Source organism: Lycium ferocissimum, chromosome 7 (assembly GCF_029784015.1).
Source record: "Lycium ferocissimum isolate CSIRO_LF1 chromosome 7, AGI_CSIRO_Lferr_CH_V1, whole genome shotgun sequence".
Lineage (NCBI taxonomy): Eukaryota > Viridiplantae > Streptophyta > Magnoliopsida > Solanales > Solanaceae > Lycium > Lycium ferocissimum.
In genome coordinates, this window is record NC_081348.1 from 62,104,813 (window position 1) to 62,176,901 (window position 72,089).

A 72,089-nucleotide genomic window follows, 5' to 3' on the forward strand; every position below is an offset into this window, starting at 1 on the left:
GTTTTTGTAGGTTTGGCTAGCTATTACCGTCGCTTTGGAAGTGGTTTTGCTGATATTGCTTTATCTTGACTAGATTGACTCAAGGATGTTCCCTTCCAAAGGGTCGATGTGATTGTGAGGAGAGTTTTCAAAAGCTCAAGCTTCTTTTGACCTCAACCCCGATCTTAGCATTACCCGTAAAGGGTGAGGATTTCACTTGTATCGGATGTCTCCCATGTGACGGGGGGGGTGGTGTCAGAGCACGTTGGTGAGGATAGTTATGCTTCCATCGCCTGAAGATTCATGAGAAGAATTACTCTACCCATGATTTGGAGTTGTTACCGTGGTCTTCGCCAAGATTGGAGGCACTATTTTGTACAAAGGCCCATTGCGAGGTTTTCACCGATCACCGTAGTCTTCAAGACGTGTTTACCCCGTAAAAGATCTTAATTCTGTGCAAAGCGTCAATTGACGGAGTTCTTCAAGAACTATGACATCTCTCTATTTTGTACTATCCCGGAAGGCCAATATCATGGGCCGATGCCTCGAGTCGCAAGTAACAGTACGGGGAGTTTAGCTCATTTTCGATTGTTTCTAAGCGTCCATTCTGGTCACGGAGGTTCGTAACTCCGGCCACCGGGGCTGGCTATTCACCTTGATATTTCACTTTCAGCAGGATTTTGGCTTGTGTAGAGGCGAGGTCATCTTCGTTGGACCAGACCGACCACCGTCAAGATGCTCAGCTGAGAGCATTCGAGATGTAGGCCATGGCGAGACCAAGGAGGCCGTGATTGGATTCCGAGGCATTGTGATTAAGGGACGCGTGTGTGTTCCTCAGGTTGGTGATTTGATTCAAGCTGATCTTGTCCGAGGCCCATAGCTCTCGCTATTCCATTCATTCCTGGGGAAACTAAGATGTACCGTGATTTAAGACAAGACTATTACTGCATCGGGTCAAGAGATAAGATAGTTGATTTCGTGGCTAAATTATCAGCCAGGGTAAAGTATGAGTACCCGTGACCTTGGTATACTTCGCAGGAGACCATTCCCGAGCGGAAGCGGGAGAGATTGCCACGACTTGTGCAGGTCTTCCGAAGACCCCGGGCAAGTTTGATCTTCATTTCAGCGATAGCTGATCGGTTGACCAAGTCCGCTCACTTTGTTCCAAGCCTCGGTGTTTCCTATACATGTGAGAAGTTAGCCAAGTTGTATATTGGCATGGCACCTCACAGGCGTTATATGGTAAGAGATGAACCGTCGGTCAAGGGTTTGATGGGTTCGAGGCTCGACCTCGAGTACCGATCCATTGAGAGGTAGTCCCCTTGAGAGCGAGAGTTATTCAAAGCAAGTTTCCTTTGCAAATGGAGGTAAGGAAGAATGTATGCGGACTGAAGGTCCGAGTTTTACGCTTGCTTGGTGTGACTGTGTTCTATTGAAGGTTTCACCCATTAAGGGTGTTATGAGGTTCCTGAAGACGAATATTGGTCCATTTGAGATTGTTGACCGCAGGCGATGCAATGGCGAAGTTGGCATTGCCGCGTGCCAGCTTTATTCATCCAGCTTTTCATGTTTCGATGGGCGGTTAAGTACTATGCTGCATCGCTACATTGTTCATTGGGATTCTATATTACTTGATGAAAATTTGACTTGGCGATAGAGGAGCCTATCAGGATTCGGGATGGGTAGGTTCGAAAGTTGAGTTCGAAAAAGAGATTGCTTCTCGGCGAAGAGCGCAAAGGAAGCACCGTCCTCGAGTGTTACACTGGGGAGACCGAGTCCGACATGCGTAGCTGATATCCCCAGTTGTTCAGTGATTCACGTATTTCCCGCTCCTTTTCTCTTATTCACTCGAGGACAAGCGATGGTTCAATTGGTATCTGATGTAACGACCCGTTTGGTCGTTATAGTCTTTTCAGCACTTCCGCCCCTTTTCGAGCTTGGTTAGCTCATTTTTGACCCTAGGGCACCCATTGACATGCTTCCCGAGGTGTCTAGATTTGATTCGAGCGACTTTTTGTGAAATTTGGGCTTAAAGCAAAAAAGAATTGACTCAAAGTTGACTTTTGGGTAAACGGACTTTTTTTGAAAATCCGTCGATTCTGAGAGGTCCGGATGGTCGTTTAGAACTCGTGTGTATATCTAGTTCGGTTTCCAATGCACTCGGATGCAATTTGGGACTCGGGTTAGGAAATTGGAAATGAGGCATTGGGGGTTGACTTGGTTAACGAGACCTCCGTTGGAAATTTCGAGGCCACGAATGCGTTCGTAGCGTATTTTTGGCGCGGGGTCTCAGGCAAAGGTGGCTTGGCAGGGTGACGGGCCTCGCGAGTTGGTTCGGGATTTTGCTGAGACTTAGGAAAATATTTGGTTTCTCGGTACTCGGTGTCCGCTATAAGCAAAGACCGCTATTGCGTTGGATTTCCGCCGGGGTGGCTGTTTATTTGGCCTAAACCGCTCGACCGTTCATAGATGGCCGGGGCAGCATGAAGGTGTGCGACCCTAAAGGGCCACCGTGGCAAGATTCGGGCTTGTTATTTCATTAAGTGTATATTAAAAAACCCTTAGTCTATCATTCTTCACCATTACAAAAATTGGGCTCTTGGGGACTGTTTTAGAAGATTCTTGGAGAAAACTCGTAGTGGTAACCTCTTTATTAATTCCTTAGTCTTGCTAACCTCTATTAATTCCTTGTTCCTAATCATCATAGAATTCATCTTTCCTTATTAGTTCCTTAGTAATGGAAGATAAAAAGTGGATTTAATGGATATTCTACTTATGCTTTTGAATGGTGATATTGATTGGGTTTATGCTAGATTATGATATATCTAAGGTTATTAATCATATATCTTCCATTATTAATGTTGAATCCTTGAATCTAAGAGTTAGGGTTCATACCCAAAATTGGGGGTTTTACTTGAATTTCGAAATTGGATGAATCCTTGAGTTAATTTAGCAATTAGTTGATAGTTTGATCACCTAGTGTTTAATTTGATATTTTACCCCCGAGTTTCCATTTTGCCTTGGGCCCCGTTTTCCCAAATTCTAGGGTTGGTTTTGACCTAATTTGAATGATAGCAATATAGGTATCAATCTTCATGATTTCTAATCTAGATTTCGAATATGCCTAGACTTCTTTGATCTTGAGGCTCAGCGAAAGGGCAAGGCTAAAGAGTGATTGTTGGTGTATTGTTGTTCGGCCATCCAGGTAGGTTATGGCTTACCCTTGGTGAGACTTCGTGTAGCGAAGCATATATTTAGATGATATTGCCGGAGAAAGCATGTAAACCTTCTGGTATGAAGTTGAGTTAGATATTGTCTTAGGTTGGGCCCTGTTGCGTGATTGGGGCTAGCCACCCTGTTGTGTTATGACTTGACTGTGCTATTGTGTTGGCTTGATGCCACGTGTTGTTAGTAGATATTGGGATATGTTGTCCCATCTTGATTGTGATATTGTAGTATCTTACGGGTTGATGTTGATACGAGACTAGAGTTCTATATGACTTGTGTAGTCTTTCATGATATTGTTGGCGTACCCATGTTGGTACTTGTGACACTGATATATTGTTGGTGTACCCATGTTGGTACTTGTGACATTGATCTGATTATTGATGTTGATACATGCATTGCACGCGCTCTCATGATATACTATTGATACATTGTTAGTGCTTGATGAAACATTGTGATGAGCTGGGCTCGGTTTTTAAATGAGAGTGACGTGAGAGTCCGATGTTAGTCCCGGAATCATGAATTAAGTGAGTGCATGGACTCCAGCGGTCCCCCAGGGTGGTGCCGATGAGAACCCCCCATGGGCAAAGATCCGGGGTCTCGTCTGTCTATTGGGCAAAGATCCGGGACGAGTGGCACTTAGACTTCGCGAGTCACCTTGGGTTGTGCTACCGAGACGTCGATACTTCCGTCCGGAGTACATGTGTACACAACATTGCTTTGCATTGTATTTGCATTCATACATTATTGCATTACATTGCATTATGGCTTATATTGTGATGATCTGGTGTTTTACTTGTGATGTTGGTTTCGGATTGGACATATTGAGACTTGGGACATTTGGGTTTAGATGCTCTACTTAGGCGATGACATGTACTTGGTTCTGATTATGTTTGGCTTATACTTGTTGATTTATTTGCCTATCTTGCTTTATTGTACGAATTATGTTAGCTATACTTAGTCGGCCTATGATACCTACCGCATCGTGGTTTTGTACCGATTCGCACTTCTTTGCATTCTTTAGGAATGCAGAGTTCCAGGTTGGGTCTTCTTCCGTCTCCCGTGGCTGATAGTCGCCATCCGGACAACTTCGAGTTTATAGGATGAACACGAGACGTTTGCTGCCTTGAAGACTCCTCCTATTATGTCTTACTTTTTCTATTCTGAGACATAGACAGAGTTGATGTATTATTATATTCTAGACTTGTATATTTTCACTTAGATGCTCTTGTATGGCTTAGACCAGACCCTGGGGGTATTTCGTTATTTTCGCACTATTCTACTATATATTACTGTAAGACTTACGTGATTACTCTCTTCCACTTGATTGATTAATTATTTATGTTTTTTTTGTTAGGTTGAGGGTTCGCTTACCGAGGTGAAAAAGGTAAGTGCCCGCGTGACTTAGCCAAAATGGTTCGTGACAGTTGACCGACCCTAAACCGAAGCGATGACGAGGGTTGGTCTTTCCGATGCTTACCTCCACGTTTCGTTAGTAACCAATTATACAAGTTATAATTCATTTAAGCAAATAATGAATACAAAGTCCACAAATCAAGTAAAGAACCAAAATCAACAATTAGGTAAGAAAAGCTTCTAACCACGTGAAGTTCCATGAATCATTAAGTAAGCAATTTAAGTCTGATTCTTCCCAAGAATCCTACAGTATGTTCACTCATCTCAACGAGATTTCATCAAGTAAACAGATAAACTGGTTGAACCCACAAACAAGCCAATTAATGAGAATACAAGAAAATAAGAATAATATGTAATGCAATACAATGCCATGACTATAATGCACCAGTATACAAACGCTCCTGCGGTAGGTTTCATGTGATCCATTGGGGACTCATAAGGTTCATAAACTCATCCGGAATCCCCAATCTCCCAGATCACATCGGGTATACAACCGATAGGCTATCATGTCATCATCACAACTAGTACCATATCCAATCGGATCATTATAGACAATCCCTTATGAATCACTAATAACATGCCAATGATATCACATAATGTATGAAATGGATATGCGTTCAACATGCAATTGCATAATATCATGTCAATGACAAATATAGTTCATTTTTCATGATTTAGACAAGATGTAGAGTGATGAATGTACAATGAATCAATATCACAAGTATTAAACAAACATGGCTATAATAAGCTCATTTCATCAACAACCATACCAATAAATTAGATTTAACACTACCAACTCATGCCCATAAGCGTGACACATTTTACTTTACAAAATTAATCCTTTTTCATTGATTTACCCATAACATGACATCGGTACCCGCACAAGTGCTCGTCACATCACGAGTACGGGACCCTCAATTCCCTGTTACACCCCTTACTTATAATAGCCAACACAAACACTTCATAAAGAGTCTAGTAAGTCTCAACTTGATTTAGATTTGAAGTACAAAAGCTCATGAACAGATTTGCCCTTCCTCGACGTCTCCGAAAGATCCCAAACTCGATCCGAGTGAGACTTAAACCTTCCAAAAGCTCTACCGCATCCAAATTTTCCAAATGAGTTCAATCTAGGCAAAATGGTACTCTACGAGGTTAGATGAGTCCAACTATATCCATATTGCTATACTTTAATTTGGAACTCAAAAAGGCAATCTCGAGTCCCGAAGGTCAAAACTAATTTTGTCGCAAAATCGGGTTACCTATAACCCATAGGTTATAAATCCATAAAATCAACCAATTTCATCCATAAATTGCCCCTCAAATCAAAGATTTACCATTTTTCCACTTTAAGGCTCAAAACCCCCATTTCTACAACCCAAACATGGATGAAAATGATAGCCAGGGGAAATAATTATGGGGAAACACCAAAACAAAGGTTAGATACTTACCCCCTTTCAAAGACGCAAAGAATCACCTCAAACCGAGCTCTAGAACTCAAGATATGCTCAAACTACAATAAAATCCCGATTTGCGTTTTTAAACACTATCCAGGCATATTTTATTAATCTCGATTGCGGCCCGCCACGTCACGATCGCGAAGGTAATTTCTTTTTTTGTTAGAAAATTTTCTTTCTCACGATCGCGACCCCCAAATTTCACACCAGAAAAACTAGCAACAACCCAATCTTCATTTTAGTACCCGAAACTAATCTGGAACTTACCTGACACAAACCATGTATGCATTTCAATCATAAAACACGCTACGAACCTGCTCCCGCGCTCAAAACTCTGAAAAAGGTCGTCTTGACCCGATGTTGAGCGTGGTCAACTCCAATTCCTTAACTTAACTAGTTTCTCAACCGATGACCCAGATCACACTCGAACCTTTCGGGACCCGAACCAGTGACTCGTCTAGTCATAAATCACATTCCGAACCTAATGGAATTGACGAAACTCTAACACAGACCCATTTATCCCCGATATTGACTTTGATCAAATTTCCTCATTTTCTTAACTTAATAACTTCCAAGTTTGCTAAAACTGATCCGAAACTCACCCGAATGCGTCGAGAACCATGCCACCCATACCCGCAAGTAATAAATATCAAGATGAAACTACGAACAGGGTATTTTGAGGAAAACAAGTCTAAAATCTCAAAACGACCAAGCGGGTCGTTACACAAAAAATTCAAAAAACCAAAAAATTGGATCAAATCAAATTGATTCAATTCTTCGCTTTCGATTCTTCAATTCTTTGATTGTTTTTCGATTTTGATTCTTAAAAAGTTTGGTTTTCGTTTCTAATTTAGGGTATTTTCATTTAATCTAAATAGCAAACAATTTTGTTACTGTTTCCTACTTAGTCCGCATATTACAATTATTGTGTACCTTTGTCAATATATTTGTCATGACCCGAAATCCCAAGGTGGCCGTGAGGGCACCTTCTCTAACCAGTAAGGGAACCCAAGTAAAAGGTAAAATCTTTTAACAATTATAAAAGCGAATATAAAGTAAGAACAACCCATAAGTCAATAATAAGGTCTCATAACTCATAAATGCGGAAAACTAAGTCATACATCTCCCAAAACCTGGAGTTATAAGTACAAGAGCCACTAAATACGGAGTACAAGTTTGAAAGTCTACAATACTGTACGAAAAGTAAAGACTGGAAAGTAAGATAGATATGGATTCCAGTCTTTTGCGGAACAGCCAGCAGCTCACCCTGATAACTCTAAAAGGTATGCATCAACGATCGATTAGTTATGTGTTAACTAAACTTGTAATACATATAACAGATCATTGTACTTTTAAACAATTATAGAAAATACATATAACAGATCATTGTACTTTTAAACAATTATAGAAAATATAAAATGATTTGCCTATCCAAATGAAATTCAATATGATTATTTTCGATAAAAATTGCACAATTTATAAAAATTTGATTTCGATACCATTATAACATATGAACAATAGTCGCTATCAGGACAATAAAATAAGATAAAATTATAAAAAAGAATAGCTTTCAAATCATAATAAAAACAAAAAATGCTAAGTAATTTGAGTTCACTAGCACATAAATCAATTCCGACACTTGTAAAAAACCATTAACGTATGAAAAATATTATTCCCTTTATCATTCTTTTTAGTCTGTTTAAAAAAGAATGATATATGTTAATGAAATAATTTATCGCCACATAAATATCTATAACTTATTGTAAATACAAGTTTAAATAATCTTCCTTGGGACGGAGGGAGTAGTAAAAAATGGTCCAAATGAGTCAAACAGTGTTCGTAAAGTTAATTAATCGTAGTATATCAACTTTACCAAAATTACAATCTACTCCACCAAACTCATCCTATCCAGTCCACCCCACCTTCAAATATCAAAACAAAAATAGACAGACACAACACACAAACAAACCTCTCTCTGTTGTTTGGTTTTTATTTCAGTCAGTGGTTGTTTTGTTTGGTTCTTCCTTCTTCCTTCTTCATCAATCCCTTTTAGATCTCCTATTAGATACTGAGTTTAAACTTAGTCATATTTGAGATCCCAGTTCAACTCAGTTCGTAGGTACTATTATTTTGCAATGTTGGCTTCACTTCAACGATAATGTCGGCTGCATTTGAGCGTCCACGTGTCGGCACTTCCAATACGGTAAATGTTCTTTTAATTGTCAAGTTAATGATGGTCAAAATGGAGTGGAATGGGGAAAATTACGCTCTATCTCTACTGGGAGAAAATATTTATGCCTGTTAGCCCTTATTTTGAGTTTGTTACCTGGTTTAATTAGCCCATATTTGTGTATAAACACCTTTTATACAAGGTTGATACGTCATGTATATTGCTTTCGCCCGAGGTATAATGTTGAATAATGTTGTATTCGGAGCTACGTGGGGTAATATTTTATATTGGGATGTATATTTTTGAAAATTTCCCGGCTAGAGTTTGTTAGCATATTGGGTAAGTTAGAATTGTGAAATAAAGAATTTTGGGTCTACGTAGAACGTCATAATTTTGAAAAAAATTGGTAGGAAAAAGAGAAGAAAGATGGGGCATTGTTGTGAAGTCAATGATGGTCAAAATGAAAAAAGATTGGGACTTTTTGATATGGGTTAGATTGTTCTAGCCTAATTGATAAGTTAGAATTATCAAAGAAAAATTTGGGTCAATGAGAATAATATGCGTGACTTCAGAAAAATTATGTTGTGTTGGAGTAATACCAGTTTTAACCAATAGATAGGATAGAAAATAGAAGAAAAGATATGGTTTACTTGTTAAAACGTTTAGGATTTGTTATAGTTGAGTTGCAGTTGTTTTAAGCAGATGATAAAGTAGAATGGAGAAGGAATTGTTTGGTCACTGAAAAGTCAAATTAGTACTCTTTGAGAAAAATGGGACCTTTCTTGGGATTGTATTAGAGTCAATTTTGAGTCATTTTGTAGTCAATGATGGTCAAATGATTTTCATTTAGAAACAATATGATTCTTCTTTCTCTTGTTTTTTGGGTGATTGGAGATAATACTTGTTGTTCCAGAAAATAAGTTTAAAAAGTGAAGCAAATTGTGCAACTGTGAAGTCAATTATAGTTGAATTTCATTTCATTTCGGACAAGTTAGGGTATTATGATTCCGCTTGCAGTTTTTTTTTACCCAAAAGATAAGCTGAAGAAATGAAAAATTGGTCAGTGTGAAGTCAATTATAGTCATATCTCGTATGATTTGCATTAGAGACATTATGATCTACTGATTGGAGTTACACCTGTTTTTACCAAAATGTAAGTTAGAATAGTGCAAGATAGATCAGTCTGAAACAATCACAGCCAAATGATTACGATTAAAAAAAATAGGACATTCAAACCCGCAAGCTGTGTTGCACGGACTCTTCAAAAATATCATCGGGTGCATGTCGGATACTCCAAAAGCAGTGCATTTTTGGAGAATCCGACACGGGTGTGGCAACGAAAGTGAAGAGTCCGCGCAACTTAGCCTGCAAGGGTGGCTCAGTTGGTTGAGCATGAGACTTTTATAATAAAGGTCTCAGGTTCGAAACCCCCTGCCCACGACAGCAGGGGATTTGCCTTCTGGGTCGGTGCCGCCGCACGGGCCGGCCTAGTGCGGGTTATCTCTCGTGTGGTTTGCGAGCTATTGCACAGAGCTGGGTTTGTGCACACCCGAAGGGCAGCACATGATTCCCATGTCATCAAAAAAAAAAAAAAAAAAGAGGACAGTCAAATAAAGTCCATTCAGAAACTAATGATTTTCATATTAGGTTAGGTTTGATTTACCCTATAGGTTGTGTTCTGGAAGAAATAGGATAAGTATGTTTGGTACATATGTTGTATTTATTGGGGGCAAAAAAGGAGACAGATGCAATTGAGATTAGTTTTTGGATTATTGAATTATATATTTGTGTGTTTTATTCCCTTAAAAGATATCTGTATCGTGCCTGAAATTTATGGACTTGTATCTCTCTATTAATGAAGGGGAGCCTTGGCGCAACTGGTAAAGTTGCTGCCATGTGACCAGGAGGTCACGGGTTCGAGCCGTGGAAACAGCCTCTTTCAGAAATGCAAGGTAAGGCTGCGTACAACAGATCCTTGTGGTCCGACCCTTCCCCGGACCCAGGTCGCAAGGCTGGAGCTTGGTGCACCGGGCTGCCCTTTTTTTTTTTTTTTTTTTTTTTTTTAATCTCTCTATTAGCTGAGAACTCCTCTAATGCTAAAAGGAAGAACAAAACCTTGAACTCTTTTACATGCTATACAATCAGGGAAATAAAAAGGCAAGCTATATGTTGCTGCAAGATTTTTTCAATTTCTTGCTAAACATAATCTAATGAACCAAAAGGAAAGCCAAACTAGACCTGCACTTCGATTATAAGTATGAATTTACATTTTAAGGGCCAGAACACAAATTTCTTTTCTTCAAATAGAAATAACTCGGGGAACAAACATTTTTTGATAACCATAACTCTGGAACAAACTGATCACCTGCAACTCAACATCTGTCAAGTAGATCTATATATAGTTAACCATTATCCAATTAAAAAAAAAGAAACATTTTTTATTTGTAGTTCGCACTGGATTTGGCAAGATAAGTTATAGAAGCTAGTACATCAGGACTGGAATTGTTACCAATATTAAGCATGCTAACATGTGAGGAGATGATAGGTCTTTTCTTCTTCACATCTCATTGCACCATGTAACTAATGGCCAACGAGGAAGAGAAAGTAAAATCTTTGCGCCATCGATGGCGTTTCCACTGAACTCTTTTTAATCAGTAATAAGAAGATATTATTGAAGAAAGAACTTCACTAAGCAAGTGCTTCAAAACATAGTTAAACATCGTGCAAATCCCGGATCATATCTAACGTCGTATCCACATCACGTACAAAGACCAGGTTGCACCCACAAGCTGATAAAGAAAAAGTTCTAAACTTGGGCTAAGTAAATTTCTTGACGAACCTTCAAAATTTGTAGTTTCTTTTGGTCCAAATCGTCTACCAGACTGCAATTGGAATGGTGCTCTAGAATTATTTTTGACTAATTATTGAGTCCTCTACTCCGAGTTTCAAAAAAATCATTGAGTCCTCTACTCCTCTTTACTCTTCAGAAACTCCAAAGTGGAGTTTGGCATGCACCATTCTACTCCCAGAATAGCTATGAACATGCTCCACAACATGTGACTTACCTTGCATGTAAGAAAAGATGACAGACATCTTCGGGGTGTTCTTCACAAAGAAGGCATCTGTTACAGAGTTGGAAACCGCGTCTCTGAAGGTTTGTCTGAGTGAGACACGTCTCTCTAGCCATTAACCAAGTGAAACAAGATACCTTTAGGGGTGCTTTGTTGTGCCAAATCTTTTTCCAAGGCCAAAGTTCTCTATTATATGTGCAGACAGCAAGTTATAGCATGATTTGGCCGAAAAATACCACTTTGCTGATCCACACAGGTAATGGAGTCCATCTTTGATTGTTCAGTGAAGTGTAACCAAGCACAAATTGTAGCTCACAGGTACTTTGTACTTCCCAATCATTCAAATCTCTTCTGAGAAAGAGATCCCAGCCTTGGGCAGTAGATATTGCAGCATTGTGAAGAGAAGAAATGCTGTAAATTTCATGAAACAGATCTTTTAGAGGAGAGTGCCCAACCAAGCGTCTTCTGTAAATTTAACTTTCGTGCTGTTTGTGCTTCCAGATTCCCACTCCATGAGGAGCCTTTGAACCTTTTGTTACCCAAGGACTTTCATAGGAGAATTTTTCAACTACTACTTGTCTCCAAAGTGCGTTTTCCTCCTAGGTGAACCTCCAATGCCTTTTCAACAGTAAGCTTTTATTATGGTGCTTTAAATTCTTGATCCCGAGGCCCCCACTGTTCCTATCTTGGGTGACATTGCTCCTTTTGACGAGGCAGAAAAGCTTTGTTAGTTTATTTCCTTGCCAGAGGAAATCCCTTCTCACCTTGCCCTTTTTTTTTAATATATTTTTTTTTTTGAAACTGGTAAATTTGTGTTCCTCAGCGCATTTAGGATATGCTGGAGACCATCAAAAAGAGTTAAACTGAAGACAGAAAGAGTAAAAGAAATACCTACAGACTACAGTGATCTTAATAAATCTACAAACGGATCTATTTCTTCTAATGCTATTTCTTTACACCAAAAGTAGAAAGATACTATACAATTCCATTTGACTTTCTGAATGGAATTGGATCTATCTTCAAAACACCTCTCATTCCTTTCTTTCCAAATAGTCCACCAAATACAATGAGGGATCATCCTCCGCCATTTTTTCTGGCTCTTGCTGCCTCCTCATCTCATCCAACAACTTAGCAGATCTGCAGTAGGCTCAGGCATAGTCCAATTAGTCTCTGTCAGGTTGAAGAACAAACACCAAAGTTGTGCTGTGAATTTGCAGTGAAGAAAAAGATGGTTGTTGGTTTCATCTGTTTCGTTGCAAAGATAACATCTGGAAACTATGATGCTTCCCTTTAGGTGTTAAACAAGCTCTCTGTGAAACATTTCACCTTGGTTGGGGCTGGACACTTCCATATTTTGATCCAAAATTTTGACTGCTCCCCATTCTGCACCATGTCCTCCTTTTCATAAGCCCTGTTTACAGGGAATTGCCCATCATTACCGTGTCTCCATCTCAAAGTGTCTGGATCAGTGCTAGTGCCATGAAAATTACCAATCCTATTCAACAGACTAACTAACCTTTCCACCTCCCAGTCATTCAAAACTCTTCTAAAATTTAAGTCCCATCCCTGAGCACTCCAAACTTCATGTATAGTGACCTCTGGGTTGGTACTTAAAATGAATAGATCTGGATAAACTTCCGTAAGTGGGACCTGTTCATTCCAAGCATCTTTCCTGAACTTTGCTTTTTTCCCGTCTCCTACTTCTGCAAGTTCCTTTCCAGCTTTGGCCACAGAGCTCTTATTGTTTTCCAGACTCCAACACCATAAGTACCATTGCTCACATTAGTACACCATGGATTGAGTTCACCAAATTTGCATTTAATAACCTTCCACAGTGCATTTTCCTCACTATTGTACCTCCATAGCCATTTCATCAATAAGCTATTGTTTTGTGATCTCAAGTTTCTAATGCTATGTCCTTACTATTTCAAAAAAAAAAAAAAAAAAGAAAAGAAAAAAAAAAGACATGGGGCTGGGTAGATTCAACTCTTTCCTTATCCACATTGGAAAGGGATGGAATAGCAATAGAGTTTCTCGGAATTAATGAAACCTTCCCCTACTAACAACTTTCTACACCCTCTGTATTGATTGAGCTACAAGTTTCAGTGGTCCTATGAGAATCCAGTTCTCTGAACAAGATGGATTTCAGATATTTCTTCCCCTGACATCCTTCTTTAGTTGAGATTGAGAATATGGAATCTGCTTTTAGTTTTTTTTGTATGTCAAAAGCAGACTGCTTCTGGGCCAACGAGGAAGAGAAAGTAAGAAACTCTGATCTGTTTATGGCGTTCTTGCTGAACTCTTTCATCTTCCATCTTAGAAAGGAATTGGAATAGCAATAGAGATTTTCCGAATCAACAAAACCTTCACCCTAGTAACGACTTTCTGCACCCTAGTATTAATTGAGCTACAAGATCCGATGGTCGTATACGGGTCGAGTTCTCTGACCAAGCAGGACTTCAAATGCTTCGTCCTCTAATATCCTTCTTTGTTGAGAATGAGAAGATGGAATCTCCTTTTAGTTTCTTTGTACGAGAAAAAATAGAGAAGAGGAGGATGTATTGATGACTTGTATACTTTATTGTTTGATGAATACACAAACAAACCAATTTATAGTTCTTTATCAAAAAACAAACCAATTTATAGTTGTCAAATATTGTACACATATCACTGATGTAATATAGGACAAATTCTAACTTAAGAACTCATTACTTTCTAACACAAACATTTCTGTACACCCCACAAACACAAGCTGGAAAATTTGCTTGAATTTGTTCTATTTGAGGACACACAAAAGCTTAGTCACTGGGTTGTCATAATAAGTTGCTTGAACAATAATTATGAAAACTTGTCGAGAAGTTATAAGTTATGTGTCAAAATTTCACTGAAATGATTGTTGGAAACCAGAACTATCACTGAAAAATAGACTTGGAGTTGCTGAAAGATCATAGGGAACAAATAGTGTTGTCTGAACTGTTTCTGGAGCAAGGTGTGTTGCCACTAGATCGATCACCGAAAATAGGCAACAACAATAACATTATAAAAGGAAGGAGAAGCAGCATCCAAGGTTATACATAGGTGTCAAATGCAATATGTACATGTTATTTTATTCAATGTGTGAAATATCTAGTTGAAGAATTTATAATCTGACATTCTAACTTGCATTTCACTTTAGAACGTTCTGCTAATGACAACTTAGGCCCTCTAGTCAGTTCCTTATAAGACATCATAATTGTTGATGCAGACCACATTTGATTTCACTGGAATTCAGAGATGAGAACTAGTTTCATCTTCTTATTTACCGGTTGAGGTTCTAGAGCTAAGATGAATCTGATTTTTGTCTAACCTACTTGTCTTTCCAGTTATTATCTTTTTGAAAAGTAAAGCAATTTTATTAATGTAAACGTCACCAAGTAGGTGCAAAGATGAACAAGCAAAATTGAGTCCCTTATAAATGCAGGGAACTTCTAACAAACTATCCATGTCATGTGCATGTAACAACTTACACAAAAAAGCCAAAAATACAAGCATTTTATACTTAAACTTGTTAATGGGTTCTGCCTTTCTCTCATACCACCTTTGATTTCACCATAGATTACCCAAAAGACACTAGCGAATGGGATCCTTTTCGGGAGATCTCTTTGGTAAATGTTTTTAAGAAGAGATGAAACCTTTTCTTCAGCCTTCCTATTACCAACTTCGTACTTTGATCATTTTGTTTTTATTGCCCTTTTGTTTCGGCCTTCTATGACCGACTCATTTTGATCATCTTGTTTTATCTTGTTTAATTTTATCGAAATAGTCTTTGCTGCTTACATAGCTATGTCATGGTTCATGGCTTTTCCCCTGTTTCATGGATCATGTATTTTCTCTTGTTATTCATTCTTGTTACTGTTGTTCTATTGTTGCTTATTTTTGTTGATTGTTCTTTATCTCTTGCTTTTTATGTTCTTCTTGATGGTATAAAAAAATCTGTTCACGACGTCATAAGATCTTTGCTCTTTTATGTAATGCCTTCATCCTGAAACAAATTAAAGTCCAAACAAATGAAGTTACTGCCATTTAGGATTCAGAAATATGCAGAGCATGACAGCATGCTGAACTTTGAAATCCAACATTATGTCTTTATTGAACTTTATAAAGATAACAGTCTCCTAGTCTTATATAGTTCACTGTCTGTAATTATACTTTCTTCATGTAGACGGTATTGCCTCTTCTTTAAATGCTTCTAATCTTGCTTTACAATTAGACTTCTTGGGCTTCAAGTTTTTAACTGGCTAACTATTTGCAGGTTTTCAAGAGTGGGCCACTGTTTATCTCTTCAAAAGGTCTGTAAAACTTTTCTAGTTTCCTTGACACCATCATGTTGATGATTATTATGCTGGTCCTTCATGATCTTGCTTATTTCTTATGCACTAGTTGGTTAAAACTTTGTCAACGAGTCTTTACTTGATAATGGCTTTATGTTATATATAATTTCAGGCCTACACTTTTTTTCCGGTCTGTAGGAGTTAAACAATATCTGTTAAGATAAAAAGACTAATTTTTCCGTTCTTTTTTTTTTTTTTTTTTTTTTTTTTAAATTACTAATTTTAAAGTTCTTCTCAAAAGGCTGGTCTGATTATTGGAGGATCTTAGATTTTGATGGGCCAGGAGGTTCCATTAAGGCATTAACATCTTTTTTCTTCTCTTATTGTTGAGCGAATTTTGGAATAAAGTCAATTTAGAAATCTGAGGTACTTTTCCTTGGGGGGATGCCGAGAAATCCAGGATAACGGCTTTCAGAAGACAAGAAAGGGACAGCCCGATTTACCCTGATCTATTTTCAGTTGGTTTTGATTCTATATTGATAGAAGACAAACAGGCAAATGTTAGTTATGAAGGTGTGAACCTGGGAAAATTTAATGATAATATTGAAACTAAGAGAGCAGTGTGCAGTAGTGTTCCTTACCCTGCTAGTTATTCATACCCTTTAGCAGAATGACACTTCCGAATGAAACTATGACAAGAACACTCTCCGTCCCTATTAGTAGAATGCCAACTGCACTTGACCTATTGCAAACCTCAAAAGTATGAATATGTACATTTTTTTTGGATAAATCGAAATGCTCAATGCATGAGGTCAGAAACAAATACAAAATGAAGAGCTGGGATTTGCAGTTGCAGGTCCAATCTAAGTGTTAAAGGACTTCTTTTTGGGCTGGCACTAGTTGGTTTATTTATTGGGATCAAATTATTCTTGGGAGGAGACTGGGAAATGAATCCTTTCTACTTCAAATTTGAAAATATATGGCTGCAGCTTGAAGGTTTCATGGAGAAAATTGAAGAATGGTGGGAAAGCTACAATCTAAATGGGAGCCCAGACTTCATTCTTACACAGAAATTAAGGCTTCTGAAGAAGGACATTACAATCTGGAACAAGGAAATATTTGGCAAGGTGGAGGTTAGGAAGAGCAAAATCCTAGATGAGCTCATGGCACTCGAACAGTTCACTGAAAACAGACATGGGAGGAGCGGAATAAAATGGTTGCGTTGAAACTGGAAATGGAGCAATTTGTTAAAGCTGAAGAGATATCGGGGAGGCAAAAATCTAGATGTTCTTGTCTCAAGGAGGGAGACAAGAACACCAAGTTCTTTCAAAATATTGCCAACTCCCACAGAAGAAACAATCAGATTGAAAGACTAAAGATGGGCCCTGAGGTAATTGAGAATAAGGATCAAATCAAAGGGGAAATCCTTGACTTTTATCTGAAACTTTACACAGAATCAGAACAATGGAGACCTACAGCCAGATTTGAAGAACTGGCCAACATCTCTGAGGAGGATAGGATCTGGCTGGAACACCCATTTGAAGAACAGGCAGTGCTAGGTGTTATCAAGGCCTGTGCCCCAGACAAGGCCCCTGGACCTGACGGCTTTACCATAGCATTCTTCCAAAAAGCCTGGGGGATCATTAAAAATGAGTTGATGTCTGCTCTACACTATTTCCACCAAAACTGTTACATGGTGAGATCATGCAGTGCCTCATTCATTGCCTTAATCCCGAAAAAGAAAGGAGCCTTGGAACTCAAAGATTATAGACCAATCAGCTTGATTGGTAGTGTATGCAAGATTGCTTCTAAATTCTAGCAGAAAGGCTCAAAAGGGTGGTACATGGTCAGGGTATCAAAATGCATTCATCAAGGGTAGACAAATAACTGACGCAACACTTATGGCAAATGAGGTGTTAAAGACTGCCAACTGAAGAGTGGTAAGCCTGGAATTTTATGCAAATTGGATGTGGAGAAAGCTTTTGACCAATTAAACTGGTCTTATCTACTACTAGTCCTAAAAAAAATGGGCTTTGGTAATAGGTGGCTAAGATGGATCAAATTTTGTATTACCACAGTCAAGTACTCGGTGCTGGTTAACACCGGGGGGGGGGGGGGGGGCAAGTGGGTTTCTTCTGCCCACAGAAAGGTTTGAGACAGGGCGATCCCCTCTCACCCTTCCTTTTCATTCTTGCGATGGGGGGCCTCAGCAAGATGCTGGAAAAAGCTAAGGAACTGCAGTGGCTCAGTGGCTTTCAAGTAGGCCAGATTCCAGGAAATCCTCTCTCTGTTTCCCACCTTCTATGTGCAGATGAAACCCTCATCTTCTGTAGGGCAGAGAAATCACAGGTGCTGTATCTCAATCTCACACTTCAAATATTTGAAGCTCTCTCAGGTTTGCACATCAATATGTTGAAAAGCAAGGTGTATCCAGTAAATGAAGTTCCCAATCTTGAAGAATTAGCTGGAATCCTATCTTGTGACATAGCTTCCCTGCCCACTACTTACCTGGGATTGCCTCTAGGTGCTAAATTCAAATCAAATGAAGTTTGGAGTGGTGTAATAAAAAAATTTGAAGCAAGGTTAGCCTCCTTGCAGAGACAGTTCCTCTCCATGGGGGAAGACTGGCACTCATTAACAGTGTCTTGGACAGTATCCCCACCTATCTAATGTGTTTGATTCCAGTCCCTAGCAAGGTAGTCAAGCAGTTGGACAAAGTCAGGAGATCTTTTCTATGGGAAGGAGGCAGCAAGGACCACAAATTTCATCTAGTAAAATGGGACAAAGTCATTATGCCTGAACAGCTTGGGGGGCTAGGCATAAGAGACCTTGTTATTCATAATAAATGCATACTTATGAAATGGCTTTGGAGATACTGTCAAGAAAGGAACTCATTATGGTAAGAGTTGGTAATGGCAATTCATGGCTCCCAAAGTCACTGGTGTACCAATTTATTTAGAAGAGCTTATGGAGTAGGGCATTGGAAGTTCATCAGGAAGTTCTGGAATGAGTTCTCTATGAATACATCCTTTAAGTTGGGAAATGGCAACAGCATCAAATTCTGGAAGGATAAATAGTTAGAGGGGATAGTCCTAATGAATGAGCTTCCGGTCCTATATCAATTAGCCGCTGCTAAAGACTCGACAATCTCTCAAAACTGGCAAAACAACATCTGGGATATTCAGTTTAAAAGAAATTTTCAAGATTCAGAAATTCCACAGTTGATGAATCTCCTGGCTAAACTAGAGGGACATTCAGTTAATGAAAACATGACTGACAACATTAAATGGAAGGATGTCCTCTATTCAGTCAAAGCAGGGTACTCTCATTTATGCTCCACTAATGAAATCATTGACAAATGGCCCTGGAAGTACATCGGGAAAACAAGGCTCCCCCCAAAGATCATTTGTTTCCATTGGTTAGCCCTCAATGAAGTTTGTTTGACACAGGACAACCTCAACAGAAGAAGAATACAAATCGTTAACAGATGCCCGATGTGTCAACAACAATTTCCAACAGACACCTTTTGCTACACTGCCCAATTGCAGCAGACATATGGTCCATGTTCCTCACTATTTTTGGTCTATGTTGGGTTATTCCTCAAAGTACTAAAGAAGCTTATGAATGCTGGTCTGAATGGAAAGTTGATAAAGCCATCAAGAATGTCTGGCAAATGATACACAACAACTACAACAACAATGACGTACCCAGTGAAATCCCCCAATGTGATCTGGCAAATGATACCTGCCTGCATATTTTGGTGTGTTTGGACTGAAAGGAATCGTAGATGTTTTTATGGGTTATCAACTCCCCTCTACACTCTTAAAGCTAGATGTTCTTTATGGCCGTATAGTTGTCTTAAATTAATCCCTGTAGACTGTCCTATTGCATTTCTGGATTTTGTCAGCTCATTTGCTCTAGCTTAGGCCTCTGAGGCCTCTTTTTGTATAGCTGACTCTATCCCTCTTTTGTACTAATTGCATCTTCTTGATGCCCTTTCTATAAAGTCTATTAATTCATCAAAAAGAGACTTGCTATCCAAGATAAAATTTGTCTAATGATGGAATTATGATAGAGTACCATACAATGTCCTTTGGGTTGTGATGGAAAAGAAAGGAATTCATACTAAATATATAAATGTCATAAGGTGACATGTATGAAGGAGTCGTCACTAGCATGAGAACAGTAGTAGCCGCTACGTTACTCGGACTCTTCACTTTCGGTGCCGCACCCATGTCGACACGACTTGGGTGTAGGTGTGGGATCCGTACCCAATCTATTCAACTGATTTTGGGTACTTTGACCAAAATCAACGGAGAAATTCGAGATAGATACAATGACTTGTATAATCAAAACAAAAGCTAAGTTGAAATTGAAGAAAATTGAATACCTTGTATATGGAAATTTCTATGTCAGTTCTTTTCCTTACATCTCCTTCTGGGATTCCCTTCTTGATCAATATTTTCTCCTCGAAATACCTTGTATGTTTTCTACACAATGTCTCATAATTTAGACATATAACTCTATTTTTATTTATTTGGATTATTTTTAGCTGAATTCCTGCACTGGTATCCGTGCCTGGATTCATACTCTCAAATCTTAAAATTTAGATCATGAAGGATCCGACCTCTAGATTCGTACCCGTATTGGACACCCACACCCGAGTCCGAGTAACCTAGGTAGTAGGTGATATAGAGGAGCTTCCCATAACAGTGGATTTACTCCAGGGATCAACATTGAGTACTTACTTGTTTACTCTACTTATGGATGAGCTAACCAACACAATACAAGATGAGGTCCCATAGTGTATGCTTTTTGCTGATGATATTGTATTAATTGGCGAAACTAGTGAGCGCTTCAACCAAAAGCTTGAATAGTTGAAGTACTTTAGAGAGTAAGGGTTTTAGGATGAGTAGAAGTAAGACTAAATACATGCATTGCAGGTTTAGTCAGCATGAGAAGAGAAAAGCTGAGGTGAGACTAGATGGGATTGCGGTGCCAAATTGCAAACAATCTAGATATATAGGCTCATTGGTTCAACTTTCAAGAGAATGGAATAACAACAACAACCAGTGTTATCAAAAGCGAAAAGCGCGAAAAAAGCTCTAAGGTCAGCTGGGGCTTTAAGCGCGAAGCGCATATAAAGCGTGGGCTTTAATGAAAAAAAGCGCAATGGTGCAAAAATACATATATATATTTAGTCCAAGATTAATAATAATAAGCATGAATAACAAATGTATGGACAAAGAAATTGTAAAAATATTATGATAAAGTGAAATATTAATCATCTAGTGTCACCTCGCAGAGAGGCTCATTGGCAAGGAAAAGTATGTCTTAGAGCCTTGATGACGACACTGAAGCGCACATAAAGCGAGGTGAAGCGCTCAACATGTTTTGAGCCTTGCTTCAGGGCTTAAGCGCGCCTTTGATAACACTGACAACAACATACCCAGTGTAGTCCCACAAGTGGGGTTTGGGGAGGGTAGGATGTACGCAGACCCTACCCCTACCTTTGTGGGGTAGAGAGGCCATTTCCGATAGTTTCAAGAGAATGGAATGATAGATGAATACGTTACTCATAGGATAAACCGGATGGTTGAAATGGAGAAGTGCTACCAGGGTGTTATGGGATAGAATGCTCAAGGCTGCCTACCAAAGCGAAAGGTAAGTTCTATAGAGAAGCTACAAGACCGGCAATGTTAAATGGTAGTGAATGTTGGTCTGTTAAAGTCCAACATATCCACAAGATAAGTGTTGTAGAGATGCTGATGCTAAGATGGATGTGCGGTCATACCAGATTAAATAAGATTAGAAACGACCACATTTGCTAGAAGGTGCAAGTAACACACATTGAGAATAGAATGCTAGTAGGTTGCTTGAGATGGTTTAGGCATGTTCTATGTTGACCTACCAATGCACCGGTCCATAGGTGTTAAAAGGGAACAGATAGACCTAAAATCACATGGAAGGAAGTTGTCTCGAAAGACCTTCAAATGCTTGGTATCAATGCAGACTTGGCTAAAATAGGGCACAATGGAAGACTCCATATAGGTGATAGCTACTAGTTGAGGATAGGTTCTAGTCTTGTTAGAGAACTTTTATTATTATTAGTAACTTATTTTTCACTTTTATTTTATTTGTATGATGATGATATGATATGAGCTTCAATGAAGAAATGGCTCTGTGCAGTCCTATTTATACAGAAACCTCTGTTTTCCATCATTACAGACCAACTTGACCACTTGACATCCTAATTGTTAAATAATAACTTTCTGCAGGATTAGGTTGGAAGTCTTGGAAAAAGCGTTGGTTCATCCTTACACGCACATCTCTGGTCTTTTTCAAGAATGATCCTGTTAGTATAATTTCTCACTTTGTTCTTTATTTCCAAAGTTGATTTTTTCTGTTCAACTGTTTATTTGGCTGCATATTTTACTTCTAAATAAAAGAGAGAATGTAGCTTGAATTCACGCTGATGATTTAATTCTAGGAAAACACCTAGTAGTTACTCTTTCATTTCCTTTGCTCTTCGAAGTTTGATACTTTAATTTTATTTAATGACTTTGTTCTCTTCAGTTCATACCAATGACCACTTGGTATGTCCAACATAGATATTGTCTTGTGAATTATTTCTTTAAAAAAAAAATCATCTTTCTATAGATGGAACATGTGTACTACATGGGTCTTTACCGGTCAAAGCAAGTTAATGGAATGATTATTTCTTGCATCACCTATAGATCAATCATCCAGATCTTTTTTTTTTTTTTTTTTTTTTATTCTCCATTGCTGTGCACAAATCTTTTTGAGAAAAGGCATCATGATGTAATTACTACTACTGAGATACCAAATTGAAGGAAAAACAGTAATTAAGCAAAGGAAATTGATACTTCATAACTGATAAGCTCTCACAGAGCAATGAACTACATATATATCTTCCAAAAGGGAAGAGAAGGACTTAAATGTAAACAAGCAAATATAGGGACTGAACTCTAAATACTAAAGTGTAAATACCCAAACTTATTAACCAACTTAACCAACTAAGGAATGTACCACTCTTCAGCCAGCGTACAACCCCTAAAGCATCAGCCCAAAATCAGTTCGTATCATTGCTTCCCTCTTAAAACATTCCTTGACCTCAAGGAATAAATGTAGGAAATCTCACTTTAAGGGCATTGACATCTTCCCATGTAGCATGAGCCTCACTAAGCTGATCCCACTGTACCAAGAATTGAACTACTGCCTTGTTTCCCTTCTGAATCATCCTTCTATCCAACACTTTGACAGGAGAGGGACAATAAGGACTTGCTAGATCAAGCACTGGAGGGTGAGATATGGTACTGGGAATCTCATGACAATAATTAAGGAGGGAAACATGAAATGTGGAGTGAAGAAGCAAGTGGGGTGGGAGCGACAATTTGTAAGCAACCTTGCCAATTTTTTGTAATATCTGATAAGGCCCATAATATTTGGAAGAGAGCTTAGAGAAGTGCTTGTTGGATAGAGTAAGTTGTCTGTAAGGCTGAATTTTCAAGTATACCCAATCACCAACCTGGAACTGTCTGTCTGTCCTTTTCTTATTAGCTTGATCTACCATTCTTTGTTGTGACCTCTGTAAGTGGAACTTGAGCAACTGCACTTTCAACTCTCTTTCTAGCAAGCTTCTGTCAACTTCTTGTATGTCAGATTCCCCTTGTATGTATGGCAACCGCAATGGTGGGGGCTGGCCATATAAAGCTTCATAGGGAGTGGTTTGAATGGATGTGTGGAATGTGGTGTTGTACCAATACTCAGCCAAAGACAAGTAATCAGCCCAGTCCTTCACAACATCTGAGCAATAACATCTTAAATAAGTTTCAAGGCATCTGTTAACCACCTCAGTCTGACCATCAGACTGGGGGTGACATGCAGTAGAGGTACTGAGTGTTTCCCCTTGAATTGAAAACAGTTCCTGCCACACTTTACTCATGAACATTGGATCTCTATCACTGACAATATCTTCAGGCATTCCATGTAATTTAAAAATGTGTTCCATGAACAATTTGGCAATATCCAAGGCTGAATAGGGGTGGGACAAAGCAATAAAATGGCCATATTTGTAAGCGTATCCACAACCACCCATATAACTTCCTTTCCTCTAGATTTCGGCAGACCCTCTATGAAATCCATGCTAATATTTCCCCAAGCTACAGTAGGAATTTGCAGAGGTTGTAATAAGCCAGGGTAGGCTGATTGATCATATTTGCTCTTTTGACACACATCACATTTCTTGACAAATGACTCCACATCTCCTTTCATGCCCTTCCAATAGCATAAGCTGGCTATATTTCTGTATGAATGATCAATGCCTGAATGTCCTCCTACTACTGAGCAATGCCATATCCGTAGTATTTCCTTCCTAAGTGCAGGATCAGCCCCAGTGACCAATTTGCCATTTTTCCTGAGTTGTTGATTCACAAAAGAATTAACCCTTAACATCTTCTTTTAGCTCAGTAAGCTTGTGAATCAACTCAGTTAATATATATATATATATATATATATATATATATATATTCAATCTCAAAGTTACTTAAGCTTGTTATCCATTTGAGTTGTGCCCCAGTCAGTGTTATCAAAAAGAGCTCAAAACATGTTGAGCGCTTCGCCGCTTTTGCACTTTGTTGTCATCAAGGCTCTAAGACATACTTTTCCTTGCCAATGAGCACTAGATGATTGATATTTCACTTTATCTTAATATTTTTACAATTTCTTTTTATTCATGCTTATTATTATTAATCTTGTATTAAACATATATATATATATAATTTTTGCACCATTGCGCTGCATAGAGCTTTTTTTGGTTTTCGCTTTTGATAACATTGGCCCCAGTGTGTAGTTGTTGTTCCAGGAGAAATTTGAGTGCCTTCTGATCAGTTTTCACAATAAAATGCCTTCCCACCAAGTATTGTCCCCATCTAGTTACAGTCATCACCAAAGCTAGCAGTTCAGTTCTTTGTCATAGACTGACATTGCTTGATGTTGTTTAGATAATCCTTTACTAAGGTAAGCAATAGATTTGCCTCCTTGCATGATTACAGCTCCAATACCAACATCACAGGCATCAGTCTCCACTATGAATGGAAGGTCAAAATTAGGCAATGCCAGCACAGGAGCACTAGTTAAGGCCCCTCTTTAACTTTTGAAAAGCTAGATCAGCTCCAGTATCCCATTTGAAACTGTCCTTCCTAAGCAGATCAGTCAGTGGTTTACTAATTTGACCATAACCAAGGATAAATATCCTATAGTACCCTGCTAAACCCAGAAAACCCCTCAATTGTTTGAGTGTAGTAGGGACTGGCCATTGGTGAACTGTTTGTCTTTTTTTTGGATCAGTGGATACCTCTTTAGTAGATATAAAGTGACCTAAATATTCTACACAAGCAGTAGCAAACTGACATTTTGATTTCTTGGCACACAAATGGTGTTTGGTTAGGAGGTGAAAGGTAGTTTTTAGGTGTTCAATAGGGTCTTCAATACTTTTACTAAAAATCAAAATGTCATCAAAGAATACAAGGATAAATTTCCTTAAATGATCTCTAAAAACATGGTTCATGAGGCTTTGAAAACTGGAAGGGGCGTTAGTAAGGCCAAATGGCATTACCTTTGGCCTTACTAGGTATTCATAATGCCCAGAATGGGTCCTAAAGGCAGTCTTATGCACATCTTCAGGGGCCATTCTAATTTGGTGATATCCTGATCTAAGATCAATCTTAGAAAACACTTGTGACCCTCCTAATTCATCTGGCAGTTCTTCAATAATGGCGATAGGATACTTATCTTTAATCGTGATCTTGTTCAGGCCTCTGTAATCAACACATAGCCTCCAACTTCCATCTTTCTTCCCTACAAGCACCACTGGGGAAGCAAAAGGACTGCAGCTGTTTTGAATGAAGCCTTGCTCTTGCAACTCCTTTACCATGTTTTCTATTATATCTTTTTGCACTGGCCAATATCTGTAAGGCTTGCCATTGATTGGATTAACACTATCCTTAAGAGGTATATGATGATCAAATTGGCTTCTGAAAGGAGGAAGTTCTTTTGGTTCCTGAAAAACTGTAGCAAAATCCTGTAAAACAGCCTGCACAGCCAAGTTATTAGGGGTTTGAGAATCCTTTGCCTCTGTTCCTGTATGCTCCTCAGTTTTAGAGTTAACTTTGATCATGAACAGTTGTACTGGTTCATCTGATGCCTTCTGTACAGAAGAAGAGTCTACTAGAGCCATTTTAGGGGTTATCCCTGTGAGTGAAAACAGTTTACCATCATACTTGAACTTCATTGTTAGTTGCTTAAAGTTGAATAAGATATCCCCAAGGTCACTGAGCCATTGTACCCCTAAGACCATATCACAAGAACCCAGTGGCAACAGTAGGAAATCAGCCTTAAAAACTGAGTTGTGTAACAACCACTCCACACCTTTGCACATGCCTGATAAAGGGACTGAGTTGCCATCAGCTAGACTAGCATCCTGCAGTTCACAGCCATCCACCTTCCATCCCAACTTAGCAACTAGATTACTATCAAGAAAATTATGAGTGGAACCAGTGTCCACAAGTACATTTAAGGCTTTCTTTTGACAATACCCCATTAACCTCAATGTCCTTTACCCATGAGTACCATGAAGTGCATGGATTCATATCTCACAAGTCTCAGCAACTTCATCTTCCAACACTATCTCCTCTTCTACCTCTTCTATTTGCACTTCCTCCTCCAATTCTAGTAAATACAGCTGAGCCTTAGCTTTACATATATGTCCAGGTTGAAACAGTTCATCACACAGAAAACATAGCCCCTTAGCTCTTTTATCAGCCAATTCAGCAGGAATGAGCCTTCTCCTTTTGAACTTGTCATTGTATGGAACTATATTGTTTTTAGGCAAGTGGTTCACAAGTTTTGTAATTGGTTTAGAGTAAGAGGAAGTGTTGAAAGGGGTTCTGTTGTTATTGTGACTGGACTGTGACATAGAACTCTTCATTGCTTTAGATTGTTTCAGGAAATTAGACTCTTGAATCCTAGCTAGATGGTAAGCTTGAGGTAATGAATAAGGTTTAAGGATTCTGACAGCATCCCCTAGTTCAGGTTTCAAGTTCTCTAAAAATATGCTCACAGCATAACTAGGATCCAAATTGAGCCTAGTCATGGCTCTGTCAAAGGCTTCTTGAAATTCTGCTACACTAGCAGTTTGTTTAAGTTTGACTAGCTCACTCATAGGGTCGTCAAATTCAATACCAAGCCTATCAGTTAAAGCCCAGATGTATTCCTCCCAACTAGGAAGTTGCAAATTAGCTCTCCCAACTAGGAAGTTGCAAATTAGCTTGAGTTCTACTCCTCATATAGGCTCTGTGCCATTGTAAAGCCAAATCATCTAAATGCATAGATGCAACTCTTACCTTCTGATGATGGGTATTTCATCCATGGAAAAGAATTGCTCCACTTGGTACCACCAATCTTGGAATCCAGTTCCATTGAATCTAGGAAATGCTACCCTATACTGTCTTAAAAGAGATGCAGGTTGAGATTGAGAGTTTTGATAGAAGGGTGTATTATAGTTGTTGGTATACGGAGAGAAGGTTGGGGAAGCATTAGGGGTCTGGATTCGGTTAGGTATTGTAGTATTGAGCATGGGTTGGGAGTAATTAGGTATTTGAACTGGGTTTTGTGAGCTTGAGCTGATGAAATTGAAATTTGGTACGGGGTTTTGATTTTGTGGAGTCGATGTCGAGGTCAAAGAATAAGGTACTTGTCCAATAGAAATTGATGGTTGAGCATGTGTGTAGGGGGGTGTAGTTTGAGCTGGAGGTGTTAAAATGGAGCTCAAATTTGGTGGAGGTGGCAGAGAAGATGATAATGATGATGTTTGGGGCATGAAGAAGGGAGGACTAGATGATTGTAACCCAGAATTTCTAGGGATATTAGGGGTAGATTGAAGTCTGCGAACTTGCATTTGAGAGTCCATACCTACAAAACCCATCGGACCTTCAGTCGGCGAGTACAAATCGTCACGTTTGAACTCGGATTGCAACTTCTTTCCTCCAATCGAGGTTTGTCCAGCCGTCATCGTGTTCTTGAGCTCACGTATGGCCTTTTTCATTCATAGCTTCCCTCTTATTGAAGTTTGCCACCTCGATTGCCATACGATCCTGAGAATTTCTCCGATGTCACCTGCCATTACGTTCCCACTGAGCAGAAAAGTGCTCTGATACCACTGATGTAATTACTACTACTGAGATACCAAATTGAAGGAAAAACAGTAATTAAGCAAAGGAAATTGATACTTCATAACTGATAAGCTCTCACAGAGCAATGGACTACATATATATCTTCCAAAAGGGAAGAGAAGGACTTAAATGTAAACAAGCAAATATGGGGACTGAACTCTAAATACTAAAGTGTGAATACCCAAACTTATTAACCAACTTAACCAACTAAGGAATGTACCACTCTTCAGCCAGCGTACAATCCTTAAAGCATCAGCCCAAAATCAGTTCATATCACATCACGGGATGCACTCTTTTTATTGGAATCTTGAATAAACTCACAGATGCGCTAGACTAGAAGTTTCTGGCAAATGCACTAGAAATACAAGTAATCTAGTGTAGATGTAAGTGTTGATCCCATGGTAATTTGGATGTTTAATGTCTGGAAATCTCATTTTTTTCTCCATGCATGTTACCTGTGAAGCTTTTACTCTTGTTGATTTTATCATCTAAGACTCTACTGATTCATCGCGTTCCTCATATAGAGTACGCTTCCACAGCGAGGAGGTGAAGTGAATCTAACTTTGGGAGGAATTGACTTGAATAATTCAGGGAGGTAATAAATGAGTCCTCACCTGGTTATATTTAGTATGTTTAGGGTCTCTGTCTTGCTCTTACTATAATTCCTTGCTATCCAGTGTTGTCGTTAGAGAAGATAAAAAGCTTTTGACCGTACTGTTTCCTGATGGACGTGATGGGCGAGCTTTTACTCTTAAGGTACTATCCTTTTCTCTGTCTCTCTTCTAAACAGGAAAATCATCCTAGAAACTGTCGATGCATGTGACAAGTGATATACTTGGAGGAGTTGGGCAGCAAAAAGAGCTGCTTCTTTTCTATATAATGGAATCCTCCTTGGGTTACTTTACACTGGTCTATTTCATACTCTTTCACTTTAGGATTATAGAGAACTGAACATCCAACTCAAAGAAGTGCTCCGAACTGAGTTAAATAATTTATCTGAAAGAACCTATAATTTGGCTTATTATCATCTCACATAGGCCTGACGAGTGACTTGAGTTTTAAATGCATTTCTTCTTCACTTGCAAGTAGTTTGTATGAATTCCTGTCTCCTGCCACATACACCAAGCTCCCATGCAATTCTGCTACAGTGTACTTATTACTGGATCATCCATTAGTAGAAGTCGTCTTTTGAGCTTTGAAATTTGAACTGCAGGCAGAGACATTGGAGGATCTGTATGAGTGGAAGACAGTCCTAGAGCATGCTCTTGCACAAGCACCAAGTGCTGCTCTTGTTATGGGACACAATGGCATTTTCCGGAATGACACTAGTGATTCTATTGAAGGGTCTTTCCATCAATGTTAGTCGCTTTTACTGTTATCTGCCAAGACTTTTGTGTTCACGTCTTCAATGCTCCAGATGAGATTGGATGCTATCCTAATGGAACTGCACCTTCTCCCTGTTTGCTGTTAGGGCATAAAGATCTGACCAGGTTTCTTTTATTCAGGGAGGGATAAACGCCCTGTTAAATCTTTAGTTGTTGGAAGACCGATTTTGCTCGCCCTAGAAGATATAGATGGAGGCCCATCATTTCTTGAAAAGGCACTAAGGTTCCTTGAGAAGTATGGTAAGGCAATCAGTTTCCCTCCTGAAAAATTGGTTATGTAAGAGTAATATCGAGATATTGTTTGCATTAAATTGCATGGCTAAACTTCAGTTGGATAACCTTTTTTGGCTGGCGTAATATCATCTCATGTTTATTATTACTGTTGTTTTTTTATTAATAAGAGAAAATACATAAGTTGTCTCTCAAACTTGCCCTGAAAGGCCAGTTACACACCTAAACTTTATGGGCGATCTCTTACCCTCCTAACCTTGTTCAAAGTGGAACTAGCACCCCCTTAAGACATATATAACTAGTCGCATGATGGAAGGGTATATTATACTTGGGCTCCCATGTTGCCACGTCAGATTACTATTTAGTTTTCCTTTTTACACTTATTCTTTTTTCCCCGCTCTTTCATCTCCAGTATTTTTTTCATTTTCTTCTCTCTCTACATTGCATGGTACCTTTCCACTCCATCAAAATCTCTAGAATCACCTTATTTCACTCTTCCACCACCATCAAGCTACCACATTTCCTCCACTGCAAATCCAGAGCCTTAATTACTCCATTGCAAAACCCATGACCTCTATCCTATAACTCTCTCACCTGAAATCACTCCACACCGATCTCTCTCAGCACACCAAAACCCCACCTTTCTCTCCGTGGATATACTCATATACCTTAAGCCCGGCAGCTTCCATCCACAGAAAACCCAGGACAACTAGTCTGCATCAACGACACTTTCAACCCTCAAAGACACGGGAGAATCCTTCTTCATTCCTCACCCATTCTTGAAGAGCAAAAGTTCTTTTATTCTAGAAGAGCTCGTGTTCTACTGTTGAGATGGACTGATGGAGTATGATTGAAAACTTTGTACTTTGCAATTGAATGTGAATGAACTGATATACGATTATGAACTTTTAAGCATTCTTGTTTTGATTAGATTCTACGTTATTTGTTATCTAAATAATTAAGTCACGCAAGTGTGGTTTGTGTATTTCTGCGGGTCTCGTTAAAATACTTCATAGAGGAACAAAAAAGGATTAGTCTTCCTTCTCTAATTATGTTTTTTAAAAAAAGGAAGTAAAACAATAGAAGAAAAGGAAGAGAAAAATAGAACTGCTACGAATGGATCTTGGGCCCAACTCAACCCCAAAAGCTAGCTCATGAGGGGAGGATTGCCAAGACCATCCATCCCATTAACCACCATGTAGGACTTCTTCACACCCCCCTCACGCCCAGGACTAGACATCTCGAGCGTGGGCAATTTAATATGGGGGCTCAACATCGGGAAACAAGAATTGGGATGGGTCCTGCTCGGATGTCATGTTAAGAATGGATCTTGGGCCTAACTCAACCCCGAAAACCTAGCTCATGATGGGAGGATTGCCAAGACCATATAAGGAGACCACCCATCGCATTAACCACCGATGTAGGACTTCTTCAAGAACAAAAGAACAAAAAATAAGAAATCTAGAAATGTACTGAAGAAAGGGATGAGACGAGGATGGGGAAGGAGATAAGGGGTGCAGAAGCGTTAGGGAACGGATGATAGGGGCTGAAATGAAAGATAGGTGGGCCTATCCAACAGTGTAATAGACCAGTGTAAAGTAACCCATGTAGGGGCTGGAATTCTGGACTGCAGCTATCACATCCTTGTTTATTACTGTAAAGAAATGGATCTTGGGCCTAACTCAACCACCAAAGCTAGCTCAAGAGGTGAGGATTGCCCAAGACATAAAAAGAGACCCCTATCTCGTAAATCCTCAATGTGAGACTCTCAACAATTACCTTATTTACCTCCCAACAATGTGTGAAAAAACCCATTGAAAGCTCAGGCATGTTGAGTCTCAAGTGTTTCTTAAGTCATCTAGTTGAGGCCAAAGTTCTTATAGATTTTCTTTGTCATTATTAATTGGATGCTTAAGATTCTGTCTAAAGGGACTTCTGGGTCAGTGACCTTAAGTATAAAGAGGTCCTCTATTAATTGATGCCTAGTTGGTAACATGTGATTTAGGACATCTTGCTCCAGCTGCTGTAATTTCTGCACGTGCTATTTCCTTCTGTTCCCTGAACGGTCCTTCTTCCATGAAGAGCCTCAATTTCTCTCTTGTTTCCCTTTAGTTTCTAGTCACATCTTCTTTTGTCTGATCCTTGTTATGGTTTAAACTTTGGTTTGAAATATTGAAGATCTGCATATGGGTTTAGTGATGATAAGGTTATGTTTGTAATTATTCTTAGTATAAACCTCCTATTTAGGAACCAAGATCGAAGGTATATTGCGACAATCTGCAGATGTCGAGGAAGTGGAGCGGAGAGTAAAAGAATACGAACAAGGTACAGCTTCTGTACTGAATGAATGCCATCTGTTGGATTATTATCGCATTTTGAGGCTTGTCTATCTGTACCATCTAATTTCACTATATTTCAAGGAATTAAATTAAATTTTAGATCAGGAATGCATTTTGGTTGTGTAATTCCATTCCATTCTAGGTTATCTCTGATTGTTATGGACTGTTCCTTGGATTAGCAAAATGTTAATGACATTGCTTCTCCTCCCACTTGCTTTTGCGCTGCTCCTGGCAGAAGTGCCCTTGACGAACCGTAGAGTACTGATGGCATTTGAGTAAAGGTCAATGTAGTGCTTTGCAACAGAAGTACGGGTCTCATTAATGGTCCAATCCTGTGTTTTGTAATGCAATGCCCATCTTTTTTTCCAATCTATGAGTTTTGTTAACTGATGATGAAAAGATGCTATTCACAAGAAACTCGTGTATGACCATTATCTTTTTCGGTTTTCACTCTTTTTTTCTTTTCCTTGTTTTGGTGTTGTGGATGTGTTCTAGCTAATTGTTTTTTTTTCAAAAAATAAATAAAAATGAAGTAAGTGTTTTAGTGGTTTATTATGTCTATTGTACTTTTATATTGATGGACCCTCCATAGCTTGCTGATGTCAAATTGATTTCCATAGGAAAAACTGAATTTGTACCGGCAGAGGATGCTCATGTAATTGGCGACTGCATTAAGGTATTGGTTATAACATTTGATGAACTTGCATTCATGTGATGCTCTATCACAATTTCTCATCTTAATATCTTGATGCTCTTTAAGTTTGATATTATTGGGGCGACATTTATGCAGCATGTGCTTCGTGAGCTGCCATCTTCTCCTGTTCCTGCCTCCTGCTGCACTGCTTTGTTGGAAGCTTACAGTAAGTAAATTCCCAACTATTTTATAAGAGATTTTGCAACCATTTTTTGAATTTCTTATTTTCTGGTTACTTGTAATCACCGCATGGCTCTCTTTCTTGTTTTCCCTTGTATTCTCTTTTATACTTGTGTTTATTTGCTTTATCCTGCACTGTATATAAATATAACACAAAGGTGCCCAAGTAGTTGGTTTACACTTTTGACCCAAAGGTCATTGGAATATTTAGATGTCCATATTCAGTTAGCAGGATTTGAAGATGACGGAGGCATTAACTTAACATAGACGTCGACAAAACTTCCGCTGATGACCGATGGGTAGTGCCATGGCGGGAGAAGCTGGGTATGTTATTGGATGAAGGGCTTCTTTTATTTTCTATAGCGTCGAGAGAGAAGTGATTTCGAACTTTTCTGGAGAAAGGGGTTTAATTAATAGAAAGAGGGGGATTTTTTTTTTTTTTTTTTTGTATGTGTGTGTGTGTGTGTGAGAAAAATAAAGGCGAAAAGCCAAAAAAAGGAAAAAAAAGAAATCAGGGCTGCATTTTAAGCCATTGAAATCAAAACAAAAAAACCAAAGGGAGTGAGATATGGAATTCGATCCCAGCTCACAATTAAGGTATGCAACAACTTCAACTAGTGCCCCCAACCAACTTTTGTCTTTCAGGGTGCCTAATCAAATATAGACTCGTATATATATATATATATATATATATATATATATATATATATATATATATATATATATATATATATATATACATATTCAGAATTTTTTCCGACATCAACGGGGTCCGGTGACCCCCTACTTTACACGTGGTCCGCCTCTGGTTACAATCCATGAGTCATCGGACCTGAGAAGACTGTAGATCTGAAGCCTTGATTGTCGTTGTATGCAGAGAAGCGATGTGACCATCATGCTTGACTATCTGTCGTTCTTTTACAAGAGATTTGAGGGAGAGAATATTAGTTCTTTTTTTTTTTTTTTTGATAAGGTAAATAATTTTATTAACAATTGGGGGGAAACCCCCTATACAAGTCATATACTGAAAGAAGAGAACCTACACCAAAATATGGTTCTCAACAAAAGAGATCCAATCCTTTATACAAATTGGGACCTCGTAAGTACACCAAAAGGAAACTAGGGACATAACACTACTATGCATTTTTTTTACAAAATCAAGTTCCACCCCATCAAATGCCCTCCTATTCCTCTCTTTCCAAATGACCCACGTGATTGCTAAGGGGGTAACGCACCATGCCCTCGAGCTTTTCTTCCCCCTTCTCTGAGTCCAACTCTGCAAGGCCTCCTTCACTGTACCCGGCATGACCCATTGCATCCTAAACCACTTGAGGGCCACCGTCCATAACCGATTAGCCACCTTACAATGCAAAAGAAGATGATTTGCACTTTCGCCTGCACTATTGCACATGAAATACCCTCTGACATACGTGATTCTCCACTTTCTCAGATTCTCCGCTGATAAGATCTCACCCCTTGCCGCCAACCATACAAGGAAACAAACCTTCCTTGGTGTTGTAGGGATCCAAATGAAGTCATGGGGTAAGTACCTTCCTCTCTCAGTAGCAACCTCTTATAAAAAGAGCTAATATTGAATAAAGCCGTCACCACTCTCTCGTCACCTCCATACATCCAATATGTTGTTTGGTGTGTCTAACCCATACAAAAGCTCTATCAAATTGTGAAATTCTTCCATCTCCCAATCATGAAGGTTCCTTCTGAATCTTAAGTCCCAATGAATAACATCCTCATGACACCTATAAATTTGTTGGACTGTCATCTCTCTCTGGCATGAAACGCGATATAAATTAGAAAAGGCTTCCTTCAACTTGATCTCCCTGCATTGCGTATGTGCCCAAAAACTAATCCTACTACTTCCCCAACCTTAAAAGAGATATGTCCACAGAAATCCTCCCACCCCTTCATGATACTCCTCCACAAACCACACCCAAACGGAGTTATAATGTTTCTAGTCCTCCAATCACCATCCACTATACCATATTTTTCCGCTCTCCCCCCCCCCCAAAACCCAACACACACACACTCACTTCTCCTCCATCCTAAATCTCCAAATCCACATCCCTAACAGAGCTTTATTGAACACCTTGAAATCTCACTCCAAGACCTCCCCATTCCTTTGGAGATGTGACAGATCTCCAATTCACTAGCTGGAGCTTCCTAATGCCTCTGGATAATATTAGGCTATGTGAGGACTATTTCATTGCTTGTGCACTGCATTGACTATTTCAAACCCCATAAGTCATTCTCCTGTTAATCAAAAACAGGCAAGATTAATAGAGAGAATTTTAGGGTCAACATATCGATTTAATAGGAGAATAAAGAGAGTATTTATGTTGCCTGTTCTAAGATGTATTTTTGCTTTTGCGCCTCTCTGGTGCCTGTTTTATGGGGAAAAGGAATGATCAGCGGGTTCAGGATTGCTCTATTGAGTCTGCAAATATGAGGAAGAGGAGATTCATTCATGTGTTTGGCACTATTAGTATAGATGTTCAGGTGAAGATGTGGATCAATTTTTATTACATTGCCAAGTAGTCACACACCTGTAATGGGAGGTTTTGAGTTGGGTTAAAAAGTGGGTCATGCCGCAGACAATAAAGGAGGCATTTCATAACTGGACATGCAGAAGAAGGAAAAGAAGACCCAAGGCATGAGATGTAGCTCAACTAGCTCTTATGTCGGTAGTGTGAAGGGAGAGGAATATGATAGTTTTGAAGGGATCGGGTCTGAGTTTATACATGTGAAGAGTAGTCTCATGTCTCTAGTTTCTTTTTGGTGTACCCATGAGGTCCTTGTTTGTATAGATGATTGGGTGACGTTTACAGAGAACCATATTTTGTTCTAGGTTTCTATACTTTTTGGTGTACCACTTGTATACAAGGATTTTATGCGTTATTAAAAAATAGTCATGTGTACCAAACACTTAGTCCAATTCAGACATATAATTGCAACATAAGCTCTCAAGGGTGAACAGTAATTAAGATATTGGTTTTGAATATGTTAAGGTATCTGGATGATCCCGTGGAACTTTTTTGGGGGGGGGGGGGGGGGGGGGGGTGGAGGGGGCAGCAACTGGTTTCCATGCAAGTATGGCCTATGGGTGTCTATTGGCCTATTAAGGCCCCCCATCTCAACAGAGAAAAAAAAAAAAAAAAAAAAAAGACGAGACTTCTCTCAAGTGACAATTTAGAATAGAGATGAAAGAAACTATAAACAAAGAGTTTCAGCTTTAGGCAATAATGCCTTACCATCTTCCATGCCTATCAAGAAAGAAATAAACAAACGTTCCATCTTCCACATTCTCTTCTTTGGGAAACAGTCACTTCATACTATTTTTCTGCTTCCTGGGGTCAAATAATATCAACTTTTTAAATTAAGATTTTAGTTAATTATTTTGGGAACTCTGCTAGAGATTGTGATTATATGGACATACATTTACTTACTGCGTTTTACCTGTCTATCTATCTTTTCTTTGTGATTACATGGACTGCTGGTTTATGATCAATTAACATTCTTCACTTTAGACTGTTGAAACTTAATCAAATTGGTTCTTAACATCAAGTTGTTTCACTTTTGATCATAATAGAAATTGATAGGAAAGAAGCTCGGGTTAATGCTATGCGCTCTGCCATTCTTGAGACATTTCCTGAACCAAACAGGCGCTTATTACAGAGGTAGTTCCATTTGGTATGATGTTGATTAGTCTGCATGAAATTCTTGATTTGATCCTTTGGTTTCATTTTTTCGTGATATCTTTTATGGTGGTGCTGTTATCTTCTTTTTCTTGATAAATTACCACACCCTTTGTGCTGGTTTATTTGGTTTATTTATATATCTCTTGCTTGAGAAAAAACTAACCTTTGGATTTTCAAAACAAAGTGAGCTTAAAGTATATATCTCAAAAAAATAATTGGTTAGGATTTGAGCCAAAAAATAAGTTGGAAAACTTAAGTTCATTTGTAGAACGGGCTCTAAGTTCATTTGTAGAAGTGGAAAAACTGAATTAGAACGGAAACCTAATCGAACACTTTAAACTCGATTCAAGGCAGCAATGGAATAAATGACACAGATACTTTTGTGGTATTTTATTACTTATTTGGGGAAGAAATATGTCTCACAATGGCAGGTTGTCCACAGCAATTTCAAGCAGAGATATTTTACCCAAGTATAAAAAGTATGAGGAGATATTATACTAAGTATGAACAGTATGTCCCCAAGAAAAGTTTATGATGTCTGTGTTCACATTGAAATTTGGATGGGGAATGATGATACGTTTCTGTATTTAGAGCAGAAGAATGAAAGGAGTCCATCTAGTTGATTGTTATGTTCTGCTTGTAGTTTTACATTTATTGATGGAAGAAGAATTGATATGTACAATAAGTGGTTATCAGTTCTCAGCTTTTTCAACTAGGACCTGTCTTTCCCCCATTTATTTTCTCTAAAATACTCCCCCATTCACTGTCTCATTCAAGTGATTGCTAGCTTACGTGTGTCACTTTGGTGCTCAATTTCCCCCTATATCCGCGTTCACAGTTATTCTGCTGAGAGGTTGTCGGTCTAAGTTTAACTCAGTATTCTGACTAAATGTAAGACATTTCCCTCACTGCCATGGTTGTTATAGATCCATTATGCTAAATTGCTGGCTCACACAAGAAGATGATCAAGTCATGGGATAGAGACAGGGATACTCTTAAAGTCTCTGTTCGATAGTAACTACAATCATATTTACACAGTAGTTTATTACATCTTTATTCGAGGAAGCTGAACTTCCATATACTAGCCAGAAAAGTATTTTTTTTTGTTGCTCTCTTCAAATGCATGCATCTGTATACCAACCTAACCTGTAAAGTTCCTTCTCCTGTAGAATTCTGAAGATGATGCATACGATTTCTTCACATGCATCTGAAAATCGGATGACTCCATCTGCTGTTGCTGCTTGTATGGCGCCATTGCTGTTACGCCCTCTTTTAGCAGGGGAATGTGAGTTGGAGGCTGACTTTGATGTTAGTGGAGACAACTCTGCTCAGCTTCTTGCCGCCGCTAATGCAGCCAATAATGCCCAGGCTATCGTTGCGGCACTTCTTGAGGAGTATGAGAATATCTTTGATGTAAGTGGCTCCAAAATAAAAGACAAAAGTGTGTTCACTAAAAAGTAAAACCCTGAAGTTGTTTAAGAGTTTATATCTTTCTCTTTTGTGGTGCGATTTCTTTATCCTTTCTCCTTATTTATGAGTTTATTTCACCTTTCCCCTTTACTTATGGGTTCTATATCTTTATCCCATGTGATTCCCTTTCATCTCTCTCTGCATTTATTTTCTTATTATTGGTTGTAGATTTCATCTTTCTCATGAAAGTATTTTCTGTTTATTGACTTACTTGGTCTATCCTACTATAATACATATTTGTTGTACTAGCTACGTCCTTCTGCAGAATTTCATTTGATGGTTGAGCTTAGCTATTTGTTGCCTTCTCTTGCAGGAAGATAATCTTCATAGGTGCTCTATTTCAGCAGATTCTCAAATTGTAAATAGTGGGAGTGAAGAGTCATCAGATGATGAAAATATGGATATGAAGGACAATGGTTTTCACGATGCAGAGAATGAGGTTGACCCAGATTCCAATGATGACCGTGAGCGTGTATTGAGTGGAAAATTAAGCGAAAGCAGTGGCTCTGCTGCCAGTGATCTCTATGATTATAAGGTTCTTGCTCTTTCCCCTCCTCTTTCTATTTCACTTACTGATTTCTTCTTTCTTGATTGGGGATAATATGTATGCGAAAATAGAGAATCTAGGCACAAATATGATTTCTCTGAAAAGTGCACCCAATTATCTATGTTAATTTGAATTCCATGGGTGTTCGAAAAATTACCAAAACCCACAAGCGACCCCCTAATATGTTGCTTTTACCTCTTTTAGAAGTTCTGTTCCCTTGTTCCTCTCTTTTCAGATCGTCTGCATAATTGCAACTGACCACTTCCCATACTCTAATTTCCCCTTCCTTCTAATTGCCTAACCCGACATCAAATGTTAGATATATTCCATGCTGTGCTCCACAGTACATTTCAAATCTCTTGCAAATAAAGCACCAACTAGCATGGATTACCTTCCTCTTTCTCAAATGTTTGACAGTAGCTGGCATTACCAATTCAATATCAAACATATTCCAAACTGTGTTCCGCAATACTTCCTCTCTCTTTCACATAGAGCACTGAGTGGCATGGATTACCTTCCTATTTCTCAAATTCTGAGCTGTGAGTGTGTGCTCCTTCTGTTGCTAACCGAACAAAAATAGACATTTCTAGGTTTCTAGAACCATACGAAAGAGTAGGGAAGAGGTATCCTCCCTGCTCAGTAAACCGTGATAAAATGATTCAACTATGAATAGTCCTATTGGGACATTTGACTTGGAATATGTGCAGTACATGATTTGTTTATATTTGTAATAATTGAAACAACATAATTAATGAAGCATTTGGTGCATATATGTCTGGTCAACTATTTAAGAGTTGGCTACTACTGCATATATTTGCAGTCAATTCGAGCTATAAGTGCAGTGGATTCTTAAGATAACATTACTCTTTCATAGTTCCCAATGGGAATAGGTGTACTTTGTGTTCCAAAATAAAGTCACCTTGGCGAAATATCTCCTTCTCATATTTTCTGATGGTATCAGAGTTCTTTCTCCTGAGTTCCGTCACTGGTTTTGTTTATACTTACTGTCGGTACTTTATGTAGAGTCAAAGCAGAGGTTCACTAAGGGGAGTTTACCTATCATGAAGCAGGCAGTAGCCTCAAGGAATGGGGCATAAGCACCACAAATGTTTAAAGTTATTCAAATAAAATGAAATTAGAAGTAGATAAAGTAAGAAACTATAAAAATAATAGAATAAGCATTATGTAAAATTCAAAAGCAAATAATGTACAAAAGTTGATTTAACTATCTAGACATAACAATAGGAAGCACCTGGTACAAACAAGATAATGGGGTGTATATAACTAGATCCAAGGTGTAAGGTGTGTTAGGACATTCCTGGAGCAAACAATCGCAGGTGTAAAGCGTGGCATGAGGCGACTTTCTCACTTAGCGAGTCCTACGAGATTTTAGCCCCTCACTGTCGTCGGGCGTATAGCAGTTCCCCCCCAAGGAGTTGTGGGGAGTCTCCAAGCTTTGCCTTTAAATTTTTTTTGTAGATTTTAGACTAACTAGAGTTAAAAGCTTGAAAATTGGATCACAAAATTTAGAAAGACATATAGTTAGAATATAGATTCTTTTGTACAAGACTTGACTCCTTTTGTTAGAGCAGTAAAGATATTAAGATCTTGGATAACAAGGCTTTAGATATAGCAAGGGATGTGAATTATCATATGTCATCAGAGCAGACTCTTGGCAAGTTAGTTGAGAATGTGAATGTGAACTTACAAATGGTGTGAATTAGTTTCCTATCTTGACCGCAATAAATGCACTATGTTCAACAACAACAGAAGCCTAAATCTCAAGCTAGTTGGGGTCAGCTTTAGAAATCCTCACTGTCCATTTAGCTCCATTGAGCCCCTTCCATTTGTCCGGCCTTTCCATCGACCTCATGCACAGCGGGAGCTTAGTGCACCAGGCTGCCTTTTATTTCTATTCTGTTTTTTCATATAAGTTCTAACCTTGAGAAGCAAAGTCATATGCTTACAACATTTCCTAAGGCTCTTATCCGTCCAAAATGGTAATGGTTATTTGTCTATTGCTTCTTCTTAGTCATGCATGAATGAAAATGTTACATCTATATAATGATCTATATAAAAAGGATAAAGTTACTACTCTGGTTTGTGTCATACAAAACTGATTCCTGCTAATATCATATATCAAGTTTGGGCAAATAGAACATCCTGCCCTGGGTTTATCAGATTTTTGCTGATATTTATTAAGGGTGTGGATTAATTTGCTACACAGGGTTTCGGTGGTGATGATTCCGATATTGAGTCTCCTAGGGATAGTCGTGTACAAGGAGTGACATTAAAACCAACTGTAGACACTCAGCCTCATGCAGCTTCTGATGTTCCCTTCAGCGAACAGCTGGAAAGATGTGGAAATGAGGTTGATGGTCCTTGTGAATTAGCTGGTAGTGAGTCTCAGCGATCTATGGGTGAAATACTCTCATCTATGGATCAACCTCATGGTGTCTCTGGACCTGATTCACGCGCAGACAAGCCTAGCGGCAAGCTAACTCCTTCTAACCTGAATGTCAAAAGGTCAACCTTTTGGGGGAGAAGCAATGTGAGTTTTGGCCTTTATGGACTGATTTCACTTGTGACTATCTAATTTTTTGTCGGTTATACTCCATTTCACTTGCAATAAAGATTTTCTTTCTATCACGTGTTTAGTTTAATTTATGTGGTTATTAATCTGCAAAACCTTTGGGGTTTCTCTAGTGTCTAGAAACACTCAAATTTGACTTGGTACTTTTAGAATTATTTGTTACCTTTTGGATATGTTTGAACTTGCAATTAGGAAACTTCTATATATGTGGGGGAAAACAGCAATTAGCTTTCTGTTCTTTAAATAGGTAATCAAACTTGGGAAAAATTATTGATCGATAAGTTAGTGTGTTTTTTTCTAGAAAAATTGATTTAAGTAAAAAAGATTTGTATCTCTCACCCATTTGTATCATAACAGCTGAATTGGGAATCTGATCTTTTGATTGTTTTCTTTTGCACAGGCTAGAAAGACGCCATCGGTGGAATCAATTGATTCCTCTGGAGAGGAAGAGTACGTTTCTCTCCCTCCCTCCTTCCTGCCATCCCTCCCTCCTTTGGTGTCTAGAGAAACTTGTTCCATTTAATGAAATGTGGTAATTTATTCTTTTGGAAGATCGAGGATATATAGATGACTCTTTGATGTTAATATGAATAATTATTAACTTAAATAATGGAAGTTCGATTATCAACCGACATCTCTATGTTATAAACGTGGATATTTACTTCCTTTTGTATTATACTTTGTTTTGGGTCCGAGAGTTGTTCTATAACAAGGAGGGGGAAGGGGTGAGGGTGCTATTCTTGATGAAATGCTTATATGCAAAAGTAAATTGTTGCAGTGAGGTTCTAGTGCCATGTGATATTGATGTCCTTTTATCTTTCTGGGCACCTCTATATTTGTATGATTTGCATTTTGTGAATTCAAATCCTCATGGAGACATGCAACACTGAAAGAAATAACATTAATGAGTTAGTTTAAATCTTGTTTCACCCCTTTTTATTATTCGGCGTCCTTTCTAATGTGGGCTTTGATAACTTGTCAATAGGCTTGCTATACAGAGACTTGAGATTACCAAAAATGACTTGCGCCATAGGATTGCAAAGGAGGTAATCTATGTCAGTAGCTTTTACACCTCATAATTCATCTTATCTCTTCTTTTTTCTGATACCATTAACGTACAACTTTTGCTAGGCAAGAGGAAATGCAATTCTACAGGCGAGCTTGGAGAGACGGAAGCAAGCCTTGCATGAGCGGCGCTTGGCTCTTGAACAAGATGTATGCTTTATTTCCTATGCAATTAATTCCTAGAAAGTCCGGTAATTGTGTCCTTTCAAGATGACTTTTTCTCTTTTCCATGTGGGTCTCTGCGTAAATATGTAGCAGCTGGCTGCACTTATCTATACACAGACATACATAGCTGAGCTAAACCATATTCCTGGCATCCTTTTTCTTTTCTCATTTATGCCCTATTTTGGGTTGATTATTTACTCATACCTTTCCAATTCAATATCAGTTCTTTCTACTTGATCCAAGTTTTCTTAGTATTTTGGTCACTATTTAAAATATATAGTAGTGTACCTCTTTGATAAAATTTATAATTGTCCTTCGGTGTGTAAATTAAAGCTTAAGATGTCTTGTGCACTTTAAGTTGATGAAACTTTTTGCTTCAGAAGGTCCTATATATCTTCTAATGTGCAAGATACCATTTGTGATTTTGATGAAGGTTGCAAGACTACAAGAACAGCTACAAGCTGAGAGGGATCTAAGATATATATATATATATATATATAATATATATATATATATATATATTGTGTGTGTGTGTGTGTGTGTGGGGGGGGGGGGGGGGGGGGGGGGGGGGGGGGGGGGGGGGGGGGGGGGGGGGGGGGGGGAACAATGCTGCGCGCGCGCGCGCGCGCGCGCACTGGAAGTTGGTATATATATATATATATATATATATATATATATATATATATATATATATATATATATATATATATATATATATATATATATATATATATATATATATATATATATATATATATATATATATATATATATATATATATATATATATATATATATATATATATATATATATATATATATATATATATATATATATATATATATATATATATATTGATATGATATATATATATATATATATATATATATATATATATATATATATATATATATATATATATATATATATATATATATATATATATATATATATATATATATATATATATATATATATATATATATATATATATATATATATATATATATATATATATATATGTATGTCCTCTGGACAATTGTCGGGCACTCGCGGTATGGATTCCAAGGTTTGTATTGCAGATTCAGTAGGTTTATTTTGTTCCTGGTTCGGTTGATTTTATTGCTTCTGAAAGGTATTACTTTCTTAAAGACTAGGGCTGAGCTCGAAGAGATAGCCCTGGCAGAAGCAGATGTGGCTAGATTAAAGCAGAAAGTTGCTGAGTTGCATCATCAACTCAATCAGCAACGGCAGCATCACTATGGCTCGCTATCTGATGCTTGTGAGCAGTTTCAAAATGGGCCAAACCATAATTCTCAATTGTGAGTTTTGGATCACTTGTTTTTGTTCTGGTGCAATTGCTTAAATGTCAAGGATTTCTTAGTTGCATGCAGTCGTTAACAAATGTAGTTGTTATTATGAACAGTTTTTGATACGATTTCCATTTTTCATCATGGGCTTTGCCATTTGATTAAACATGTAAACAATGATCTATGCTATTGACACAAATGAAAAAATGAAAATCGGTGTAAAGTGATTGTCCATATATTCTTGTTCCAAACAGAGAATCACTAGGTACCCCTGCCAGTACTAGTGATACTGCCTCTTTTTCATCTATATTGTAATCCTTGTGTTCCCTTTTTCTCGGTTACGCTATTTGACTGCACACGATTTTCATATGTTAATCCCTTTTTCTTATTGGTGAAGAATTTTTTTTGAAAACAGAAAATGTAATATCAAAGTTTAAATTTTACTTTTTAACTTAATCTAATAATTTGAAATTTGCGGAAGCTGTATGAGATAATACTATTACTGGATACAATCAAATACAGGTAGTGATAATCTGGCCCAGAAGTGGTTGCCCTTTGACATAGCCATTTCAATAGCAACAGCAGCAAGATCTCCTCTTCCTTCTTTTTATTTTGGGGAGTGTCCAACCAGTTAGTTTTGCATTTAATCATAGTTAATAGCAAAATGAGTGATTAAAATGGTGACCTGTAGCTTAAGTGTAGATAAGTTTTATTGATTTTGGGGGTGGGGTTGGGGAGGAACAATCTCAGCAGTTGAAGTTGGGATCTGTTATGTTCAACAGCTCAGCCATTGTATTAGGCATTTCAAAGATTAAACAGGCATCTTTAAAGGAATAATTGGATTTGTGCCTATTCATTTTTTAAGCTCGATTATTTTGCAGCTGGTTGTGAGTACAGCCTCATGTTACAGCACCCCAATGCATTGTTTTTTCCCTTGTCACAGAAAGTGAGGGAAGTCATCAACATGAGACGTTGTATTAACATTTCCTCTTTGGACATACATATTGAAAGACTTGGGGGACCTGAACCATCTATTTTGATTTTGGATAATTTTTCCTTATGAAGTGTGTTTTTATTTGCAGGAAGTATTTCCAGCAAGATTTTGACACAACACTGGCTTTCTGTAATCATGAAAGAAGACAAAGAAGTCAGGTTATTTTTATCATTTATTAGCATATGATTGGTATGCACATTTCATCACACAATTGGCTCAGATACAAATTGAACTTGCTGCATTGAATCTGGGTTCTCAACCTGGGTCCCGGTGTTGTTTGATCATGTGATAAAGTAAGACTAAGGAAAGTAGAATTGAGAAGAACTCAGCTTGATTATTCCTCAAGCCATTGAGGTTCAAATAGCTAAGTATACATATTCGAAGAAAGGAAAGATAATCAAATACATCATTACAAGCTATCCTATATTTATGAGATTCTAGAATAGTCTAGAATGTCTAGATTCGAACACTCTCCTTCAAAGTGGTGCATATAAATCATATGTACCAAGTTTGTTACAAATAAAGCTGATACAAGAACCAGTGAGGGACTTGGTAAAGATATCTGCAAACTGATCATTTGAATTCACGAATTTCGTAGAAATGTCTCCCAAGAGTATCTTTTCTCTGTGGAAGTGATGATCGATCTCAATGTGTTTAGTTCTCTTATGAAACACTAGATTTGATGCAATCCAAAGTGCGAATTGGTTATCTCACTCAAGTTCCATATGACTGATTTCTCCAAACTTAAACTTCAAGTCTCTGAGTAACTCCTTAATTCAAATTAGTTCGCAAGTTGCCACATCCATTGCTCGATATTCTATTTTTACACTAGATCGAGCAACCACAATTTGTTTCTTGTTCCTCCAAGACACCGAATAACCTCCTACCAAAACACAAGATCCAGACGTAGACCGTCTATCAGAAGAAGATCCTACCCAATCAGTGCCTGTGTATCCAACAATTTTCTCATGGCCTCAGTCCTCAAAAAGCAATCCTTTGCATGGGTTGACTTTATATATTGAAGAATACGAACCACTGCTTCCCAATGATTATTCACACAGATAGTCCAAAAACTGACTTACAACACTCACAAGAACGACAATGTCAGGTCGAGTCACTGTGAGATAGTGTACTCACCGACCAGTAGTCCCTACCTTCCAGGATCACTAAGGGGCTCCCTTTGTCATGGTAGAAGTTTATCATTTTTATCCATAGGTTTGTCAATAGGTCTACTACATGTCGTACTTGTCTCCTCGAGAATGTTTAGGGCATACTTACGCCATGAAATGACAATTCCTGATTTGGACTGAGCAACCTCAATGACTAGGAAATACTTTTAATCTTGCCTAGGTACTTTGTTTGGATGTGCTGAAAGAAATACTGCTTTAATTTAATTGTACCATCATGATAATTGCCCGTGATGACTATATTATCAACATAAGCTACCAAATGAATGCACGCATTTGGAGCAATATGTCGATAGAATAAAAATGACCAGCCTCACTGTGAGTCATACCAAACTCCTGAATAATCATGCCAAACTTACCAAACCATGTTTGAGGAGACTGTTTTAGACAATATAGGGACCGACACAACTGACATACAAGACCACTCCACTGCCCCTGAGCAACAAAACCAGGTCTTTGCATATATACATATAATTCATCCTCAAGATCACGATGCAAAAAAGCATTCTTAGTGTCGAATCGACAAAGGCCAATGTTGATCAACAACCATGGATAGAAAAAGACGAAGGCTATTTTAACCATCGAGGGAAAGTATCACTGTAATAAGGCGGGCCTTAAGTCGATCAATTCGACCTTCCAGACCAACTTTGACTGCATAAACCCATCAACAACCTACGATAGATTTACTTGGAGGTAGAGGAATAAGCTCTCAAGTACCACTAGCATGTAAAGCAGACATTCTTCGATCATAGCTTGTCGCCGTCTAGATGGCACTTCACCTGCAAACATAGGGGTAGAAATAGAGGACAAAGATGACATGAAGGCATAATTGGATAATGATAGACGATGATAACTCAAGCAGGTATAATGGGATTAGGATTACGGGTGGATTGAATACCTTTCCGAAGTGTGATTGGTGGACTAGATGATGCAATCTAAATTACCATGGTGACGACTCAAGTGTTCAAGCCGAGGAGACCCAAATTGAAGCTCGAGAGGATGTGGATTGAAGCCCAAGATCGCCTACGTAAAGAACAAGTCTAGCACCCAAATTAGGACTTCTAGAAGCTCTAGTGTGAACATGAGGGGCTGGTCTAATGTGAACGAAGGAAGCTTCCTTTTGTGTTTTCTAGGCTTATTAAAGGCTATTTTGACTTTCATAATGTATAGTGGCTTTCTAGGCTTCTAGGAGTATGCGGTTTGTAGTCTATGCACCTAGAAGACTACACTTCCATTTATTTCTTTTGACTAGTATATTTTAAGAACCTTAATTAAAGGTGCTTGTAATTCATTTTGAAGGGAACCTATCTTGAAATATATGAATATTGAATATTGTTGAAACCCTATAGTCTTGAATGACTAGTGTTAATTTGGTGGACTCCAAATTGAACAACCCCCGTTTGATCTAACAGTTTGCAAGAGATGGCTATTCTCTTGAGGATTGTTTGAATAGGATAGGTGCCTTTTGATCCTTTTGGGAGGTAACTAGGACTAGTTCTTCTAGTTATTGTTATTCAAATTGTGTCTTCTTTCTATCTTTGTTATTTTTCTTGCATCAAGGAGGATACAAGATTGTAGTAGGTGAAGGATTCAGTGCAAGATGTGAATCATTTGGACCTGATGTTGGACACTAACGACGATGATAAGTCAGAGTGATGGAGCTATAGAAGGTTGAACTGTAGATGGTGGAGCTGTAGAAGATGGAACTGGAGTTGTAGGTGGTGGAGCTATAGAAGATGAAATTGGAGTTGTAGGTGGTGGAGCTGTAGAGGATGATGAAAAAGAGATAGTGACTTAAGTCTCTAAAAGATGGAATTGGTAACACCTTAGAAATGTCTTAGGTGATCTCCTGGACCTGTGAAGTATGATTGGGTTTCAAGAAATTAATTATGTGGGTAATTGGTTAAATGTTGGATTAAAGTTAATTGAAGAATAAATGGATAAGTGCTATGTTGGTAAAGTTATTCCACGTAGGTCCATTGCAATGAGAAACTCATGACACTTCTCATTTATACATGCAGAAGTGGTGGCTCGTTTATAGCCAAGTTCTTGGCATTAAATTAAACACTTAGTGGTGTGGACCCTACGGCCAAAAAGGGAAAACATTAGCTCAAGATTTCTCTTTAATTATACATATGTGCAACAACTTTTTCTCCTTGAGAATAGATATATATCCTCTGTAGCAACTTTATTTGAGATCGCACTTTGGGGAGCTAATGCTCTTAATTTCAGCAACATTATTTCCAAATTTCTTCTATGCAACTAGTGTTATCAAAAGCGAAAAGCGCAAAAAGCTCTAAGGTCAGCCTGGGGCTTTAAGCGCAAAGCGCAAATAAAGTGTGGGCTTTAATGAAAAAAGGCGCAATGGTGCAAAAGTACAAATATATATATATATATATATATGTTTAGTCAAAGCCTACTACTAATAAGCATGAATAACAAATATATGGACAAAGAAATTGTAAGAAATTACGATAAAGTGAAATATCAATTATCGAGTGTCACGTTTTCAAAAGAGGCTCATTGGCAAGGAAAAGTATGTCTTAGAGTCTTGATGATGACACTGAAGCGCACATAAAGCGAGGTGAAGCGCTCAACATGCTTTGAGCCTCGCTTCAGGGCTTAAGCGCGCTTTAAGCGCGCCTTTGACAACACTGTATGCAACAACGATAATGAGATCTCTCTTTGGAGTAGAAAATTCTCTTATGCTAAAGCAAGTAATCAAAGAACAACGTAAAGGTTTCGCCCCCTTCCAAAAAGCAAGCAAATCGGAGATCTCTTCGTGGCGGAGAAAGGTGACGGGAAGCTCTAAAGAGGGCAACCAAGATACGGTTCCTTGTCTACCTTCTACGAACTCGTATGAGCATCTAAAGTATATTTGCGGTAAGAACTCATGGGATGGTGATCGGAAGCCTTGATTCAAGTTGTAGTAGTTGTATAAGGTGATTAAGGGTTGTTTTCTTGAGATATGGAGATCAGGAGGGGTTATGTAGCTCGTGTTGAGCTTGTATGTTGTTAGGAGGAGGACAAGTGTGGAGCACACCTTTGAATTATACCTCGGGAGCTCATCTCTCTTCGATTGCTTGACGATATTGTTGGTATAACTGTAGTATACTATTGGGTTGTTGATTATGTTGATATTAGCTCCATTTTTAAGAGCTTAAGCGTATAATGGAAGGATTGACTCGTCGTAGTCATCCAAATTCGAATTGAATCAAGGTATGTAAGGCTAATCCTTCTTTCGCCGCTATGACGCAACCTTCAGTTTATTGTTTCTCTTGTATGAGCTATAAGGTCTAAGGGTTGCGAAAGTATGTCAACTCCGTGTTATTTGTTTCATGAGTCATAAGGGTTATGTCATGTGCCTACGAATCTACACTTCATTCAGTTGTGTTGCTCCTAGGATCGAGCTTTCAGGTGACCGTTGTTGGGTTATAGTTCCAGCTTAAGGTGAATCATATCAATAGTTGCAGTTACCGTTATTGGGTTGCAGTTCGTTACTTAAGGTGAATCACATTGATATAGCCATTCTAAGTCTTCCACGAGAGTAAGATCATTCAGGTGATATTGTTAAGCGCTCATAGGATTTTATTTTACTCCTGATTGAGAATGAGCTTCCAGATTCCATAGACTGATAGTAGTACCTTCTTTAAGTTGTTTGTCAATATATTTATATAGTTGAAACCTTACTCCGGGCGGACGCTCCTAAACGAACTTCATATGAATCATGTGCTCCCCTAGGCTTTGAGATCTTACAGTTGGGCCTCTGTGGTCTGTTCCAATATGTTAGTCATATGCGCCACGTTTAGCCGATAGTCCCAAGAGCTTAAGAAGAGAACTAGTGTACAGGTTCCGGTAGTCTTGAGTAATGAATCATAAGAGCTGTTGGTATGTAATGTCTATATTGTTCCGTCTCCGTCGGCATGACCTCATATCATATGTTTCTCTTTTTATGTGCGATTCAATAGAACGAAACGTCGTGGATCTTCTATTCGTATACTTGATGTTCACCTATCCCTTCCATGTGATATGTGATATTGTTCTTGTCGTATCAGGCTTTTATATGATCTTATATAGTTCCTTGTCTTTTAGTCGAGATGCTTAGGTTCCTTACTTGAGATGGCCATGTGTTTTATGTTAAATAATCATTGTCCATAAGTTAACGGCTTCATCAAAATCATGTGTAATTGAAAAGCGACGAGCTCCCAAGGCTATAATTCAATGGTGTACTCCAAACCTGTCCTCCTCCTAACAACATACAAGCTCAACACGAGCTACATAACCCCTCCCAATCTCCATATCTCAAGAAAACAACCCTTAATCACTTTATGCAACAACTACAACTTGAATTTTGATCATCGTCCCGTGAGTTCTTACCGAAAACATATCTTAGATGCTCATAGAAGGTTGTAGATGACAGATCGTACCTTGGTTGCTCTCTTTAGAGCTTCCCATCACCTTATTTCGCCACGAAGAAATTTTCGATTTGCTAAGATCCGGAGGAAACTAACGTTAGAATCACGATTGCGTTGAAGAAATAACCTTGCTCTTTGGAAGAAGGGGGCAAAAACCTTTATGTTGTTCTTTGATTACTTGCTTTAGCATAAGAGAATTTTCTACTCTAAAATGAGATCTTTGCTTCATAAAAGAAATTTGGAAATAAATGTTGCTGCTAGAATTTCTTAAGAGCATTAGCTCCCCCAAAGTGCCTTCTCAAATAAAGTTGTTGCATAGGATATATATCTAATTCTCAAGGTGAAAAAGTTGTTGCATATATGTATAATTAAAGAGAAATCTTGAGCTAATGCTTTCCCTTTTTGGCCGTAGGGTCCACACCATTAAGTGTTTAATTTAATGCCAAGAACTTGGCTATAAATAAGCCACCACTTATGCATGTATAATTGATAAATGTCATGAGTTGCTCATTGCAATGGACCTACGTGGAATAACTTTACCAACATAGCTCTTATCCACTTATTCCTTAATTAACTTTAATCCAACATTTAACCAATTACCCATATAATTAATTTCTTGAAACCCAATCATACTTCACATGTCCAGGTGATCACTTAAAGACATTTCTAAGGTGTTATCGATCCCATCTTTTATAGATTTAGTCGCTATCTCTCTTTTAGAGAGTTAGTCACTATCCTATGCTTTAAGGCCTATTGTTGTTGGAGCTAACATACTTTCTGTAACTTTGGATCTTCTTGATGCCAGCAATACAAAATCTATCTTCATTAAAAAAAAAAAAAAAAGGTGTGCATGATTGAGGAAGGATAAGGTAATAAAGTTCATGTACTTCACGTTCGTTACCAATGATCCGTCCCGTACTGTACGACAACAGAGTTTATGAAGAATGTTGCAGTTTTTTGTTTGGGATAAGTCACTAATATATATGAGATTGAAAGGACTTACAAGAACATAAAGAATTAAATTCAAAGTTAAAGAAGGAAGTGAGCTAGGTTGACCTATTCCAGTTTACATGGTTTGAGACCTACTGGCCATTGTGACTGTTGGAAGACATTGAGAGTAAGAAATAGTAGTGAAAAGAGATTTAGTACCAGAAAAGTAATCAAATGCGCCTGAATCAATGACCCAAAGATTGGGAGACACAAGTCACGCCATTACTTGTCTGAGCAACAGAAGCTATCTCGAGGATGTATGCTTACGTGCTTTGTGTCGAAGGAACTTAATATAATCCGGGTGGATAAACCATCCGGCTGTTCAGATCCTAATTTGTAACCGAATTTCTCAAGTACTCACGAATGATGGTTAGATTCACCTGAAAGACTGAAAGATGCTAGAAAATGCCAGGTCCTACTAGAAAATCTAGTGGAATATTTTTTTTCGAGGGAAAATGCACAGCCAAAATATCTTAAAAAATCACTGAAATAGTCTGAAAGTTTGTGAAAGGGTGGAATAGATTCAGGCAACCCCCACAGAATAGACAGCTAGCCTTTGAAGTTACCAGAACTGAGAAATGGCCGGAAAAATGTAATTTGAACCTAGCCGGAACACTACCCTGTAATCAGAATCTTCAGAAATTGGAGGGATCGAGTCGGAATGCTCAGTCAAACCCCAAAGACCAAAGATCTTCATCGGAAAGTGGTTGAAAATAGCTCACGGGTGATGCAGATCTCGCCGGAAAAATCTGCTTCTGTCTGGTGCATGGAAAGGAATCTGCTGGTGGAATTTTGTGGGATTTGGTCACCGGATTATGCTGGATCTGATGGTGTTGTCAGATTTTCCAAAGCATCTATGGAAACAAGGATTTGGTCGTTTGACAGTGCTGGAGGACAATTTTACTCACCAAAAAATGCACAGTGACGATATTGTCTTTCTTAGCATCACTGGTAAATGCACAGCAAGATGTAGCTAGCTTATGAAGGCTCTGATACCATGTGAAAATGTAAGAGGAAGGAAAAGAGAACTGAGAGAAACTCAGTTTGATTATTCATTCCTTCAAGCCATTGGGGTTCAAATAGCTAAGTGTACATATATCTAAGAAAGGAAAAAGAATCAAATGCATAATTACAAGCTATACTATATTTACAAGATTCTAGAATATTCTAGATTGTAACAGATCACACTGCAATTGGTATTACATCTTCGCATCTGAGCTTCTGAGATAACTTGCCTTTTCCTGTATTTTTGTATGACAAGCCCTCTGCTGTTGGCTTCTTATTTCTGCTACTCCCTTGTCCACCGTCTTAGTCTTTCTTTTTTCCATTTAGTTATGCTTTATTAAGCATCATCCGACTCTCAACTCTTCATTTGGTTTAAGAATTCCGAGTTGGAGAGACTGCTTTGTCTTTTCATGGTACCTATACCTTTTCCATTTAATTTGTTTTATTTTATGAAATTAGGCAGCACTTTTAAAGGCCTGCCCCTTATATTGAACAACTTCATTACGCTAGTCCTCCCCGTGCTATAAGTTGAGAACATGTAATTAGTTACCATGGCATTCCGGGAAAATCAAAATAGAATGGATGACCATGGAAGTTCAGTCTTTTTACATAAATATATACTTTGTATCATTCAAAGGCTGCTTCGACCCATACCACTGTTGCATCCTTTTTTTGGAAATGTAAAGTCTTACTGCTGTTGCATCTTCTTCTTCTAATTCTTCTTCTTCTTTAAAAAAAGATCCATTTGCATGTCTCATGCTGACATTAGCATCTTAGAAGAAGTTGAAACAATGTTAGCGGGTATATGTCTGCCGGTCAACTGTTGCAGTTCATCACCTAAAAGCCATTTTCAGGAGTCTATATTCCAAGAAGATCTTGTGACCCCTAGAATTTACAGGAAATTTGAAAGGTCTTTAAGCGTTAAAACTTGTGCTGTTAGGGCTGAACTATTGGGGCAAAAAGTATCTTGTCCCTTTGTCAATGGAAGTTATTTGTAAAAAGATTAGATGCATATCATCTTGAAATTCTGACGTCAAGGTAGTAACTCACAACATTCTTCTAATATTCATCAGTTTGTTGTGTATAAATCGGCAAATATGCTAAGACTCTTGAAAAAAATGCAGGAATTACTGGGTGCAGATACGAGGAATGTCAAAGGACAGGTACTGACATCTGGGGCCAGTAGTAGGCAGCCGGCTCGGAAGCTATTCCTAGATTCACCCTTAAGTGATTCCAGGAGTACTGAGGCGCCAAACAGTTTATCCTTGGATGAACTCGGTGCCGTTGATTCTCCCTGTGGGCCTTCTACTTCAAGGACCGTTGAGGTAACAGAAATAAAAACTTCTGCTGCTTCTTGTTCTCGACAGTTTACAAACAAGGGGTCACACAATAGGCTCCAAAACAAAATCATGCATACTTGGATGAACCCTGTACTGTAGAAATTCTACATCATAGTTTGGTGGGATTTCTTGTACCAGTAGTTTATACTACCTGGTATTCTCCTATCACTTTGATTAGCAACATGATACTTGTAAGTTTAGAAATTTTTCTAGATCAAGCTTCAAATGCATTGACTGTGTGATGATCAGAGGCGGATGCATCTTATGTTTGATTGGTTTAACTGAACCCAGTATTTTCTACTGGGAATATAAATATGAAAAACCACTCAAAATTCAACAAATATTAAATTATAAACCCATAATTTCAATGCTACAATGAATTCAATCCTAAGAACCTTAAAGGTTGAACCCATTAAGTTTAAATTCTGGATCCGATGGTGATTGTGCATATATGGATATTTAGAAGTTTAGTGCCATATAATGATCTTTGACCGTGAATTTAGCAGGCGATGGATTATGGCCGACATCCCAGAGCCGCATCTTCCACTTTGGTAGAATTAACAACGCGTCTTGACTTCTTCAAAGAAAGACGCTCTCAGCTGATGGAGCAACTCCATAACCTTGACCTAAACTACGGGTCAACATCTCAAGATTTTATGTACAAACCTTCGTCTCCTCCGTGGAACTAACTGAAGATGTTGTATTAAACATTTGAAGGGGCGAGCGACCTCTCACCATTTGTACATCCTCTGTATCATAGCAATGTACTTTCTGTACTACCAGGTGTATTTTTTTTTGTGTTTTTTCACCTGTTCCTGATTTTAGTCTCTATTGATGTTAAATCAACTCTAGATCTTTTAAGTTATACAATTCATTCTGAAGTTTACCAAAAAAAATAATAAACATTTTTTCTGTATAATATAGTCGGCAGGGCGTGTTATATGGAATGGAGTAGAAAGGTTTTGTACTGTAATTTGTTAAGGCATTTCATGAGATGTAAAACTTCTGAACTCTGGACTATTTGCATGCAATTGACATCAGCTTGTTTGTACCAAAAAATAAATTTACATCAGTTTGTATTTGATATGTTCATACTTCTCATCTCCTGTGCGTACAATAGGGACCGCAACATCTAGTTTGAAAGCCTTCTTTTTTAGAGCTTTGCATTGTCTTTTAAGAGAGGACTCGTCCACTAAACTGGCTCAATGATAGATTAGACCTAGTAAAAATATATTATTTATCAGTGTATAGAACTTAAAATAAAATCTTTTATTTAAAGCAAAGGAATATTGCCGGTAATAATGATAGGAAATTGTGGAACTTTTTCCTCTTTTATTGAAACATGACTAGAGCTAGTATATTTAGCTTGATGTCCAGGTTATTTATTTTTTACTCATCGTGTAATATTACATAACAAGTCATGGTAGGACATAGTGATTTAGCCAACAGCCGTTAATGGAGGAAAAAATGAACATATAGTCACTTTTTACACTGCTAATAAAAAGTTAGTCATCATCTAAAAACTAATCTAGAAAATGATAACCGTAAATTAAACAGGACCAGTATAGCTTCTTCTTCCCAACCGTCAATTCTCATACCGAGCAATAGTGGAGTTCGAGTGGTTCTGGAAATAATTCACTGTTCATGCTGCCTACAATTATGAAGTATACCATTGTTGACGCATCTGTCGTCATAATGTTTTGTTAATGCACTTATCATCAACCTTTGATTTTTGTTTTCTATTTTGTTATGGTTAATGAGTTTGTTATTAACCTTCAATTGTTGAAGCACTTGTTTCCAACTTTTAATTGTTGATGCACTTTGTCACCTACTCTCAATTCTTGATACATTTGTTATCAACTTTCAATTTGTTGAAACACTTGTGTCCAACTCCGATTGTTGATGCACTTGTCGCCAATATTCAATTTTTCTTTCTGTTGTTGATGCACTTGTCACCAACCTCCAATCTTGCTAAAGCATTAGTCTCCAAAGTTCATTTTTTGTTATCGTTGATGCACTTGTCATCAACCTCAAATACTTTTTTTATTTGTCAATGCATTTGTCAACAACATCCGATTGTTGAAGCGCTTGTATCCAATTTAAAATTGTTAATGCATTTTGTAATCAACTTATATTTTAAATTTTTTTACACCCACTTCTCTTCAACTTTAGAGAAGAATTTTTTCCTCTTGTATTATTTTTGTTTGCACCTCTTTAAAACCTGCAATATTTTTCTCAATCATTCTCGTGATGATTACTTTTCATGCACATATCATTTGCATAACATTTGCCAACATAATCATTTGCCAAATGCGCGGTACAAGTTGGCTAGTGCCCCTCGCTGACAGTGAAAGCTGTTTTTTCTCTACTAAAGCTGTATAGGAGCTCTGATACCATGAAGATAAATAATTTATGTAGAATATTATGATAACATCTAATTAAGAATAAATAAAGACTAAGTTTTGTTTGAGTTTTAGTATTTTCCTTTTGATAATGCTTACTTTTACTTTGCAGAAATATGCTTTTTAGAAAAAAAAAAAAACCAAAAGAAAGCAAATAAAAGGAAGCTAAAATAAAAAAAAATAAAAAATGCTACATGAGGTGCTACAGGAAAATAGTTCACAGGGGATTTTGCATTAAGCTTTACAGCAATATGGAAGCTTTACAGCAATATGGGAATAAACAAATACAAAGACAAAAAAAGCAAGTTGGAGCCTTGAGCACATTGGACAAACTGCAAGTTGATATGCAAATTGACAAAAATGATACTTATGCCATGTCATGTGAAGGTCATAAAAGATAGTTATTTTTTAATTGAGAGACACATCTTTCAAGGACAATTTGGTGCGGCCTCTGTCCATTTCATGTTCTTCTTAAGATTTCTTTCTTTCTCTTTTTTTTTTTTTTAAGAATAAAAAAAAGTTCCTAAAAAGAGCTAATTGGTTGAATCATTCAGCAAAAAGAAATCTATAGCTTCTTCTTTGAGTTTCTTTTTCTTCTTTCATTTTCATTGGTTCTTTGTTTATGTTCTCTAACTCAATAAATGAGTTTCGTTCTATCTACTGCAAAATAAAAGTTTCGAAGTTAGTTCTTACTCCTAATTTTAATTAAATGGAGAAAATTATTCATCTTGAATGTTTCTTTCTATTTTCTTATTTGATGGAAAAGACTTATTCTTGTAGTGTAAATGTTCTACTATGGAACAAAAAAAATCTATTGAGAAAATGACGGAACTTGATATTTCATTACAAGTGTAGTAATTGTACTTCAATTTCATATACTTGATTTGAAACTTTTTATTTATCTTCTGCTTCAGTAGTAGATGCTACTTTAATTTGCAATATTTGTCTATTTTATATCATGACTTAACTTTTACTACTTTTGTAATTGAAAGAGCAAAAGAAGTAATAGGGTTAATCATAGTATAAATAAGTGAATTGTCAAAATCTCATCTGCCCGCTGCATGTTGTAACTTTGATTACATAAAGAATAGTAATCACAAGAGCAATTCTAATAATAATCAGTTATAACAAGGGAGATAATCGAAAGAGACGCGCTTGAAAGAGCATGTTTGAGTGCTAGTATATATTCTTGTTGCATAATATTGCTTATTTTGACAGTTAATTTGTATAATAGCAAGAGTTCAACTAATTAATTGATAAATTTAAATAATAATATGTAAATGTTAATTGCAAGAGACATTTGCAAGATTTGTGAGAAACAAAAAAATTGAAGAATAAATAACTCTACCTTATAATTAAAATATCAAGTGAAGTCAGGATTTCAACGCTTTTTTGTCATTTTTGTGAAAGAAAAACATATTTTTTTTCTAAGTTCTGTTTGTAGATTGCAAGTAATCGTTGTACCACTCCATTAATTGTTTTGTTACCACTTGAGAATAATTTATTTTATTATTAACTGATTAATTTTTGTACAGAAATTGAAGGAGGTATAAGACCCGTTCTTCATCAAAAGAGACAGTCGACCTTGATCTTGAAATAAACAACACTCTAAGTCTATTGAAAAAATTGACATGAAAAATAATCAAAAAATACTTACTTATAGGGAAGACAATCGGAACCCAATCATGGAAGATCAAGTTGATGAAGTTGAACCAAGGCCAAAGGGATTACGTTAGGCCAACTTACACAGGAAGGGAATCTAGTGTAGCACGTCCTCCCGTAGTCATCCATAATTTTGAAATCAAGTTAGCTTCGATTCAGATGATTCAAAAGATTTGCCAGTTCAACGGACTCTCACAAGAAGATCCTAATTATACTCATCTCGATTTAATGGAGATCTTGGATACCTTTAGAAACAATGGAATTCCAGATAACTCTATTAGATTAAGAGTGTTTCTGTTTTCACTAAGGGTAGAAGCAAAAACATGGCTCAGAATGTACCGACAGATTTCATTCAACATGGGATGACATAACTCAAAATTACCTTATTTAATTTGACAAAGTATTTTACCACTTTGTCCTTAATATTTTTTCTTTTCTGAAAATATCTTTTGCGAAACAAAACTCCTATTTTACTCTTCACTTTGTATCGGTCATTCCTCCTTTCTTTACAAGGTACTTCAAAATTTATAATTTTCTACAAAAATTTTAACATTCTAACAAACAAACAACTTTCAATATCTTTTTTTACCATACACATTAACTGCTTATTAGCAATTTTAATCAGTGTTTTCAAACACGTTTTCGGGGCGGGGCGTACCAAAAACGCTTCGGGACGTTAATGAAAGACGTAAATCCATAGGGTGTATGCCCTGGAATTTGGGGTGTAAATCCCGGGCACAAAAGCGTAAGCCCCCGGCGTAAAGTAAGGGCGGAGCTAGGTAGGCTCCTGGGTGTTCATCCGAATCCCCTCGGTGAAAAATTACATTATATATATATATTAGATGTTGAACCCCCTTAGCTTCTTCGTGTATTTGCTTCTTCATTTTTTGAACCCCCTAAGTCAAAATCCTGGCTCCGTCAATAAAGGCGTACGCCCCGGGCATTAAATTTGATTTTTATTGTTTTAAAAGTATTTTTGCTATAAATTATGATTTTTAGTATTGGTATAATGATATTTATACTTAATGTCATCATGTTGTACTGACTTTTTCTAAAATATATAAATAAAATAGGCAACTTGCATAGACAATAACACTGCCATAAATAATTTTTTTAGATGATTATGCCTGAAATTAATAGCACTATATTCCAAAAGCAACTTTATCCATTTGTTGTCATTGCTCTTATACTTCTTGCCCTTTACTTTTGCTTATTTTATAGTAATAAAATCATAAAATTGACGATAAATGAGACATATGCCCCCTAGATCCATGGGACTTACGCCCGCATCTCGGGGCTTACGCCTCACCCCGTACTGCATAAAACACCTCGCCTCGCGTTCCCTCCTATTAAAACACTGATTTCAATACTTCCTTAAATACTTATTTATAAAGACAATTTCAACCCTTAAAATGTTTTTCAGCACTAAAATTTATCAGCTATTTACAAGTGAAACTTACATAAACAGCTACCTTTTAATAGCTTCTAACAATTTATAACTACTTTTTCTATATTACAAACCGTAGCTAGTTTTTGTTGTATTTGGTTGTATTTCGTGTTTTTTGAAATATAGGGAAATACACCTAAATACAAAATAGATTTGCATTTTGAAATACGGCGAAATACAAAATGACAGGAGTAAAAATAGAGGTCGTATTTATGATTCTCTTCTTTCATTTTAAATGGTAAGTCAAATTAAACGAATACTTACTTATATGAAGACAACCGTTGAAGTTCCATAATAACCCACGTTTCTCTCCAAATTACTCCATTCCAAACTTTTAGAAATACTTTCAAATACGAGAAAAATATACACTGCTTGAATTATAATAAATATAGTTGATTGTTTAAGAAATATAAAATTGTAGTATGTGTATATACAATGGAATACAATGAAATATATTATACTCATTTATAAATTAAATACATTGAAATACAATGAAATATCTTGAAATATCTTGAAACGTTTTATCAAACACTAAGGGTGAGCAAAAGCTCCACAACTCTCATCGGAAGTGGGGTATGCGTTGGATTCATGCCAAAGGGCGGTAGAATAGCACCATTATCAATGAAGTGCATTTGATTAGTAGTAACTAATTCTTTTCCGTTTCCTTGAGAAAGCTAAAGTCACCCATTCTTTTATATTCTTCTCCTTCCCAGGAGATTCATTTTTATTTGCTGGAGAAAAAACTTTTGCATTAACATTCAAAACAGGGACTGCTCCGTTTTTCTCCCCACTATCGTCACTCGTAGACAAATTTTTCTCCACTTCACTCGCTATAGATTTAGCACCTTCGGGACGTTTCAAGCGTAAATGTGTCTTGTGCCATTGCAATCTCAACCAACCGATTATTATTTTCATTACTAAGTAAAATTGAAGTCGGTATTGGTGGTTATAATGGACGTTTGCATAATTCTAGAACTACATATCTAATGGTAAAATTATACCCAAAGAAAAAGGGGAAGAAAAAAAGAAAAAGAAATAGCAGATGAAAAAGAGATGGGTTTGTTCGTCAAAAAACAAGTGACGAAGAAAATTTCGAAAGAGATTGACGAGAAGGTTTCGCGGGATAATGAAATTGAGGGGAATGAGAATAGAGGTTGGAGATAGAGAAAGGAGGGAGAGAGGCGGCAGTGAGGGGAAGGGGAAAGAGGAGAGAGAACTTTTTTAGGGTTTGGAAAAAGATGAAAAAACTTAAATATGCAGTGAGGGAGAATAAAGGGTACGTATGTATTTCAAAGTTACTGAATCGGTTATGAAATGTAATTTTGAAAAAATAAAGCTACAAAAATTAAATAAAAAAATAAAGTAGTTATTATTCATAAATAAGTCTTAGAGGTAGTTATGACGGGTAAATTTTCCTATTTACAATCCACCAACTAATCCAAACGAACCCTAAATTGCTTCTCCCAAGAACTAAAACTTTCGCAATATTGGTTACATTAATATATTAATATTATTTGAATATGAAGAAAGCACTACAAAAGAGCCTACCATGATCAAGACAGTGTTGAACTATCACTGAGTCTATGACAAATAACATGCTTTGATTCAGGAGATACGACTATTAGTCACAAGCAAAATTTCAAGTGTAAAATGATAAAGCTAGAATATTAATGCATTTATTTCCAACTTTATTACTCTTAATGATTCTTCCTCATGCACCAAAGGTTCATCTTTCAAAAGGAAAAAAGAACAGAAGAAACAATTGTAAGTGAAAGGTACATCTTTGTAATACAACTACAGATACTGCCTCCGTAAAAAACCTTACAAAATTCCAGCATAAGTCCACCATCGATCAAGTTCCCTTCTATAGTAAAGATCATTTCTGAGACACAATAACTTGTTTGTCCTAATTTAGCTCAAAAAGGCCTCAAATCTCCTATTACACTTTAAAAGATATTACACAGCAACAGATTTTTACAAAAGAATACTAGGTTTATAGTTTAATCCAGAAGTACCATGGTGGGAGAAAGAGAGATATCTATAAAGGACAGAACTACTCTAGTATGACCACCATGTCTATTTAACTTGTTTAAATCATATATCTTTCTAAGGATTATCCATCGTGAAGCCTGCCAAAAACTGGGAACTCTTGACATGCGCTGTGCTTTGTGAAATGAGCAAAGTATAAATATAGTAAGTACACAGGTGATTTTTAACTCATTTTCACTGTGTCTCCCATCCAGGGATATTAGCAGTAGCTTCATTAACCATCTTCACTAATCTTACCTGCAAAAAGGATTTTAGAAAAAAGACATGAGCATGGATAAAAAAGTCTGGCTCCTTGCAGCTCCCGGCATTTTTTCCTCTTCACTTGTATGTGTGTAACATACAGCATGTCTGCTTGCATCAATCATTATGATGAGATTTAATCGATATTCAATGTTCACATGTGTGCCCGCTGGTAATATGCTATGGGTTAAACGAGATATGAGGAAAGGATATGAACAGATCTGTCACACTCTAACTGAGGCAGACATGTCAAGTTCTAACTGACGCAGACAGGAAGAGAACTATAGTTTAGTAGTATTTGCAACGGCTTGCATTCAATTGAACATAGCCATTTGTTATCAATCAAACAACAACTATACCTCAGTCACAAACAAATTGAGGTCTCCTCATTCACCATGTCTCTCCACTTAAGGTCATCGCAGGACAACATTATTTAAAATAAAAGTAGAAAGTACTAGAAATTCTCTATAATTTCCAGTAGCAGCATATAAATCTCTAATAGGACCAAAAGACTCCGAGGAAATATAGGACAAAAATTAAAAACTATGCATAATTTTCGTAGTAGGATTTGTCTTTTCCCTTTCCTTCAGGAAGAGCCATATTGATCTGTGTCATCATATTAGAACTGATTGGGTCTTTGAGGACAGCAACATGTTATATGGGCTCCCGTGATAGTTCAGCAATCAGGAATAACAGTTACCATTCTCTGATTAAAAAAGGGTTACCACTTACCACTTGTGCAGATATATGCTAGTCCAAATTATGGCTTGAGAAATTCCTTAATCTAATGCTCAGTTTCTTATTCAGCGGCTTACAATTATTGATAGATATTTCGCTAATTCTGTTCCATGACCACTAGTAAGAGACTTGTCCTGACTTGGTGCAGGCATGGAAGGTGATTTCTAATGTCAATCCATTTCCATTTTCTTGTGGTACTTAAATGCATAACATAAAAGTACCTGCTTCATACTGTTATAATAACTGAGTGCCTGCATCACAGGTTTGAGGAAGTGATCCAAGCCCACTGGGATGAACTCATGTTTGATGTAGAAGTGACTTGTAGATCAAGCTCATCAAGGATAAGTCAAGCGCAAGTTCACTGATAAGTTACAACTGCTCTGATACCATGAGAAAGAAGTGGACATTGGGCCTAACTCAACCCCAAAAGCTGGCTCATGTGGGGAGGATTGCCCAAAACCATATAAGGAGACCAAACAACTCTATCCCCACCGATGTGGGATATTCAACACCCCCGTGCACGTCCAGGACTAGACATCTGGAGCGTGGACAATATAAGATGGGAGCCCAACATCGGGTGAAACAAGAATTGGGTGAGCGTGGCTCTGTACCATGTTAAGAAATGGATCTTGGGCCTAACTCAACCCCAAAAGTTAGTTCATGAGGGGAGGATTGCCCAAGACCATATAAGGAAACCACCCATAGCATTAACCACCGATGTGGGACTTCTTCACAAAATTATTGCAGAAGAAGATTTTTGCATGATAAGTTCAATAAAGTCCTGTTAGTCCATCCTACAGGTTTCATCGAGAAAAAACGTCAAACAATATCTTGTGTCGAGGGTCTACCGGAAACAGCCTCTCTACCTCCCAAGGTAGGGGTAATGTCTGTACACACCTCACTTAGTGGGATTTCACTGGGTATGTTGTCGTTGTAATAGTTATTGCTTGAGGCTCTCAGTCGCAAACTTTTATGATGACATGATAAAAGAAAGATAAATAGCAATGACCATTTGAGGTAAAATGAAGCTAGGAAGCAAGGGGAAGCCATAACATAACCTAGTACCTTTTGACCACATCAAGAAAGGGAAGTCAATCCGACAAAAGTATGCAAAACAAATGCAATGGGGCAATATCTAAATAACAGATAGCTTTTGTTGTTGCCATAGCTTATAAAGCTCTGCAACCTCAACTTTAAAGTTGGCAGTGCAAATTTGAATGATTTCCCAGGTACACTTTTACAGTTAATAGTTCTACAGCATACTGTAAAGCAGTAAACGGAGGTTTAAACGTACCACACTTTCAGGAACCCCTGGAGGGGGCAAACTGAGATTTTTTGGTGGAGGGCCTCGAAGGTATGATCTTTTGTCAAATCTCCATTCACCAATTTTACCATATGTCAACTCTCCCTGTTTAATCATCAAAAGGATTCAATGAACGGCAGAACAATGTTTGTTACAAGTTATGCCGAGAAAATGGCATGTTTGCCAAACAGAATCTGTGAGTGTTTATTTTACCTTCATATTATAATCACATCCATAGGTATAATGAATAATGAACCTCTTGCCAACTTCCAGATCCCATGGAGGCTGAAAGTGAATGACATTTGTTAGCCAGGGATTAGTCAAGCATAACATAATGAAGAAAAGAATATTTTCATTTAGCTCTTGCAGACCTGTAGCATGAAGTCCTTACGAAGAATGTGTCTTACACCATGTAAAGCCGATGCCACTGCATAGCCATACCTGGAACAAGGAAATACAAATCAGTTTTTAGACTTCATAAGCCAAAGATAATATCAAACTACGAGCAACTGAAGTAGAAACATAAACATCACTCACATTTCCAGAACCCAGCCAAAAGCCTTGTCGGTTTCTGGATCATCTTTCATCCTCAAAGACACATTCATCCATGTAGGAGCAATTTTTTCCAAAATGGACTGCAACAATCAGAAAAACAACACAGAAAACCAAAAATGATTACATGAACCAGAGAAAATAACCAGCCCAAAAAACTAGACAAATAATGAGATCAAACAGCATTTTCATCACATAGCATATGGAATTGTTAAGGCCATTCAGCAGGCAAGAATTTTAAAAGACCTTCGCCAGCAATAACAAAATACTATTTGGTTCAGCATATTACAGCTAACCTTTTTAATTATTACTGGAGAGTTTCCAATTGGATCAACATTAGTCACTGGGCCCATCTCCTCTGGATAGTATTTTCGTATAATTTTCTCATTTTCTGATGGTTTTATGTAGAAAAAGGGGAATGCAGCTGGGTGATCTCCACGACTCAAGTTTGGTAAGGGATTTGCAAATACATGGTCGGGCTCTGCCATTAGAATGTATCTGCATCAGTCATAGCATATTGTATTGTTCAGACTATATGCATACAAGAGAAAATGGTATACATTATCCAGTGTAGTCACTTACTCTTCTTCAATTGTTGCCTTCTCCAGCCACTGAACAAAAGCCCATGGTCTGTTAAGAACAATATAACCCTGAAGACAAAATGGAATTTTTATAAGAAAAGTTAGGATGAGAAACATTGTGCTGCTAATGAAGCAACTCAAGTAATTAAACACACAGAACCAAAGCTTCCGCAGAAATAAAAGATATTGTCACAACAACTCAATTTCTGGTAAACTACTCGAGGCTTCCCATTGTTTCAAAGAGCACATGCTCATTTGTTGATTCATTAGTAAACTGTTGAAAGAGGAAAAGTTAAATCATTTTCCTGTTCTGAGCTTTGAGCTTCTGAAGAAATCACTCATCTTTCCCTCTGACGAACAGGTCCAAGCCATGTCACCCCCTAAAGTTACCCAATAGTTCATACATAGCTAGAGAACCAGGAAAGAAGATATGAAAGACCTAAACTGAGCAGATGGAAAACCAAACCTATCTTAGCATGCACTAGCAGGAATTGAAGGGCAACTATTGAAAACGTTTGAGCCAATTTCATTTTGGCTCGTCTATAGCAGGAAAATTTTGTGATGGCCAAGTCTATCTGATTCATTAAACATGTCCATCTTTTTTACTTGCTCATTTTCTCTTCCTCTCCTCGAAGAAACTTTCCCCTTCCTATTTCCTTGACAAGCTCTGCCCAAAAGAGAAATTTAACTTTTAAAAAGACGCAGGATTTTTGACATATCAACATTTTTCCTTCAGTCCTGGACAGAAGATAGAAGACTATTTACCATGTCTGGAATCATCTTCACCTATTACATCAGTTTTAATTTAATAGCTTTTTTAAGCAGGACGAAGGGGAATATTTAGCGTCTTCAACTGATAGTCTAATATTTAATAACAAAAGAAAACTGATAGTCCAATATTTGGACAGGATGGTACCATAGGCTACAAGATCTCTCATCTGATATATTATACCGAACTTGAAACTGACAGGAGTACAAGACAAGCTCCAATCTGTGCAAAGCCCTCCTCACTCTCTCTTTCCTTTTGTTGGAAAAAGTACTGTTTATGTATAAATATATAAAATATAGGAGATAAAGAGAAAACCATATCTATTTCAAGTGAAGGCTGTTGACACATTTCAGCACCCCAGTGAAGGGGGGGGGAGGGGGTACTTTCCCTTGCTATTGCCGGGGTCTGAAACCCAGCTTGTGTAATCTTTTTATTTGTAGCACCAAAAGATCTACTCAGAAATAAGAATTACTGAGGTAGGATCCAACTCTACACCTGATACCTCAAGGGAATAAAACAAGGTTTAGGCCTAATTTGGGCTATGTTTCTCTTTTATAAATAACTTATGTAGTTCCCTCAGTAAAATAATAGAAACTCTAATGTTAGTTTCTTTTCCCAAATCGAACTTAAAGCTGAAAGAAACATGTAAGAAGTTTTCTCACTCCTTCCCTGGGTTACTTCAGTGATCATGGGTTCAGCTTCATTAATTGCCGAACACCCTCGATGAAAATCTGTGTATGCCACTGACAAGAACATATTCCCATACACTCAGACTTGCTGTAACAAAGATTTATAACGCTTACCAATCTTCCCAAAAAATTAGAACTAAAACTATTCAACTCTAGTGTTCATGAAGGTCTACTTACATGAGAAACTAAAACCTCCTTCCTCGAAGCCATAAACCAATCCCAAGAAAAGGGAGTAAATTTATCATTCAACTAGGTTATAAACAAATTATCAAAACCAAAAGAGAGTGCACCTTGCCAAACTAACCTTAACATGAAAAAATGAAATTCACTACCTCAGTCTCAAACTATCAATTCCAAGTTTCGCACAGAGTCCTAATAAACATTTAAAAGAGTAAGGGCGTGTTCGGTATGGAATTTTTCAATTTTTTCATGTTCTTTTGGTCAAAAATTTTGGAAACATTTTCTCTAGGAAAACAAGTTCCTTAAAAATGAGAAAATGACTTCACTAATGGAAGTAAGGAAAACAAGTTCCACAAGTTGCATTCCATATTGATTGTGTCCTCTGCACCCTCCAACACACCTCATCTTCACTCCCACATATAACCCCGTCGCAACCACCCCACACCACCTACCCCGTCACCCCATCTCCCTTAGTATTTGTCTAGATTATATACAAATATTTTTAGGATGATATTTCAGTAGGATAATATTTTTTGCTTACATACCCAGCACAAGAAAATAAGTAAGAAACCCACTTATTTTCCTCAAAAACATTTTCCATGGAAAACATTTTCCTTCATACCGAACACACCCTAAGAGTTACGCATTATCATATCCCATAACATAACACAGAGGATAAACAAATCGGCGAAATCTCAAAACTAACCGTTCTATATATTTCCAAAATACACAATACCCAAGAATAATTCTTTACATAAGCAACTGAAAGTCACTTCCTCCATGTCTCAAACAAACCATTCCCAAAACACCCCTGAACAATTAAAAAGGTCTCTCAAAATTAACCATAAAACCAAAAAAAAAAAAAAAAAAAAAAAACAGCAATCTTTATCTTTTCATCCAAAGCCAATACTTCCTCCGTTTCAATTTGTTTGTATTACTTTCCCTTTTAGTCCGTTTCAAGAAGAATGTCTATTTCCTTTTTTAGGAACTCTTTCATCTCAACTTTCCACATGTCATGTTTAAGACTACAAAATTAAAGAGCATTTTGATACATTCTACATATCTTTAGTTTAAGACCACAAGATTCAAAAGTCTTTTTTACTTTCTTAAAATTTGTGTCAAGTCAAAACCGGACAAACAATTTGAAACAAAAGGAGTAAAATTGAATAAACAGCAATCTTTATCTTCTGATCCAAAACTATTTCTTCCGTCTCAATTTATGTGGAACCCTTTCATTTTTAGTCCATCCTAGAAACAAGGTCACATTTTTATAGTTAGACACAACTTAACTTTAAAATTCCCTTTTACCCTTAATGAAATGATTTATAGCCACACAGATGTTCAAGCCTTCAAGGTTTATTTTAGACCAAAAATTTCAAAAGTCTTCCCTTTTTTCTTAGGACCGTTTGGCCATGAGAAATTTTCACTTTTTTCCTGAATTTTTTTCGCTTTATTTGAAAATTAGCGTTTGGCTGAAAATTCCAAATACAACTTCAGAAAGCACCTACAAACCTGTTTTCACTTCTTTCTTTTTCTTTTTTTTTTTCACTTTATTCACTTTCATTACATTCAAACAACCAAATATTCCTTGCAAAAATATAACCAAACACAACTCCATCTTTAACTCCAACTTCAAAAATTCCAAATAAAGTGAAACATATTTGGTTACTATAGCCAAATGCCTACTTAAACTTTGTGTCAAATCAAACGGTGCCACATAAATTGAAACGCAGACAGTAATAAAATTGAGAAAGAAAAACAAACAATTCATAACTAGAAACAAATTCCCCTACTCTCTCTCCTATTTAGTCATTCCCAAAAAGAATGTGACATTTCTATAATTAGAAACAACTTAACTTTAAAATTTCCCTTTTAGCCTTAATTAAATGATTTATAGCCACACAAATGTTCAAGGTTAGTTTTAGACGAAATATTTCAAGTCTTCCTTTGTGCCTTTGTGCCAAGTTAAACGGTGCCACATAATTTGAGACTGAGCGAGTAATAAAATTGAAAAAAAAAAACAAACAATTCTTAAAAAGAGAGCAAAAAATTCCCCTACTCTCTCTCCTTTTAGTCAGTCCCTGACATTTCTATAATTAGAAACAACTTAACTATAAAATTCTTCTTTTACCCTTTTAATGAAATGATTTATAGTCACGCAAATGTTCAAGGTTAGTTTTAGACCAAATATTTCAAAAGTCTAGTTAAACAGTGCTGGGACTAAGCGAGTAATAAAATTGACAAAAACAAAAGAAGAGAATTCTTAAATACTGACCCGATCCAATCCTTGAGGTAAAGGATCAACAACAAAAGTAGGAATCTCATCCATCAAATTATCGGGTTGACCCGAATGCAAAACCCGAGTAAACCCTCCCATATCTGATCCGTCTCTATCCTTCATTCTCTTATACCAATAATACATTATCCTACACTGCCACTTACTATACGCTGCATCTGTCGCCGTCAATGCCACGTGGAATTTCCTCTTCTCACCACCACCGGGTTTTTCCTGTACCGGGTCGAACCATTCGGATCCACCAACACCAACATTGTTAGTATTAGAGCTATTTTTGTGGATTATGATTGTGACTAAATTGTATGTTGCGAAGAAGAAACCTAATGCGAGTAATATTAGTAATAATGATGAAACACGACCACCCATGTTGTTCTTTCTTGGTATCATTTTTGAGAAAATTGAGAATTCAGAAGAGCGTTATATAAGAATTTTTTGCAATGATTTTTCAACGCTCTTTGTTAAAGTTGAAGACTTCTACTGTGGAATGGAAGGCAAGTATATACTTTTGTTTGATTTGTTGAATCTCAAAATTGGAAGTTTAATTAATATATAGGAGAAAAAATGACAAAGATGGTCAAGGCGAGATTGGATATTTAATTTTTAGCAGGCGTTTGGCCATAAGAATTATTCACTTTATTTCGAAATTTTTTTTCATTTCAGCATTTGATCATAAAAATTTTAAATATTTCAGAATTTCAAAAAGTTATTTTTCAAAAAAATTCACTTTTTTCACTTTTTTATAATTATATTTCACCAAAAACTACAATTTTAAAAACTATGGCCAAACACAACTCCAACTCCAACTCCAAAATTCCAAAAAAAAAGTGAATTTTTTTTGTTTCTATGGACAAACGGGGCCTATAGTATTTCATTAAATAATATAATTATAAGAAATATTTTTAAATAGCTAAAATTGCATAAAAATTGAAGAAAACTATAAATAAGTGAAATATTTATATAGATGTGCTCATCCCTACAAAAAACTAATCAAAACAATTTATTATACGTTACTTACAAGCAGAAGTGACTGTATGTTACTTTTTTGAGATAGTAGAAGACAAGATAAAGAATTGGTAAAGAACAAAAATTAGGGCATCTAGTAATAAAAAAGGTTTTGACTTTATATTTAATGTTTCAGTTCCTTTTTAAAACATTTGGATAATTACACGTTGGCTTTGAGAATTTAGGTATTATATTAAGGACTTATTTAACAAATTTCGTTTTAATTTGAAGAAGTTTTCTGCGCTTACGCTCCAACACAAAAACCTTCCTCACACGCTCAGTCGTACGCCCCGAATTGCTGGGCGTACACCTTTTGGGACTTTTGCCCCCCACCATCGCCCCGGGGCGTTTTTTGTGAGGCCCCACCCCATGGCTCGTCTCGAGAACGCCTTTTAAAACACTGGTTCAAAATAATGGCTTTAAGTAGGTATTCAATAATTTTGGTTCTTTAAGTATGTCAAAGTTAATAATTTTATAGTTTCTGTCAAATATTTATTAAACTTTGTTACTTAGAATTGACGAAGACAGTGGAAATATTAGCCAGAAGGGTGGAACTCATGTTTAAAGGTACAATTTTTGTATTCTGGAGTTTGAAGCTTGGATGGTCATTCAATAGAATCCTCGCAAAGATAAAGTGTGTAGTTGGAAAAATGATAATAGGTTGGTGGGCTTTTAGCCATTTAATGTGTGTGTGTGTTGTGGGTTGGGGGGGGGGGGGAGGGAATTGAAAATCTCAATTAAAAAAAAATATATGGTTTAAATTGAAAACCAGAAGCATTTTTTTTCAACAAAAGATAGTAATATGTAATTGAGGAGAGGAAGCGAAGGAAGTTGAGCAAGTAATATCACGTGCTTAAATATTTGGACATTCAAGCAAAAAGCAAGTAAGATATCATTTACTGGATTTTATAGAAAAAAATGGGTTAGTACATAATTTATCCCCTAACCCCGTAATCAAATTTCTTTTACACACACCTTATTTAGGTAACTCTTTTACACACCATTTTTCATGATTGTCCAGTACATATCACTTTGACCCAAAAAAAAAAAAAAAAAACACTTTGATCACCAGACCAACGTGTTTTCTCACAATAAATTAAATGCATTAATAGGACAAAGAAAAAAGAAAAAAAAGGTGTCAGGGCCTTCTTTAAGCGCCACATATCCAAGTGTTGTCTAAATTTTATTCTATCTATTTTAGTTTTCGAAAATTTATATTATCTTCCTTTTTAAAAAATTACTGTAGATTCCCACCATCGGGGCCTATTTTATAGCTTAAGTTTGGGCACGTAAATCTATGGTCTCTCCGTAAACTAGATATTATATATACATATATTTTTAAAATTGATAGAATATTATCTGCTGGAACCTATATTATAAGAAGGTAAATAATGCACTTGGCCGAATGTTCAATTGTTTATCTAGAGGATTAGGGATCAATTCCACTTAATATAGTTTTCTCCTTCTTATTTTTGGTGGTGCATCCATATTTTAGAAATCCTAAATTCGCCTTTGATCGGTGGCGGATATGGAGGTATAGAGAGAAAGGAAGAGAACTCCCAATTAACTCTTCTTAACGAAGATTTTCTTATGCGCTTTATTTATATCAAAAGACATCTCCAATGGTTTAAAATTTGGGTCCGCGGAATGAAGGAGATGGGAGAAAATCATGTGTTTTTGTTGAAATAGGTATTCTGATGGTTGAAGGTGGTTCACGGTAGAAAAGAGATGATGAAAAAACTCGAAACTCACTACACCGAAAGAGGCTTTTAGTGGCAATAAATTTTCTTTTACGGGCAATATCTATTACCATAAAAATATTTACCGGCAATTGATTAAATGTCATTAAATCCAGAGTCACTAAATTCTTTAGCAGTATTTACGTCAAGTCTTTGGTAAAGATCCATATTTTTGTCGCTAAAAGTAATTACTTTTAGCGGTATTTATTTAGTGGCACTTACTATTGCCAGTAAAGCTGCCTGAGAAATGTGATACAAACATATTTCGTGGCTTTTGTTATTGCCGGCAAAGATGCAACAATTGCCAGTAAAGACAACATGTTTTAGGGAAAATTATTATGGTGGCTAAAATTGATCATAGATTCACCTTAATCCACATGTTTAACCAATCGCTATTTTATAACATCAAAATTAAAAAACACAAAGAGAAATCAGTTCAAAGGCTGGAATAGATCAAGAATTACCAAATTCGAAACGTCATTCACTTAAAAAAGAACAATCAACTTAATACATACAATTTTTTATCTGCTAGCGATCAAAAAAGTATGAATTATCAAAACAAAAAACAAAGCGTTCAACAATCAGAATTCCAGTACAATACCTAGATCAAAAACTATAACTGTTTGTTCACAAACTCAAGATAGTTAATAGCTAGTTACACGTTGGGAAGTATTTTGGCAAAAGGATGGCAACCTAAGATCTGGTTTCTCTTTCTTCTCGTTAAAGAGAGGCAGGAGAGAGACACATAAACCTTCACAACCTTGAACCTGACACCAGGAATATCTTCCACAGCATGTCCATTACAACCAAATCCAGCGATCAACGCCTCATCTGCAATGTAACAAGAGCTGATGGAGGCACAACACTTTCTCTCTTTCTTATTGCACCATTTATGGGCATAGCACGGGCTTTTGGCAAGGATACAATTCTGAAAGAACAA

The 72,089-nt window shown here is 37.3% G+C and overlaps 2 protein-coding genes across 2 annotated transcripts; one reads left to right on the top strand and one right to left on the bottom strand.

Annotated features, from left to right (window-relative positions):
* Window positions 1–8,100: 8,100 nt before the first annotated feature.
* On the top strand, window positions 8,101–54,601 carry LOC132061794 (rho GTPase-activating protein 7-like). The gene is made up of 23 exons (XM_059454431.1): window positions 8,101–8,277; window positions 15,607–15,643; window positions 21,904–21,980; window positions 28,401–28,471; window positions 28,554–28,632; window positions 29,090–29,234; window positions 29,382–29,501; window positions 31,740–31,817; window positions 32,452–32,507; window positions 32,622–32,691; window positions 36,310–36,397; window positions 37,588–37,831; window positions 38,202–38,423; window positions 40,663–40,986; window positions 41,429–41,478; window positions 42,014–42,074; window positions 42,160–42,243; window positions 42,692–42,743; window positions 43,267–43,328; window positions 43,412–43,581; window positions 44,652–44,721; window positions 53,285–53,485; window positions 54,007–54,601. The coding sequence occupies exons 1-23, from the start codon at window positions 8,233–8,235 to the stop codon at window positions 54,187–54,189; spliced, it is 2,589 nt and encodes an 862-aa protein (XP_059310414.1). The 5' UTR covers window positions 8,101–8,232; the 3' UTR covers window positions 54,190–54,601.
* A 6,077-nt stretch (window positions 54,602–60,678) lies between these two features.
* Window positions 60,679–68,936, bottom strand: LOC132061795 (hydroxyproline O-arabinosyltransferase NOD3-like). Its single transcript, XM_059454432.1, has 8 exons — window positions 68,388–68,936; window positions 64,476–64,543; window positions 64,190–64,391; window positions 63,879–63,976; window positions 63,713–63,782; window positions 63,555–63,626; window positions 63,333–63,446; window positions 60,679–61,297 (listed from the first exon to the last, which is right to left on the bottom strand). The coding sequence occupies exons 1-8, from the start codon at window positions 68,793–68,795 to the stop codon at window positions 61,235–61,237; spliced, it is 1,095 nt and encodes a 364-aa protein (XP_059310415.1). The 5' UTR covers window positions 68,796–68,936; the 3' UTR covers window positions 60,679–61,234.
* Between the last annotated feature and the right edge of the window lie 3,153 nt (window positions 68,937–72,089).

Coding starts and splice junctions, on each gene's coding strand:
- LOC132061794 (XM_059454431.1), top strand. CDS start 8,233: ATGTCGGCTGCATTTGAGCGTCCACGTGTCGGCACTTCCAATACG. Junction 21,981..28,400: donor TCTTTTTCAAGAATGATCCT/GTTAGTATAATT, acceptor TTCCTCATATAG/AGTACGCTTCCACAGCGAGG. Junction 32,692..36,309: donor TGCTTTGTTGGAAGCTTACA/GTAAGTAAATTC, acceptor TGATCATAATAG/AAATTGATAGGAAAGAAGCT.
- LOC132061795 (XM_059454432.1), bottom strand. CDS start 68,795: ATGATACCAAGAAAGAACAACATGGGTGGTCGTGTTTCATCATTATTA. Junction 64,392..64,475: donor AAGGCAACAATTGAAGAAGA/GTAAGTGACTAC, acceptor TGACTGATGCAG/ATACATTCTAATGGCAGAGC. Junction 63,447..63,554: donor GATGTGATTATAATATGAAG/GTAAAATAAACA, acceptor ATGATTAAACAG/GGAGAGTTGACATATGGTAA.